Raw genomic sequence first — 72,089 nt, 5'->3', positions numbered from 1 at the left:
CTATACGGGAGCGCGCACTCTTCCGGCAGAAGTGCCTCAGGACCCATATAAGGAAATTTCCGCTCCATCTAACGTCACACAGAGCCATACTCGAAAAAAACTTTCCGAAACTTGTGACAAACCGGAAGGAGTATTTTTGGAACAGAAATACTCCTTCAAACGTACAACTTAATTTTTGAAACTTTGTCCATGTTTAGCATGGGAATCCAACTCTTTAACAGTGTAAAAAACTTCAGTATGCATGAAATAGCATTTCACCCCCCCTTTAAAGAGATAGTTCACCCAGAATAAAAATGATAATTCGGACAATATTTCTTTCTTCTGTGGAATACAAAAAAAAAAGTCATACAAGTTTGAAAAGACATGAGAGTAAGTAAATGAATGACTTCAGTTTAACAATTAATCCACAGAATATTACACACACACACAAAAAGAAAAAAAATAGATAAAAATAAATAAATAAATAAAAAAGCGCTACATAAATTGCCATTGTATGTAATAAAAAAATTGCAATATAATGCAAACACTGATAGTTCAAATCCTTTTGAGGCCAACTGAACCGTATGTTCACGTCATGTTACAGTTTGTTTGCACCCCCCAGTTGTGTTAAAGATGCGACTATATGACTGGGCAACGTAAGCAGAAAATGGTTACCAAGAGACATTATGTTAGCTGAAACGTTAGAAGCAAAAGCAGTACAAATTTGGTTCCTTCTCTGACCACAGTGACTAACTACGGGTGGCCAATGGTTGTCTGACTCAATTCACCCTATATCTTTATTATCACTGCAAAGCCTGGATACATCAAGCCTCTACTTACAGCACAATTATGAGTGTTCATGCTACATGATTATAACTGCTTTTTGTTTTCTTAAGTAGAACAATGGCTTACTGTTCAACATTTCAACAGAATCACCACAGTGGGTTGTAGTCCCTGGCCCTTTATACAGGAAAAGAAAAGAAAAAAAGAAAAATGGGGCTATATAAATATTGTTATTCCTAAAGAGAGTGTCAGGTTAAAGTACACCACACACAATCCTCTCATTCAGCCTGAACCTATCAGTTTTATTTCATTACAGGGTGTTGTTATTGCATGATCAGTGCAGACTTATGCTTTGACTCTCATGGCTATGGCATGATTACACTGGATAACTTTCCATGAAGATAATGAATGTGAATATGTCAAAGTGGTTATTTGGCATTTAGCTGAGCTTTTTATCCAAAGCCAGTGGTTAGTATCATTTTGTCAGCTTCTATTAAAATTCTCATAATTTCAACCAGAATCCAGTGGTTACTGGTTTGTTTAATTTGCATCTCAGCACTGTTACATAATTGTGGTTATCATAGATGTTATTGATTTTCAGAAATGGAGTACAAAGACATCAAAATTTGCAAGATAGCATATAATTGGCTAAAGTGTTTGTCAGAAAATGACACTTATAAGAAGTAGTCAGGACCATCCAAATCTACATCAAATAATATTTTTTAGCCGAATGGATTTTGAAATCCATTGGGCACATAAATCAATTAAAAAAAAAAAAAATTATATCTTTGTATGTGTCATGATTTGAATCATGGGCTCCTTGCACATGAATGAATGAATGAATGAATGAATGAATGAATGCAAGCCTCCTATATAAAACATGCAATATCTTGTTGTTATAACAACAAAGACAGTGCTGTTCTGTTGACACATGAGTGATGGTGCAACTGGGTAGTGCATAAACTTCTACTCCAATTTTACTCTAAGACCTTCAAATTGCTTGGTAATACCCCTTAGAACTGCACAGTGAGTGGTGGCATAGGCTCTTTCTGTGGTTCAGTGTCCAATTATTCAAATTTAAGATGAACTTGGTCATAGAATGCAGTAATAATAGTCTGACGGCTGCAAATGCCACGTTATGTGCAGTTAAATAGTAGCCTTAGATGAACACTAACCTTTGAGATGAGATTATCTGGGTAAAATTCCTCACCACAACAGAGCGACAGCAAGATATTATTGTAGGGCCATGAAACACCAGAGAATCTTGAGGAAATGGGAACAGAAGGGAAATGAGATTCTTTTGACCAACATTGTAAGTTAACAACTTGTGACTTGCTGTATGGCTTTTATTGTGTTATGGTTCAATGCTTGTGGGATTACAAATTACTTGCAATTAGTGAAAATTAAGTATTAAATAAGGTCTATATGCTTAAACTAAAGTATGATATACTTAAAATTAGTTTAGATACATATTTGATTTAAAGGTCAAGAAATCCAGAAGATAGCAGTGGACTGCTCCTAAATAAAACTCCAGCTGGAACTATCCTGAAGATTTCATAATTCATAATGAATCCAAAAGTCTTTCACTTGAACACAGTTTATCCATTTACATTTATAACCAAGGAGTAGACTTGTCATCTCTCACATTACGAACAGACCTGTGGTTTTATGAATCAGTGCTTTTCCTTTTATGGATGGCTTTTTGCAGTGGCTCCTCAATGATTTAACTGGGTGTCTTGCAGCTGGGATGGAGAGAAGGTAAAGCCACTGCTTATGATATCAAAAACTTGACAAGTAATCTACATCTACCCTACTTCATTTGTAAGCAAACAACAACAAATACATGGAATTTAGGAATCGGATAGATAAAATAAGGACAAAGAATGTGTGCATGGGAATGAAAACATGACATTTATGGAAGACCTTGTGGGAAACGAGACGTGAGAGACATCTCTCAAGGGATATTATACGGCTTCACTTTGTTTTATTAAAAATATTTAAAATAAATACATGTTGGTGCAATCTGCAGATTGTCCTGCATGACTGAATCATAACCAGAGTAATTGTACTAAAAATGCACTAAATATTAACTCGACCATTCAATGGTGAGCAAAATCAAGACCTTTTTCTAAAAATAATTCCCAATTGTGTTTATTTACTGTAGAATGTGCTTGCACAATAACAAGATCAGCACCTGCTAGAAAATCCCAAATCTTTGAGTGCTATGAATTAAAAGAACACAATTGATTTTACATTTGTAGTAAGTTGTTATTGCTGATTTGAAAGATGTTACTGGAACGCAATCTTGAACGAGAGTTTTGAGGATTTCTCCTTTAAACTGTTGTGTGAAAGGAGATGCCTTAAGTTGACTCAAATACTGGAAAATACCTCTCTGCCTAATTCACACAAATACTTTAAAAAATACTTTCTTCTATCTATCTTAAATATTTAATTTTATACAGTCAGACTGAATATTTTAATAAACAAAATGCATTAAAATGAACTAAAAAGATTAGATATCAAAAGGCTTTAGGCCTAAAGAACTACTACTATAAAAGTGTAAATTACCCATCCCCGCAGGCACTGTAGGCCACAGAGTCTGTGAGTTGGATAGGTACTCAAGAATAATTAAAAATGTATGAAATAAAATTATTTACAAAATCAAAGAATAAAAGTTTGATAAGTTATCGGCATGGGAAAAGGACACAAAAGCCACCAGCACAAAAAAGTCTGGCATGTCCCATAGAAGCACTAAAGATCAAAATGACCTCGGCTGTAACAAAATAAAAACTCCAACACGAGCAAAGGTTTCCCAGAGAGAGGTTCCCAATTAATGCAACCGGCCAAAATAGGCAACAATTGAAATCGCTTTAAGAGAGATCTGTAACTTTGTTTTCTTCCTGCAGCTTTCTGATGCTTTGAATCCTGATATGAAAACATGCATCTAAACCTCTTGCACTGACCCATACCTTGTTAGTTTGTCAACTATCACTTTGAATTCAAACAGACATTCAACACAGATCTCACCTGAAGTCGCCCCTTATTGAATGTGACAATAGAGCAACATTAGCATGCCTGAACAACACAGTAAGGCCATTGAGGATTGCGGTGACCTGCACACTGCACAGGAAGCAGTGTGGACAATTTCCAAGACAAACGCTCTTCGACCTGTTCAGTGTCCTCATAAGCTGGACTGTAATGGCTACAACAGGGGCCTAATTTTGTTGTCATCCCCAGGAAGTCAGCAGAAAAAAAAGAAAAAAAAACAACAACAAAAGAGACCCTTGACAGTGGTGAGGACACTTGGACTGCTATTATTAATAGTAGCGTTGCCATGACATTGAACAGACCAGGCCCTTGTATAGCCGCCTTTTATTCGACAGCCCTCTCCTAAGCTTATGAAATATGTAGAACGCAAACAGAGGTGGGGTTGATGTGCTTCCACCTCTACTAACTGCTACATGTCCATGGCTATTACTTATTTATAAGATGTACAGAATAAGTGCCAAAATGGGCCTTCATCCTTTCCACTCCTCTTCACACAAAATAAGACCCTCTGTAGCCCAGTGCTTACATATATATATATATATATATAAAACGCAAAAGATATAACCAGGAGTGCACATAATTTTTTCAGCCTGGTTCTCATAAGAGAACCTGGAGATTTGGTTTGGTCCTCACACTGCATATAGCATGACCCATTAAATATAACTATAAAAAATGAATTAATAATAGTTATAATATTATTGCACTTTATTTAGTTATATATATATATATATATATATATATATATATATATATATATATATATATATATATATATATATAATAGTTAATAAACTAAATGACAGTGTGTGATAATATTATTAAAAATAAAAGGCAGTCCTAGTATTAAATAGAAATAATTTATTTTATAGTAAACCTATAAATAAAATGCTAAAATGTACTACTATTTTCTTTGTTTGCCTCTTTAAAAAGAATCACTTTATGTATTCCCCAATTTTAAGTCGCTTTGGATAAAATTATCTAAAAATAAATTTAAAATAGCGTTTTCATCATATTCAAACTTAAAATCGGCAGGCTTTTATTTTGGAAGGTTGCCGGCAACAACAACAACAACAACATCGTCTATCCTTTCACCATTTTAATGCAAAGACCCTGTGAGACTGACTAATGAGAGTGAACCTCCACAGCTCTGCCTTGGGAGAAACATGGCCCAGTGCACTGAGCGGACATGAAAAAGAAGCAAATCAATGTAGGTCTTATAACCTCCGTTAGATAATACAATGCTGCTTGCCTTTTTATTCCATGCAAGAGTGTGGGAACGTGATTGTGTCTCATGTGGTGTAAGGTAATACACATGCCATTAATCAACATCCTTGTGGTAAACACATTTTTTCCCTTGTGGTGGAGTCAACTAGAAATGTTTTCTGACAGGCAATAGGTCACTACATGTAGAGTTTCCCCTAAAACCAGGGGCACAACAGCCATTAGTATGTTTAAAGCAATTTCCACATTTGCTTTTCCAAATGCATTGCATTGTCTAGCTACTACTGACGCACAAAATGGAGATGACAGAGAAAGTGAGACACCCCCCAAAAATGTGCTTGCAAAGGTGGGATTTTCTTGGATTCTGTGAAAAAGACAATGGAGTCTATAGAAACTGCCAATCAATAGCTTTCTATTCAAGTTCTTTTTGAGCACTTTTGTAAAATGATGGTTAAAAACTCTTCCTCTGCCTCCCTACACTCACAATTTCTGTCAGAAATTGGCAACGTATATCACGATAATATAATTACAGTGAATTATTCTGGCCATGGAAATTAGGTAGTGAAAATTTGATGTTGTTACAGTCCTAGTGTACGCTGCATATTGCATGGCTACTCAAACAAATAAATATATAGACAAAATAACAATTAGCTGAAATTACTTCATAATTTTAATATCGTAAAGATATTGCAATATTTAAAAAAAAGTTTAATGTAATGTACAAAACACTTTTCCTATCAACAAGACAAACAATGCAACCCATTGCGAGTAAATAACTCGCATATGCGACTAAATCTTAGACTAAATGATGTCTAATATTAGCCGATGGCTAGTAAATTCTCAGATTTTACTCGCCAGTGTTTGAGTTGAAGGCTAAGTATAAGTTTAGCGAATTAGCGCACATTTTCACTCGCCGTACACTCTGACTGAGCACTTCAGAATTCTTTCTCGTCAAGTGATCAATTTCTCAGTTCATCTCAATGGACGCGGAGTGCACCTGTGTTTGACATACCGGAGGGCTCTAGTGTGAAGGTGCACACATCGCTGTCAAAGTGAGAGAGAGAGAGAGCGAGCAAGACAGTCTTAAATGCATGCAGAATTGACGCGCTACATTTACGCGCTAAACGATATTCTTTATTGTATTTTCCTGTAAAAATAACGTTCCTTAGTAGTGTGCAGAACTAATGCGCAAACGGCAATCTCATTGGCTGGTGCTCACCTACTGAGCAAATCAGTTTGAACGAACGCAGACAACCTGATTAATATTCATGAATGCATTACTGTTCTTATTAGTAGAATCCGTAGTATTATTGTTATATCATCTTATCAGCATTATTTGTAGCCTATATATTTTTTCCCCCTCTTTTTACAGAAACACTGAATGATCAGCAGAGCACCACCAACAGTCCCTAAATTCAGTTAAAATGCATTTATACATGGTTACCGGGTTTTAATTATAATTACTAAAGTTCTATCATTAAATAATACTTGATTATCCAGATATCATATTATAATGCTTGACTGGCAATTAAGAGTGTACTTTCAGGTATTTAAGCAGTGTCATTTAAAAAACATATACAGCATAGGCGAGTAAACTAAAAAATGTTCTAGCCAATGGCGATTCAATTGCCAATGTGTCCGTAGAGGGTTGCAGTGCCACAGTACTGTAATATTAGCACTGACATTTGACATTGCAATTGATAAGGAGACACAAGATGAGCAATGATAAGCGATGATATTTGTATTAAAGACCCTTTAATCAGCTCAGAGATTCTGACAACTTGGAGATTTTACTGCAATGTAGGTCAGCGCATCCCTGCCACTCTCTTCGTATCTCTTTCAACATCAATCGAGTCTCTCCAACAGCCAATGATGAGTTCCAGCATTACAAGCGAGACGCACTGACAGAAGCCTTGCCAGAAAGACCTCAAACGGATAACCACTAGGCCACGGTCAATGAGTTCCGCCACCATCTCAATGTCAGGCATCCCTCCATGTCATGCACATAGCAGCTGCCCTCAAGACTGAGAGACAGATGTTTTGTTTTGTTTTCATAGCAGCTATCTGGGTTGTATTAAAGTTATGTATGTATGTATGTATTTATTTATTTAATACACTTTATTTGTTACATGGCTCTTAGGAAGTCTAATTGATCCGTTGTGACATTCAGTGGTCACACGTTTACTAAACTAGTCATCAATGGCAATACAGTATATTAGTCCAATCACCCGGGCAACTGAAATATACTATTTTGCTGACTCTCATCTCACACAATGGACTTGTCTTCTCATTTCCTACCACCACAACTGGTGCCATCTTGCTCCTCAGTTATTCATTGAAGCAAAATTTATAAGAACATGAAAACTATCTGAAGTAATACTGCAGGGTTTGTCTTCTTGTAAATATTAGTATTATAATTTTGCAGTTGTATAATAAAATTTAAATGATAATGGCATTTACAGAGTTTATATTAAGTGCAAATAGCCCATCTTGTTGGCAGAAGCTATTTACACTAGCTCTGCCCACCAGTGTCTGGTCAGGATAGACAACATTACAAAAGACATGTGTTAATCTTTGTTAAAAAATACAAATCGTCCATGCTAGCTCATTAAATAACACAGTAACTTTCGGTTTTAACAACGTGTTATTAAATATTGGAATATCTAAGATTTATGAATGTTCAATAATAGTGAATTAGCTATTTATGGGGTTTCCAGGGAAACGGCTGTATTTTCTGCACTTTAGCGCCTTCTGCTGTCAGAGAGTGAATGTTCTTTCATTCAATGGGTATCTCATGTGTTCGCCCATGTGCTTCTCATGCGTGCTTGTTTACATCAGAGCAGCACATGGATCTTTCAAGCAGCATACAGTGGTGTTTGTGCATTTTGACCAGTTGATGGGAAAAGTAAAGTCTTAAAGTCTTAAAATGCATCCCAAATATTTTATAATGTATAATGCAGAATTATTCACGGTATTAAGAAGTGCCCATGATAACAATATTGTGCATATTCATTACCCTGATATAGGTATTACCAAAGAACAGCATGTCTATTGCAAAGAAAATTATGCTATTTTTACACAGTATAAAAAGCATCAATCCTATTTGCACTTAGTGCAAATGGCTGCCGCCCTTTATTTAATGAATAAGTTTTTTTTCACAGTACAAAAATTTTACAATATTAATAATCACATTACAATTATTTTATAGTCACTGAATGGGTCAAAAACTGCAATGGGGACTATGAAAATGAATAGATTTTCTGAAGACTTTTTTTTTTCTTAATAGAACCTTATAAAGAGAACAATAACATGCACAATTTCAAATAATTCATTTCACATCTACACATTTATTTGTTGTTGTGTAATAGCAATGTAATAGATGTACAAGACACCTTACTTAAAGGTCAAGTGTGTTTCTTTGTATTTCTTTTATTCAGCCAGTCGCAGACGAAGGGAGTTTTTGAGAAACCTGTTCGAAATAGGTCAATATTTTCAAGTACAGACTTTTACTTACTTTAATCACTTTTAACATCCATTTTTTGCTTAAACCAAACTTAAAGATTAATGTTTTTCTGTACCCACTAAGAACAATGAATCTAAATTCATAAAACAGAGCTCTCTTCATATTCCTTATGCTTTTATGAACATTTAAACTTTCTATACACTGGAAGAACAGACACAATACAACATTTAAATACATATATAATCTTCATGACCACTCATTTCAACATTTATGACTTTTGCGATTGTCTCCTTGATGGCTTTTTCGGTCTCATTGAGCCACCGATGTGTAGAGATCACACTGGCACGTCTGCATGAACAGAAATGAGCTCCCTAAAGAGAGTTCACGGCCTTGGGCACCAATCACAAATTTTTCTTTTTTTTCGCAGGGAAAACGTTTTGACTTCTCTGTCCCCTCTTTTAACCAGCTCACGGCTAGACTTTGGGATTTACCCACAGCAATGCATTCAGGTTTCCCATTACCAAAGGATGACAGTAACCACATCCATAGATTTTCATTCTACTCTTTGTCAGGCTGCTAAAGAGAAATCAGCAATCAGCACTCAGGCTGCTCAGATTCCACATGCCAAATACGTATCATCTGTGGCAAGTCATCTTGTGATTTATGGTAACATGAACAGAGTTCAATTCTAGTTTAGAGGAAAACTGTGATGAGTTAATTTCTAACAGATGTACCATACCAAGTGAAACGAAATGAAAGGCTTGTTTACTTATTTACCATTATCATATAAATGTACACTGAAAAAAAAAAAAAAACACTACTACCTTCCTTCTAGGTGGGCATTGCTAATTATGATTGGCTTAAGTTGACAGTTCTTTTTCAAGCTGTCAGTGAAAAGTGTGTCAGTGTTTTTGAAATAGTTTTAGTCATCTCGCAGAATGTGACATGCCCATCAGGATTTGAGTTTTAGATGGTCCTCAAGTTGATTGAATGCAAACAAAGCCGCAAGGAATTAGTTGATGGTAGGCAGCTTTCCAGCTAAGGTTCACGTTCTTCTTAATGCTGTCTTTAACAGATACGATTACACAAGTGTGTCTCTCATGTGTTTGTCTAACTCCACATTTGGCTGAATGCATTGATCCATCTTGACAAGCACATAATATGCGCATGGCTTGCACATATGACAAATAAGCAGGAAGACAGAGAAAAGCAGAACTTCTTGAAGTTGCGACAACACTTTCAGCTTTTTTTCTTCTCTCTCTCACTGACAATGTACCCACCCCCCAAAAGACACTGAAAGATTGTGGTAATCCTTTCAAAATTACATTAGCAACAGCCTTCATTTCTCCTTCTCACTTTGAGTAGGTGGCAGGAATATGAGCCAAATAACTGAAGACAGTGCGATGCTGAGAACACATCGGTGAAGACACAGCATTTGGGATGTAATTTAAATGTGCTTATGTGTAACATACATATACGGATGGATGCACCTCAGGGGCTTGTGGAAGGGGTCCGTCCGGCTGTGGTCTCCATCATTTTCAATTTTTCAGATAAGTAATTAAATTGGGCCAGTGTCTGTTTGGTCCATTTTAATAATAAGCAATGCTATAACAGCTCTTCACAAAATGACGAAAGAAAATAATAATGATATTACATTTTAAAAGGTAAATCAACTGAGACTCCTGTGTTTTGGAGTCAGGTAATTGGGGAATTTTCTTAAATTTGTATTGAATATTATATGTGACCCTGAGCCACAAAGATACAAGATACAACTATTTGAAAATCTGGAATCTGAGCTTGCAAAAAAAAAATCTAAATACTGAGAAAATCGTCTTTGAAGTTGTCCAAATGAATTCTTAGCAATGCATATTACTAATCAAAAATTAAGTTTTGATATATTTATGATAGGAAATTTACAAAATGTCTTCATGGAACATAATCTTACTCAATATCCTAATGATTTTTAATGCTCACTTTGACCCATTCAATGTTTTTTTTTTTTTGTTGTTGTTGGCTATTGCTCAAAATATACCCCAGCGACTTAAGACCAGTTTTGTGGTCCAGGGTCACATATTAATTTTTAATATGAAATAGGTAAAGATGTATAAACCGTAAGAGTTTTTTTTTTCTCTCTCTCTAATGATGCAATTCAAATTCATTTGTGCATAATTTTGAATATTAACATTATCTTCCCAAATGATTATTATTCTTGATAATTATATGAACTCCCACATGGAAGTCTCATATAAATATATACTCATATTCATATATACTGTACATACTGTGCTATTTAGTATTTTTTTATTATTATTATTACTATTTATTTATTTATGCATTTAGCAGACACTTTTATCCAAAGTGAGGTACAATGCATTCAGGCAATATATATATAATTTTTTTTTAACAGTATGTTTGTATCACATACTATAGATAATTTGTTTCTCAAAGTGTATATCACAATATACCAAAGTGAAAAGGTTTACCTGATACCACATCAAAGCTCTATCCATCATTGTCTTATTTTTTACCAAACGGTCAAGAAACGATAAAAGTAATTTCTGAGGCTCCACAACAATCTGCTGATGCACAATTATTCATCCATCCCCTCTCGGTTTTTCCCAACAATTAAAAAGCTACGTGGAGAAAAGCGAAGGGCTCCCTGTGAGGCACAGTGGGGGGTGTGCTTAGTGCTGTGGCACGCTACTATGGAAAGTTGGATATGGGTCTCATCTGCCAACTGTGGCAGTTTGGGAGTCTTTACAAGATCTGACTGTCCTCTCAGCGGGCCTGCTCTGTAACAATACATCGCAAGAATCATTTCACATTATTATCAATGTTAAAAATAATTAATATTTTTGTGGAAACCGTGATTCATTTTTTATTTGACCTCAGCAGCATCTCTGAGAGTATACACTACTGATGGAGAAATGTAAAAAGCATGTTACACCGATCATGGGATTTAGGTCCAATAGACATTAACGCATGGAATTTTGAAATCTTTCCCAATTCTCAAAAGTATTTTGGGACTTCAGAGTACTTGCTCTTGAATTTTACATCCCCATCTCCTCTCAGAACTTGGAGATGTTGGTGCTAGACAATTTCTAACGCTTACCAGGGAAGGCACTCGCTACAGAAAGGGAAAGTACAGTACTGTAAATCGTTGCTGTTGCCAACTGGACTGTCTAAAAATACTCCATCTAAGCCATCTGACTCCCACTTGAAGCAAAAGTTAACGTCAAAATAAGCAACACACAAAGTATTACGTGGGATAGATAGCCTGTCCTCAGCAATGAGTCTGAAAATTACAGAGAAAGAGAAGCAGCAAAGTGCTTATGTCTGGCCCTCTAAATGGAAGGACTGAGAGAGTGCACTGCTGAGCTGCGCAAAAAAAACACTTCCAAGACGTACCGTGGACTTTTAGTGAGCCTTTTTACTCACACTGGAGAGACAAAGAGAGAAAGTCAAAGAAAATGTGTGGCGCAGTAAGATGTAACGATTTTCAAATGCGCTTTCTTCTCGTCTCTATTTATAAACTGCGTGCTACAACATGCTGGACCCAAAATGAAAAAAAAAGGTTAATTCATGTGTTCGAGAAAAGACATCTGTGGTATTGAATTCTGCAATTTTAAGCCTTTCTGTCCATTGTTATCCAATCTGCCCTTCCAAGTGTCAACATTTACCATTTAAATAAGCGGCCTGTAAAATAAATGACAGCAGTCACTCACTTGGTCTGCCAAGTGCTCTTTAAATCATTTCACAGAAACAGAAAATCTGTAAATCTATCACTTAGACGTTGAAATAATAACTTATAGGATACAGCTTAAACATATCATTTACTCCAACAGTCAAGACAGATGCTTTATTCTATCCTGACTTTAACCTTTTAGACCCCAAAGATGAACACAATAATAGCAGTTTCACAACTAAACTCATTATTATTATTATTATTATTAATAAAAAAAAAATAAGAAAGTTTTCCTAACCTAGACTAAATTCAGTAAGCAGATATTATTGAAGATTTAACTGGTGTGAAGTGACTGGTGTCTATTTTAGTGAATTTGAACACGCCAAAAAAATAAATAAATAAATAAAAGGAAATCAATCAAAGAGTCGAGAGGTTACCTGTACCACTTGTACACCAGTTAGTGTCATAGAATGTGTATATAAAACAATAAGATATACAACTGTTATATTAATAATTCATACTTTTATTTAGCACTGATTAATTCAACTTAAATTCTAAATCAAGTGACAGTAAAGGCATTTATAACGTTACAAAAGGTTTCTATTTCAAAAGCACTTATTTCAAAAGGGATAATAAGAAATATTTTTTGAGAACCAAATCAACATATAAGAATTACTTCAGAAGGATCTAAAGGATAATGACTGATTTGCCAGCACACAGTCAGGAATAAAATATATTTTAAAAAGAGAAAATGGTTATTGGTAAGTTGTATTTTTTCACAATATTATTGTTTTTACTGTATACTTTTGATCAAACAAAACAAGAGACTTCTGTAACACTTTACAATAAGGCTCCATTAATGAACATTATTTAATTACATTAGTTAACATAAACCATCAATGAAAAATGCTAAAACATTTATTAATCTTAGTTAAATTAGTTACTAGTACATTATTCAAATCAAAAGTTTTACCTATTAATTTTATTTAATGGACCGGAGCTAATATAACTCTTTCGTTGTTTTTGTATAATATTGTATAAGTTTAATAAATACTGTTGTTCACTGATAGTTAATGCATTAAATATAGTTAACAAGTGGAACTTGAGTGTTTCTGAGACTTCTATGATTAAAACTATTATAATAATAAAGATAAAGTTAATTAAATATTATTACACACAATAAATACAATATATATTGAATAAATTATTATAAAATGCAAATTTGTCCTTAATGGAATTGAAATCAGTAATTTGATTGCATCAAAGCATGCAATACAATACACTACACAAGGCTCCTTGTGTTGTTAAATATGCACATAGTTTGTTGAATCAGCATCCAAACACTGTGCATCTAAGTTTGAATAGTTTTGTTGTACATTAATATGATATACTGGATGATCAACTTGTCTATACTATAATGCTAGTTTAGGCACGGATGGATGATCAGTGTGAATCATCATTCCATGTCGATGTTGCAAGGTCTGTGTTCAGTGAGGATATATACAGGATTTGCTTCCAGTGTGACCAGAAGACAGTGAGAGAGTGTGTGGCCCCTAAATCCACTTCCCCACGCAGAGATAATTAGCTTCCTTATCAGCATTGGACACCAGATGCCCCCCACTGGAGTGACAGGTCAGGGAGTCCAAGCAGCTGGGGACTCGGGGAAGATAAGATGAGAAAACGAGCGAGGGACAGAGAGAGGGAGAGAGAGAGAGAGAGAGAGAGAGAGAGAGGAAGGGAAGAAGCCTTGTAAACCCTGCAAGACTGAAGCAGCTTCTCTGGCCTATCAGGTCCACCAGGACCCCTCAGCCCTCATTAGCATAAATTCAAATGACAAATGTGGCCGACGTTGGCAGAGACTAATTAATTCACAAAGGGTGGAAATCGCTGGCATTAGCCATCAAATCCTCTACTGCCAGAGAACTGAACAAGAGTTAAAGCAATAGAGCGAGGCTTTGCTACTTCTTTTTCCTTTCCCAACCCCACATAATACATTTCAGCATGGTTTTCTGAGAATGAGAGTCTCAGAGAAAGAAAAAATAACAGAGAAAGAGAGACAGATAAAGCCAAAGTCTATACTGTATATCCGGATATGGCTCTAGAGAGCTGACATGTCTGTTAGTATGTAAATTGTGGCTCTCATGTGCTGTCATATAGCTGATCAATTTAGTGTGATGACTGAACCGTGCTCAACAAACACATGACATCTGCACACATTCCCCACTTTCTTATCCCGTTGTTCTGTACATTTATCTACAGCATATGCGAACCTGCTGCCCTCACAGTAAAAGGATAAGGGCACCCCCTTGTGTCTATCATGCTGAGTACATACATACAATACAAAATAAATATAATGTAATATTGTAATGACAGATATTTCTGTTACAGTTGAAAGACAAAAGTTCATAATATTTGGAGTATTTTAGAATGATGCCTGCTACACTTGGAAATGTCAAATGTGCACAAGCAGCAAGCATTTTAATTCAAAATATTTACATAAAGTAAACTTTTTTTTTTCTTTTTCTTTTTTTTATTAAGTATAATTTTAAATTCAATTAATTTGTTTTCATGCAAGTTTGGTAGCATCTACAAAACAGTTTAGATTAAACTGTTAAGATCAATCCCAACTGTGTTAATCTACAAATGTTTTCTATTATACTGCTCGTTTCAGTGCTCTTAATGTGCTTAACTGACATCAGATCAAATCCAGGTGTTCATGAGAAGACAGCGATTAGCTTGTGCTCACATCTTGTGCATTTGAGATTGAGAGCAAGCAAGCGAGATGTATAGAAACTAAACCAGGTGCACTACTTATTCTAAGTCTCATAAAATTCCGCATAATTTCCTAACTGCTGCACAAGTGCTCAGAGTACTTTGATGTCATTTCATGAATAGAATTATAACATACCCTTTCCGTGCCATTATGTAGGTTTACCACAATAACATAGTAATTTGGTAATAAATACTGCAGTGTGCATAACATGCTAAAGAATGGCAGGGATCCACTAAAATGCCAGAACAACACCAGCAAAATATATTTTCCTGAGCGAGAAAGGACCCCTGTGGTTGACAGTTAAGCCAGTTTAAAAGCTTTCACTATAAATGACTTCTAAAAGAAGATTTGAAACAGCACCACAACTATTTTTTTTTTTTTCATATAAAAGCATTACAGTTTCCAAATCCAGTATATGTTACACCCGGTGTTTAACGGTCATAGAATACGCTTTTGTAGGTCCATCTTTTATTTTTTACGATATTTCATAGTCTAATGGGCAAACATATAGATCTTGCCATTAATTGTGTCTATATGTTTGCTTCCATGGCAATAGCTTACTCAGTAGTCTGGCGAGCAAGCTATTGTACGGTAATCATCAGTTGTTAGGCTTTGTGTCCACCAAGGTGTTTTCAGCCGGCTGAAAGTGCCAGGCGCTCTGCTGAAAACACCTAAATGTGAGCATTTTTTTTTTTTTTTCAGTTGAGAGACAATGTGGTTGCTAATATACGGATGATCCACTAAAGTAAATTGTCAGACGCATTGCAAATTAAATGTTTATCCATGCATTTTTTATAACAAAATTGTGAGGCAAAATAGTCTGGGAATTCCATCATTCAGTAGTAGTATGGGTGTGATGGTTGGTCGGTGTGGTATAGTTCCGCCCCTCCTCCTTTGTGATTGGTTAGCTGACTAAAAGGTGACAGTGATGAGTGCTGTGTTTTACCCAAAGTTGAACATTCTTCACGGTCGAGAAACAAAATGCAGAGTGTGCAGCACTCAGTGTGAAAAAAACACTCAGCACCTCGTCACACTCTCGGTGTTCTAAAAAATGGCTCTCCAATAGAAAACAACTGAAATAATTCACTAGACTCGAGCTTGTCAAAATGTTTTGTTGGACATGTGGCCTTAAAGTCAGTTTGCAAATCAGTCCTCATGCTTAACATACTGGAAGTAAGCAAGATAAAACATGGATAAATCAATGCAACAAATCTACAAAAATTGTATTTCTTCAGAAACTCTACAGATCTTCAAATCTGGCCTATTTAACCAGATTAAACAATAGGTCCGTTTACATGGACACTTTTTGCTTCCATCAAAAGGGATGATTCAAAAACAATAAAGTAAATAAGAAAGCCAAGCCCTAAACTTAAACTTAAGGAGGTAAATCCCCTTTCAAGACTGTAACCCCGTGTGCCTCCTCACGCTGATCCCTCAAGGATTCTATTTTGGCTCGTTCCCCAGCCCTCTGTGATGAAGAAAAGCCCTTGGCTGTCCGAGTGGCAGGGCAGTGAAAGAGAGCAGGAAGAAATGGTTTCATGGCTGATCTGACGGCTTGAATTAACGTGTATGAAATGTGCATCATCTGCTAACGCTTGGACATGGTGTTGCTGTGGCTCTGGGTTAAGCCTTGTCCACCGCCTGCTTTCCCTTTAACCATGAACCTGTAGCTGAAAGCGCCAGGCCTTGTCACTTTGATGGACATCTGCCTGGGCCTTCCAGGTCTCCGTGATCCGTGACATGAGCTATTCTGACAGAATGTAGGGTGTCGTGCCCAGCTGGCAAAGATATGAAACAAAGAGCCAGTAAAACTGTAACATCTACCAGTGTATTTAATGGAACAGTGGAACCAAACTACAGACATTTATGGTAGCTGCACTGGTAGCAACAAAGGATGTAAAAGTCTTTTTGAGTTCCACTGGACATACACATGAAATGCACATATTTGGAGCACCATGCAGTTGGGTCAAGGACAAAATTGCCAGTTAAAAACAAAAGGTCTGTAGAAGGTGCAACTGGACTGACCAAATTTAGATGAATTTGGGATGCAACAATATTAAAATTCTTTTTTTTGTGTGAATAAATTAAATGTAAAACACTAAAAACATAGTTTTAAATGCTACAAGTGAAATTAGGTAGTAGAACCATATACAGTATGCAGGGATGGGAAATGTTTCAGATACATGTCAAATATCCATCCAGCTTTTAGTGGGCAGGAATTATACAGAATATACGGCCCCTCTTTACTGCTTCTTCCATTGGAGTAATGGAAACTGCAGCCCACTGACACAGGAAGTGAATCTAGGCCTGTGATCCACAATAACTACCATCAGCTTCTTCCAAATACATATAAGACCAGCAATGAAAACACTCTAGCCTGCAACCCTTCGATAAATGGGAGGAAATCCTGGACATGTTGAGCGTATTAGAGGAGTACTTGAGGTTTCTGTTAAATTTGGATCTTTCCGAGCCGGAGAAATGCAATGCTATTTATTAGAGATGACCAAAGCCATATGGAAGCGATCATCGGCCTCATGCACAGAGGCAATTTGAAAGAAAAACGGCAGTGCTAATGAGGGTCATCCTGATGGTTTTATGTTCTCAATCCTCGTGCTTGCTCTGTTATAGAATAAATGACGACTATCATTACGATTGCTTGCATACAATAGAGTGTGTTACACTTTTGCGAAACACACAATAGACTGCATTTCTGTTCATCCCTACTAAAATTTTCGGCATAACAAATAGCAGGTGTATGCTCATGTGAAAGGACTTTGTTCTTGTGGAGTTGACCAGCTGCTAATACTTACAACTTACAAGCTTTTTTATACCTGTAACATTTGCACTGTCAACTTGCGTGAGCGTAATGGCTGTATAATCACTCAAATGTCTGTATTTAGCATGAAGACAAATAATCTCCTTACCTCTGTCTACTTTGTCTTGTTTTATAGGCACTTTTTAAACAAAGTTTCACCAAGTTAGCATTGCAGTGATGATGTAACGACATTATACAACCTGTAATCCAAAAGGTCTCATCTTTAGACCTGTCAAATATTGCCGAAAATACCTGTGGCCATGCTGTTAGCTAGAGATACTCTGTTATACTTACCATAGCCAATCAGAGAGAAGCAATTAAGCATCGTTATTTATTGGCATGGCCTCTCCTGTTCCACGCGTCTTACTGAAAGTGGATTTGAGGGGGTTTGTTACCTGTTTATCTGCCTGCACCCTGCTGCTATCGGTCAGGTTCAGGAGACGCCTCCATTGTGAACTTGCCATCTCTTTTTCTGCCCTTTATATCATGGTATTAATCGTTAGCTCCTTGCCCCCTATCAGCTGGCTGCAAAGGAATGGATGACACATTGAATTACTCAAAAGACATGGTCTGTGTTGTGTAGCCGAGGCGCTGTTAAGGAGAGTGTATGACATGCTAGTCTATCCATTAAGAGCATATTTTTAGGGAAATTCTCAAAAATCTGAAATGTCGATTGAACGCTTGTTCTCACTTCATGTGTATTTCCTGCCAGTGTTCACAGATCTGTTTTAATGAGCAGAATGGGAAGAACAGGTTTAAGAGAGAGAGAGAGAGAGAGAGAGAGAGAAATATAAAACTTTCCGAGGCAGATTTGTGATCAAGCCCTGGAAGATCTCACATTTGCATGCATGGTTTCTCTGCTGGGCTTTCTGATGGGCTTAATGTGGACAGGTCTTCCTTCTCATGCCCTCTCTCACCCCTGCTTTTCAAGAGAGATGGCAGACTAATAACTCATTATTTCTACTTGTGAAATTTGTCTGCTCATGAGAAGACTGTGGAAGGTGTCTGGCAGCAGAGGTTGAGCCACAGCCACATTGTGATTATGTCCAGACAACAATTGGACCCTGAACATTCTGACATCATATGCACTCATGTGTCTGACATATGGGCTCCTTATTTATATATATATTTTTATATATATATTTTTTATTATTATTATTATTATTTGTGTTTGTATACAAAGGTATAAAACTATTAAAGGTGACATGTCATGAAAATCAGACTTTTCCAGGTTTTAAGTTATAACCAGGTCCCCAGTACATCTACCAAGGAAACATGAAATAGGTTAACCCGGTAACTTTGTTTTGGTAAGCCTTTTTCTGCAAGTGAAAACGAATGTGTCTGATTTCGCTCCCTTGGTGATTTGGCAAAGGGATGTCATTAAAATTTTACTGCCACTTAATCTGTAAATTTACAACCCACAGCGATGTAATTTTGATGTCGCAAGCAATACATGTGTACCAGCTCTAATGCCATGGTGAAAGTTTGAGCAAAACATGCTTAAGGGGGGTTGAAATGCTATTTCATGCATACTGAGTTTTTTACACTGTTAAAGAGTTGGATTCCCATGCTAAACATGGACAAAGTTTCAAAAATTAAGTTGTACGTTTGAAGGAGTATTTCTGTTCCAATCAAGAGATTGATCTTTGAACAAAAAAACTCTTGAAATATTTCAGTGTGTGCGCACATTGAATTGTAGAATATAAGAAAGTTTTGAATTAAATTACAAAAAAAATATATATATATATATAATTTTCCCATGATATTCTATTTTTTTTAGATGCACCTGTATGCATAAATTATTTATACTGTATTTTATTTCATTTTATTGTGCCAACTTTTAATTTTGTGCCCCATGCAATTTACTTTATTTTCCCCAGAATTCTGTGTTTTCCATTTTATTTATTTTTTGTTTTATAATTTAATGCAAATTTAGAAAATCCTGACTAACTGGTTAAAAAAAAGGTATAATATAATATAATATAATGTAATATAACAATTAATTTACAGCAAAAACATTTCCCTTTTTTGTCAAATAAGATAAAACATGGTTGAAAAATATTTGGGTTGAATGATATTCAAGATATTCATTACAAATAATAGTAATAGTATTATTATTTTGAGAAGAACATTTTACTATATCATAGTAATATATTAGTTTTAGTATACTAAACTAGTGTTTCTGTAGCTCAAGTGGTAAAGCATTGCGTTAGCAAGTACAAGGTTGAGTGTTCGAATCCTGGGGAACACATGTTAGGAAAAAATGTTAGCCTGAATGCAATGCAAGTCACTTTGGATAAAATCATCTGCTAAATGCATAAAGTAAATTTTCAATTTAAACTATACAATTAATTTAAACAGAGACATGCAGAACATGCAGACTTATAAGCGACATGATTGGACTGGCTGTTGTCATGTTTATTAACTGCTGTAAAAGCCTATACATCTAAGCTCTGGATGAAACTCATGTAATAGTTTGATGTGTCATCCATCTCTCCATTCTTATAGTTGCCAGGTATCGGCTATATTCCAAGTATAACAGTGTACACATTACAAAAAGGATCTATTTTCATTTTTATAGCACTACAGAATAGATACATTTTAGGCAGCCACGGTAGCCACCCAAAAAACGTAACCTGCAGCTCTGTAATTTTTCCTCTAATTTCTTTAGCCCAACAGCAGGCTCCTGGCAACACTTCTAATAGTGCTAAACATGTTGCTGCTTGTCATTAAAGGGACAGTTCCCCAAAACAATGTAAATTCTGTCATTATTTACTCACTCTCATGTTGTCCCAAACCTGGGACAAAATCTGTAAATTTTTTGTGCACAAACAGAACACAAAAGAAGCACTAAAATAATTATTTATAATTGAATCGTCATCTGACAATATTACAGTTAGACAAAATAAGTGGCTATGCTGTTATTTCGCTCGTACAACAGTACTGATGAGTCTGGGAAACTAGACAAGGTTTGCCTCAGAAGTCACTAGCGCTTTTTTGGGGGGAGGGGTCCTAAACGGGGTCTGAAAAGTCAACAAATATAGCAACAAGGCCACTAAATTGGCAAGACTGGATTGGTCACTATTTCAGTTTCATTTTGACTTCAAAGATTTAAGTACTAAAACAATGAAATAAAGTGTGCCCTTTTAAGTGTTACTCTCATGGTATATTTGCAGTTGTAGTTATGAAAGAAAATATAAACATTGTAAATTGTTCCTGCTTTTCTAAAAAAACTAGAGCTTGCCATAATAGACGGTGCTGACGGTGATACCATTGTTAAGCTGCAACACTGGTTACATCATTTGCCCACCGTGGCACCGTCTTAAAACCACCACCACTCCACCGTCGTTTTGATATTTTACAGCAGGCTAATAAAAATAATTTTGTTCAGTAAAAGAACAGACTCTACAATAAAAAAAAAAAAAAAACTGAATGCCGGCTGACTTTTGCCGTTTATCTAAGGTGATTTTGGAAGTTTTTTTTTTTTTTTTTAAATATTCAGTTCTAATTTAATTGGTTCTACAAGTGTTTGCTGATTTTTACTTTATTTAAACTTTGTGTAATTTATTTATTTTATTTGCCATCAAGGTGTATGCCGTGCCTCCAAGCTGTCTCATTCGTTCTGCTAATAAACATTCTAAGATTTCATTAAAGTGAGTTTGATGTTGTATTTTGTTGTATTCAAGCAATTGACGCCGAATTGCAGCTAATTCGAAAGTGAAGTTGAAGTGAAGTTTTAAGCTATTTTTAAAGCAAAATTTAAGCAAAATTCAAACAAGCTAAAAATGAACAATTGTTTTAAGCCGAATCAACGCTATTTGAAAGTGAAAGTAAAATGCGCATGCCGCTTTTACAATCTATTTAAAAGTAAAGGAAATTGAGGAAAAGAGGGAACGCCCCTGCACCCATGGTGATACCAGTATTACCAGTGTTGTCAAACGACGATTAACCGGTGGGAAAATTTCCTCACCGTCACAACTCTAGTTGCAAGCTTAACTAAATAAACACTGTGGTAACTCAATGGAAATAAAATCGCAAGTTGTTATGTAGACCCCACAAGGGCATTTAGCAAAGGCATTTTTTTTTTTTTTTACATGTGATGTCCCAATTTCAGAGAGACATGTTTCCTCATCTTGAGAATAAAATGAGCAATTTGGGTTGCTATAGCCAGACTGTAGCAGTCTCAAAGCAAATATTGTACTTCTATCTAGTTTCTTCCTTTTCTTTTAAGAAATCTTCTCAAGAGAAAAAAGGCAAAAACGTTAGCAACTTCTAACATTCCCCTGTGGTTTCCAAATGTGAAGATCCATCCACAATAAAGTAAAGATTTAATCTGAAAAAAAAAAAGGGTATTGTGCTACAGAAACAAGATGACGTGATGTCTGATGGCGACAGTAGAAATGGTATCTTGAAAGAAAAATCCCTGCTTATGGAAATCATGTCAGAAAGTTCCACAAAATGAAATTGTGGGCAGCTTAAACATACCATATTTCCTTTTTTCCTTTTGTTCTTCACTCCAAGAGAGAATGACTGTTTAATCCTCTAGTCTCATTGTTCAGCCGTGTCTGGGTGGTTGAGGGAAACTACTTTTTCACAGTGATGGTATAGAGTGTGATTTGCCAGAGAATGTTGTCTCTTTTGTCATGCCATTTCACTTTCAGTTAAGATTGTCTCATCAAAAATACAGTATAAATCGTAAGACAACACTAATATATCGCTTAATAAAAAAAATTAAAAAAAGAGGGATACATTTGATCTGGTATGCTGCCAAAACTTAAGATGTGTCTTGAGTTTCAGTTCACTCGGTGGTTAAATTATATGGTCCAATGGCATTAATGCCCCTTGCCATTCTAATCTAATCAATATTCTATTAACGTAGGCAACAAAATCACAGAGACATTCGAAAACAAAAATGCTATTTAACCAGTTCAGAGCTGAAACAATTCCCTTTAAAGCTCCTTAAATGTATATCTCACCCAAAAATATCATAATTTCCTCACATGCATAGGTTACTTTCTTCTAATAGATAATTTCGAGAAAGGTCCATGCAATTTATGCCCATACAATGGAAACCAAAAATGTTCATCAGCATTCTCTATAATATCGTATGTGTTCTGTAGAAAATAAATAAATAAATAAATAAAATTCAGGATCCCTTGTACCCTTTTCATGACATGTTCACGCTCCTAACTTATTGAGCGAAGCTATAGAGAGTCTGGGCTAAAACCACCAGACTATGGAAGTTTCTTGTCACAAGCTGTCAGATTACTCAAGTCTGCCTGACAGAAATCTTCCTATCATCCAATACCCAACTTTCCAAATCTGTTGCCTGAACCCAAGGCTCTGTTTAACCACATCAACAGTGTATGCTTCACTATAATAACACAACAGAGGGGAAGCAATTCCATGCCAGGATAGCCAGACTACTGCAGTGACTAGTGTCTGGCATTGTTCGCTCTATAGGTTTTCTGCATGTTGCTGCTGGAAACTGGGCTTATTGGGCATACTCTTCTTGCATATCCATATGACATCTCAGTGTCCCTATATTAGTGAAGGGAATTGGAAGTTGGCCAGTTGAAAGTTTCCCATTTGATTAACCAAAAGCATTTCAAAGTCATCCATCTCTCATATTTCATCCTGACTTTGGATAGGGAAATGGCATTGAGTGGCCTGTTTTTCCCAGTGAATTATTCTGGACAGCTCATCAGGCAGATCTGACGCAATAAGCCATATCCCAAATGCTACCCCTAAATTCCATATAGACAATTGGGAAACAATCCAATGCAAAACAATTTTTTTTTTTTCAAAATTAAATTTTTAAGGAAGGCCTTTATGTTTAGGTTGCATAAAATCCAACTAACTCCCATCAGACATGCTTCTTTGACTGCTGTTAGATTAGTTAAACTGCGATGTGTAACACCTAGTTCATGACATCCAACAGCCCTTTTACTATATTAACTGTTTAGTAAAGCAGTAAAATGTTCATGTAATGCTGTCTATAATCCTTTCATGCATGGTGTCCACTACAGTGAATAGATATTTGGAATCCATTTTGGGCCATTTAAGTTTTAACACCCAACTGGCGAACTCCCAAAGTGGCGTCTACGAATCTAAATTAATTTTAATGCGGTACAGGCCTACATTTAAAAGTGTAGGCATGTACCGTATGAGTGCAGGGATTTGTGTGCATGATTGTGTTTGAGTATGTGGTGGAAGGGTGTGTGTGTTTGTGTATTTGTGCTCACCTGTGTATGAATAGTATTTAAAAAAAGAAAAGAAAAAAAAAGTACAATGCATTAATCATTAAATCAATATATAAACAATCAGCAATACTAGTAGTATATATTTTTTGGGGTTTATTTTAATATAAATAACTGAACAAATTATATATATAATAAAGGTTTGGATCAAAATTAGGGGAAAATATGTCACCAATATTGAAATGAATGGAAAAGCTCCCCTTAGTGCTCTCGTCTTATTCTCCTTTTCCATCTCCAAACTATTCTACTCGCAGGTGACTGGAGTTATCGGAGGACAGTGTTTGTCCTCCTGCTTTCTTACAGACTGATTTTTGTGAAAGAACTTCTGTTTTTGCTCTTCGATCTCTGAGTGGTTTCAGTTTACTATGTTGCAGGCCCATGCATTAAATTGTTAAAATGACAAACCTCAAGGACATGTGAAAGTGAAGGTCATCACAGCTCAACCAGACTAAAACACATTGAGTTTCAATGAGTATTTGTGTAGGACTTTGGAAAAAGAGGTCCATTGCACCACCAACAATTAACCCACAAAACCTGCATCAGCCAGGTCAGATTAAGGCTCCGTTAGCACCCTTTCTCTCTGATAATCTGTTGGTGATTGGCACTTCCCTATTCTCCCCTCACCTCGGCTCTTCCCACACGTGTCATCTTGGCTCGCCGGAGGGCAGATAGGGGCTGTCAATTAGCAGATAATGTAGGGAGCAGCTGAATGTCAAACAACGCTTCCCCGGTGGCGACCACACATCAAATGTCCGTCTGGCTGCCTGCGGGATACAATGTCTTGTTACTGAAGTAGGGTTAGAGGGAAAAACAGCCAGCGGGAGGGGAGAAAAGCTGACGAAATCTGGCACGTTAGTTACAGGCTCTCTATCACTTTCACTAATACAAGACGACATTATAGTTCAATTGTATAGGTCCGCGAAGAGACATCTAGAAACAATGTGGCATTTGTTTGGGTTTTCATTCCCGTGTTTATGGTTTCCGTTCAGTTGTCAACTTTCTGGTCAATACTTTTCATTATTTTCTAGGTTCAGGAAACAGCCTACATATAAACCATGCAACAAGCCTCCTGCGTTCAAAATCAATAACGATGCTGAAATATCACAGCAAATCTCCCCCATCTTTAATAATAAACCATGCAAAATATCCACACTATGAGAACCCAAGCCAAAATCCTTGTAGGTCTGTTTTTTTTTTTTCTATGCTCGTCATGTAGGTGGACCAAAATCTAATCAAGTTTAGATTTAGAATAGAGCCTATTCCTTTCTTCTCATGGAAACTCCTCCATCATTTCGCTTGAGCCCGATCACCTTTAAAAATAACAGTAACCACCTCTTGTAGGTCAAGTCAGACAAATAGTCCCCTGGATATAATTAGCCGTCTGTCAACAACCATCAATTCACCCTGAGTGAGAGCCGTGTCAAACAGTACTTTGGAATTTCAACCAGATCGGTGTCTGCCAAACGTATGTATTTCAAAAGACACACTGCCAGAACCAAACTTGGCCCGAAAAATATTTCAAGAGATTTGAAAGGAAATTAACGTCACGTCCAATCCATCATGACTAGCCTAAAGGGATAAAGCATGCGGTTGGTGATATGTGAGAAAATGTCAAGTTTTTAAAAAGAAGGATGTGCCAACTTATTTGGGGAATTTGGGGTTTGCTGCCAAATATCAATGATTTTAGTTTAATGCTCATCTACTTCAGCGCTCCATTTCCAACGGAAATGGAAATATGCCGGCATAACAGGGTCAGTGTCTCCATCTTGTGTTCATACTACTTTTGCTCAAAGGGGTAAAATACCAACATCACAGTGGAATTTCTCTAATGTTTAGCATTAATGAAATATCAACAAAGAGAAAAGGAAGAATAACACCGAGACCCAATGTACAGAATTGAAAGTGAGTATATTGTTAAACAGGTGCCTGGGTATTACAACAGCTGTTGTCATGGCATTGCGAGGTATTCGTTTGTTTACTCTCCTAGAGGCACTAAATATAGTGTTGCATGTACAGCTCTGCTCATTTAGCCTGGATTCAAGGGATCCCTGAGCAGAAACATAGTGCACATATACTGTAAAAGCTCACTTCAACTGTAGATACATAATATATTTATATTGCATCACTCTCCATCACATTCACATAAACATATTACTCTCCAATTGATGACATGAAAATGACATGTCAACAATATGAAAATGACATCAAAAAAGTCAAGCAGCATATTTGTAGTTTGGCAACATAAACAAGTGACTTGATGTTAGTCATTCTCATATCTCCACCAACACCTTATTTTATACAGCATCTCATTTCATTCCATACACGTTTTTTTTTTTTTTTTCATCACATTTGAACACCAAAGAGGATTCCCTTACAATTATGTCAGATTAAACAAAGTCAGTGTATTACTGAGAGGGAAAACAGCATTTGGCCATCCACAAATTACCTACTGTCACCCATACTGACTTATGTGCTTCGATATAAAAATTACCAATACAAATAAATCAAAGTCATTGTGCAGTTAGCAAATAAGCACACGGCAAAGACAACTACTAGTACGGAGGCAGTTTTACAGAACTAAACCAAACAAAAATCATCTTTCAGTCATTTTTCCTGACTAATACGACTGCTGTTGAAAGATTATGATTTTGTTTGTTAATAATGCACTTCGATCACATACACAACACAATTCACACTGAGCCTATAGAATAATAGAATGATGCTGCGTCCATGCTGTGCTACATCAATATCTCATGCAGATACTGGCATAGAGAACAAGTCAGCAGTTTGCTAATAATTCATCTGGTCTCCCATTTTAACGGTAACACTTTAGAATAAGGTTCCATTAGTTAATGTTAGTTAATGTATTAAATAACATGAACAAACAATGAATAATACATTTATTACTGTATTTATTCATCTTCGTTAATGTTAGTTAATGAAAATACAGTTATTCATTGTTAGTTCATGGTAATTCACAGTGCATTAACTAATGTTAACAAGCACAACTTTTGATTTAAATAATGCATTAGTAAATGTTGAAATTAACATGAACTAAGACTTATAAATGCTGTAGAAGGATTGTTCTTGCTTAGTTCATGTTAACAAAAGTAGTTAACTAACATTAACTAATGGAACCTTATTCTAAAGTGTTACCATTTTAACTAACACATCGCTGTCTCTTCAAAGATAATTCATCTGCAACAGATCTGAATACTTCACTGAATACTTCAAGTGGTGACTGGAAGATTACAGTATGTCAGCTACAATGTCTCTGATGTGGTTTGTTTTATTTAATTATCTGTAGACATACCAAGTCTTTACTTCATGGAAACCTCACAGTTACCAAATGTTTATGTAATGATATTATTTATTAAAGGTGCATCGTGTAATTTCTGCATCAGTAGTTACCCAAATGGAATTAAAAAAAATAAAATAATGCTGCATCCAAATACGCTTCTCCAAATCCACTATTCCAGTCAGTTTTTTCAGTGTTTCCCCAAACGAGTTAGGTAAAGCCGTCAACAGCAGGGTTATTAAAGTACATCAATAAATAATAATAAAAAAGATAAAATACCACTTAAAAATTCAAATATTAACTATGATAAATTATATTTAGTAATATATTATAGCATCTATGTGATACTAAAACTATAATAGTATAGAATGCGGAAGGCTTCACATTCATTCATTTTAGATGCACAAAAAAGTCAGTGTTGCTGCTTGATACTGCAAAACAAATATAATTTTAACTATTTTAAATCATAATCACACTGGTTTATGGCTCAAATATTTTTACTGTTTACTGTACTTTGTTATTCTTCTAGTTATCCTATAGCAGTTAATGAATCAGAAGCCTTGCCCCTTCACAGGAAACAGCTTTGTGCTGTTTTCAACAACCTCTTGAGCTGTAAAATAAGGTGGTAACCATGTCACAACAGGTGACTGTGTGATTGAGTTGACCACTGAAATGGGCTGTGGTGATGGATTTGCACTTAACTGGTAGGGGGAAAAAAGCAACCTTAATATATTGAGCTGCTTGACAATTTAGTTTTTATAAGCAGTCTTACATGTAACTACCATTAGCATTGAAAATTACTAAAAGCACCTTCAAAATATGACAACGTACTATTCTTCTTGATGATTTGATGGATATTATGCAGCATATTTTTGACATTATTTTGAACTGTGATCAACACAAATAATACTATCAATCTCTTAATCATTAGCACACTGTATTGCTGAGTGTTTTCAGTGTGCTCCATATTGAGGTCTGCAATGACATACGTTGTTGCATAGTAATCTTTATCATAACTACTAGCAGGCACTTCTTGAGTTGGAGGCTCGAAGCGCCAGGCTGGCAATGGACTTCACCACACAGGTGGAGGCTCTATGGCAGGTGCCGGCACTAGCGATGTAGTTGGAGGCTAACCGGTGTAGCCGCTTGCTCCCAAAAGTGTTATAATGGCCGGGCATGACCTGGTCAATCTCCTCTTTATCGACCATCTCAACCAGCCTTTCGCAGCTACGGGTGTAGTCGCTGATCCGGCTGTAGGGTAGCCAATCAATCATGGAACCATCATAGACCACGTCTCCACTGAACAGGATTTTGTTCTCCTTGTCATGGAGACAAATGCTGCCTCTGGAATGGCCCGGCATGTGGAGAACAGTAAGCTGCCGGTCCCCAAGGTTGATAACATCGCCTGGAGAAGGAGGAAAGGAAGGAAATGTGGAACTGGATAGTGTCACTGCATTGCAGCACTGACACAGCAGAAGCTGTATCGACTGATGCACAAGTTATGAAACAGGATTTTTGAGGTATGTTACAGTTTATTGCTACTACAACTGAGATACCCTGGTGCAAAAAACAAAAATGTTGTGTTAAAAGGTTTTAATCATATACTTCTACAAGCAAATATGCTTGACTGCTGGATATGAGTAGATATGGTAACACACACAGTGATTATATCTGCATAAGCTATGTTTTTAAAAATCCACTAACGTTTACAAGAAGGGTTAAAGACACAAGGTCAGCTTAATAGAAATAACTCAGGGTTCACACACCTTTTCCACAATTGATTTCCATGACAGTCAGTTAAAAGATGAGAATTTGTATACATTATTTCGACTGCACTCACAATGAGTACTTTCTTACTGATGAAATATTTTCACCAAAGCATAACTTTTTAATTATGTAACTATAGCTATACTAAAAACTACACAATATTCACTATAAACAGCCTGTGTGTCAACTTAATATCTGAAGATACACTGGGGTGAAAAAATAGGCCTAATTTGTGAATGAACATCTGTACAACTCCCTGCATAACAGTCCATTCACAGAGAATTATAGGAAGGAGGTCATGTGTGGTTTACTCAGAGCTTTACTCTGATTCTGCTGGGTTTCCGCCAGTGGTCCACTATAATGGTTTATCTCCACCATCAGGCAGATTATGAAGCCACTTTAGACAGTGAGCTTGCTTTTCACTAACCACTGACATGCCTCGTGAGTCTATCATGATCTGATTTGTTTCGATCTTCCTCTAGAGCTCTTCAAAGACATTATGCAAGGCTCCCAAGAATGAAGTCATACATTTTAATCTATTGTTATACGGTTTAGTGGAGTAGCTTATGCAAGGGTGTGTGTGTGTGTGTGTGTGTGTATACGCGCACACACAAAGTGTTACATGCATTAGAATCCTGCAAACATTATAATAGCCCACCTTCTTGTAATATATGTGTTGGTGTAACAGCCTTCACCCTGTACTGTCTTGCTCTCCATCCAGGCGCTGGATCCTCCACGATCTCGCGGTCAGATAACCATGTCACGGTCTCGAAGTTGTCACCGTTAGCCAGAGCATCCACCTCCGCCTTGTGCACGCCCACCTGTTGAAACTGATGCAGCCCACCCGAATGATCAAAATGCACATGCGTGCCAATGGCTAACAGAGGGTTCTTGCGCTTCGAATCGTCCCCAAGCAGCCCTTTACTATTGATGTAGTCAGGCAGACTCCGTAAACCCAGTCCAGTGTCTATGACCACGTCCTGATGTGACCCACGTATGAGCCAGATATTCGCCCTGTTCCCCGATTCATAAAACCGCTCCTGGATCCAAAAAACGCCATTTTCCAGCGACTTATGCGCGTACCAGTCAGTCGCAGACATCTCCAATACATTCAAGAGGTTATTATTGCATGCAAGGTTAATAGTATGGCTGTTAACCTATAATTTTGGTTTCAAATCCTAGCTGATACAACTGCAGAAAGGACGCTGTCACGCTGACACCCTGTTCCGCAAACGCAGCGCGTCATCGAGCGTAACGACATGACGTGCTGGAGAGGCGAAGTGCTATTGGTCAATGCTGCAATAGGCTCCACCAAAGTCATGTATATTACTACTTTAAAATACTATTTATTTGCCTTGGTACTCAGGCGCTCATTTATATTCATCCAAAAGCTGTCACAGAACAGTGTAAGTAGTTTCTGCAATGCGACCAGCTGCCTTACTGGCGCAGTTTTAGAAGAAATGCTGCATGTTGTCAATATTTAAATTAACCTACTCACCCACGTTTCAACGCAGTGGATATAAACGCCGCGGATATATATATATATATATATATATATATATATATATATATATATATATATATATATGTATATGTATATATTACGGCCAGTTGATATTTTATCACACCTTCCATTACCAAAGCAATTTTAGGAATATTTTACATAGAGGCCCTGGGTCTTACCAGAGGGTCCTGAAACCCAGAGAGGGCCAACTCCACTCTTCCCTGCGAGTTGTTTTCTTCGTACTTTTATTATGTTTCCCTCAGCAAGCTGAACCAGGGCTTTTGAAAGCTGAAGATGAGTTAGACTATATGAGACCTTTGAAACAAGAGACCAGAGGACGGATGGAAGACCTCCCATTTAACATCAAACTCCATGCAGGAAAGGGAGCTGAGTGGTAGCCTTTATTTAATTTTGGTACCATATAATACCTATTGCTTCCTACTGGGAGACTTCAGAATTCTGAGATAATCATATTGTAAAAGTATATGGGTAAGAGCAGCGAGGGAAATGTTGTGTGTTAACACTGCCCTTCAGATATTAAATCTATTTAACCATATGTTTAAGTGAAATAGTATAACTGATTAGAGATGGTTTAAACTTGAAAATCGTTTCTATTGTCATTTGATTTGTTTTATCGTTATCATTTGTTTTTTATGGTGTTATTAAAGTAAGAAAAGTCAGACATTTAGAAGTTTAACAAAATTGATGTCCTGTTTTAAAGTGTTTGCACAAAAGAAATTAAAAGAATTGAAGAAGATGACAACTGGACACCAGGTATTACAGGAATCACTTTTGAATGCCATATAATTTGGCTGATTTAAGATTTGCTATAGACCATCTTACAAAGGAACTTAAACTACAAAAGAAGATAATTAGGAAGGAGAGAGGTAATTACACAAAATACAGAATCCCTCTTTAAACAAACAGCATTTTTTTTATAATCTGTAAATAATTAGAATATTTACAGATACTAAGGGAAATGCAAAGATCTCAAGTAAGGACAAGGAGGAATCGCTAAATAAACACTACCAATTGAGTCTGTGCAAAGCTATAAGCCGCTTTTCAAATTGGGTAGAACTAATGGAAACATACTGTCCAATTTAATATTTGTATCCTATGCACCGGTCATTCAGGTGTGTGAATGTTGTTTTATTTTTCTGTGGTATTAATTTAACAACATAGATGCTATTAACATATCTTACGTCATTCCTGTCACATCATCAGTCAAGTGTACAACACTAGTACCTGCGCGCACATATTTAAAATGGTTTTTGGTTACTGGGAAAAACTTTCTTTAGTGCAACTGTTTTGACAGCACAGTGTTTCTTGGTACATAATAGTCATGTTTGAATAATAAATAGTAAATGTACTTGAAACTCCAGAGCACTAAAAGCACTTGATGCATGATCGGACTGTTATTTGCCCCTCCCCATAGGAAAATGATTACATAGAAAATTACTTTGAAGATGGTGATGATTACAGAGGAGGAAGTGATGACAACATGGATGAAGCCACTTACTAGAAGAAAAAAAAAAAGTCTATCATGCAAAATAATTAAAGTTAACCAATATGTATGTACAATATAAAAACAAAATTTTTTAGTTCATACACTTCGTCTTCAAAGAGAACAGTGTTTTCTAGGTATAAAAATAAGATTGTGTAATTCTATAGATAATAGTCTAAACTGGTATCATTTAAGCTAAGTGATAATAAAATTAAAAGGTTAAAAATAACTAAGAGAATCAGATATTAAAATATAATTCCTTTATTTTCAACCTGCATCTACAGGATGAAGGCACATAATCGCTGTACTTGTTTCAAAGAAATTCTTATCTCTGCTACTTAAATGGAATTTAACATGTCTGAGAATATTTTACAAATCATCCCTTTGTTCTTGTTAGAGAAAAAAAAAAAACAAACAAAAAACCGCAAGCTATTATGGTTCCATTAAGTTTAGTTTTTCTTTTTTACAAGCAAAATTAAAAAGTGTAAACCTGAAATATTATTACCATAAGTTGCATTACTGAATGTGAATTGTACATTTCCTAAAATAAATTACCATGTTCATTTCCCTGACAACCAGACAGTGGCAGCAAATATCTTGAACAATATATCAGCTGTTTGCCATTGCCAACTACAAGCTTAACAGAGGTACAGAGATATACACTGGCTCATGAGTGACACACTAGAAAACCAGCGATCAACTGTGCAAAATGCATCAAGGAAAAAATCTGGCAGGACTGGAATCATTTCTTGATTACGCGATCCTCACCCTCGTTTGTTGATCGTTTTTAAAATGTGGTCCTGCTTATACCTTCCATTAATGCCTCCTTCAAATTAATTCAATGAATTCCCTGGTGATTTAAGAGCCCCTTTATGCTTTCTCTTCATGCTTCACAAAATGTTGCTGTTTAGCAGCAGACTGTAGGTGAGAGTCTTGGTGAGAGGGAGGAGGCAACCCAAGCATAGCAGCAGCTGGCTGTGTTGGTCCTGGGCTGATTGAGTCAATGGTAGTATGGTGGCTAACATCTGCTTTCATCAAAACTTCATAGTACAACAGGTAAAAAACAGGTGTCACAATGCCCACAACCAACATGATGGCAACTGCAGTCCACCATCTCATTCCCCAGTCAGCACCATAGTATGGGTCTTTCTTCTGGGCTGGTCTGCGCTCGGGATCTACCAAAAGCGGCTGCTCCAGCAAGGACACAACCTCGTTCAGGCTGCTCCTGGAAGGGGCAGATGACTTGACGAGAAGTTGAATGTCCTTGTCCTTCTCCTGCAGGAAGCACTCCACGGTGTCCACAGATGAGGAAGAGGATGAAGAGTCCAAGGAAGCTCCAGAAACGGGGATCTCAGAGATTCTGTGAGTACCACTGGGCGAGCTGCTTTTACGGGGAACAGTGCTGTGAGTTTCTGTGAATGAGCTGAACTTCCTCACAGGGATCCTTATGGACCGCAGTGCGAAGAAGTCCTGTTCAGTTAGAAGATTGTTGGCCCGCTTTATGTCTGCAACCTGAGATGAGAAGAATGAAGAGCAGAACAAGAATGAAAATCAGCACAATCAGTTCAAGCCCTGACAACAACCTTGCATACATTAGATATATTTGGGTAGCTATGTGTGGGCAGGACTGCTTTGCGTTTTACATGCTTTGCGTCTAAGAAACATGAAGTAATGGGGGAAAAAACAGAGCTAGATGTTTCCCAAACAAGATCAGGAAGAACTTGTTATTATGAGGTGTAGTGTGAAGCAGAAATGTGTTTACGGCAGCAAGGCAACATCATAACATGATGTTAATACAGAATTCAACCTGTGGGCTATATAATTTACATCAGCTTTTAATGTGGCTCAATCAATCAAAATGACAGTGGGAACTATCCATTGTATAATATTTTTGTTTTGAGACTTTTTGTCATGATCAAATTTAATTAGTGTATAGCTCACAATAAGACTTATAACATGCATTTAGAATACATGTTGGGTGAATTTTCATTAAATACTTATTTTAAAGAACCCCTGTGAAGAAAATCAACCACAGAAAGTTTTTAAAGTTGTCTATCTGGGACGGTATGTATAAAACTTCACAGAAATGCTCTTAAAAATAGACTTAAGCTTTTACTTAAGTGTCAACAATTTCTTAGTTACAAGTAGGACTTTTCTAAGAGTAGGAGACTTTTATAAAGAAGCTAAAAGCAACTTTTAGGCTGATGATATATGTGGCAATTTTGCCAGGCAACTTTTTTTGAGCAATGTTGCTTGGGCACTTTCCCATTGAAAAAAAAAAAAAAAATGTTATGTGTAAATTCTAAATGTTATGTGTATATAGGCTACTGTGACTACAAATAAACAGAAACAGACTCAGCTGAATAAGCAGGCAATAGTCATAACGCTTTATTTCTGTTTGACTAATTAATTTAAATTAATGCATTATGATTAATGTAGCACTTATTATAGTAAAACTAGTATTATAGTAAAACTATATATGTCCCAATACCACTTTTTTACTTCCGATGCTGCACTGCAGTATTGGCTATTTGCCGATTCCGATATCAATCCAATATTTTTATGTTATTCTTGAACTAATACTAATACTACTACTACTACTAATAAAATAAATGGAAGCACTTTGTTCTATTAGCCACCTAAAAACATCTCACTCAAATGGAGAACAAATACTTCAGTATACAGTCCACATACAGTTCAATACAGGTAGTTCAGTACTTAAAGCTACCAACAGGTTTAAAGTTAAAACTATTTAAACAGCAGCATGGGTGATGGTTGGGGGGGGTGGGTAGGGTGTATTTGTTTGTTCGGGTAGGCGATATGGCAAAAATGAAATATAGAAAAATAGAAATATTATGATTTTATCATGATTGTTTGTCATGTTGGTTTTTCTATTTTGCAAGCTGTTGGAGCATTATAGCCAAATTAATATCCCTATAAAAAAGACAGCTTGTTATTGAGGTAACAAAATATGAAAAAGTGTGGCAGATATTTAGGCCAAAGTGGGAGAAGATAAAAATATTTGTCATTATTTTATGTTTGTTATAAAAAAAAATAAAAGATAGAAAAAAAAAAAATAGAACAAAGATACACATTACTAATACACAAAAATAAAATAAACAGTCTTTTGCAGGAACAAAAGTATTTAGCAGAAGCATTAAAACAATTTCATGAACAAGTAAAAATGAAACACAATATACACTTATCTTATTAAAGCAACAGTTTTCAAGTTTTTCAGTCTAGAGTATTGAGTGATTTTTTTCTCTGTGTGTTTTGTGTTTTATTAACATTAAAGGAATAATTCACCGAAAAATTTAAATAGGTTAGTGTTTTGTTTTTTATATCTTCATGTACCCACACAAAAATAGTTTTAAACCTGAATGAAGGATCTTCTTCTGCTAAACGAACACTATTTTGAAGAAGGTGGAAAACCAAACAGTTGCTGGTTCTCAGTGACTTCCAGAGTATTTTTTCTCCTGCTATCAAAGTTAATGTGGAGTGGACCAGCCACTGTTTGGTTCTTCAAAATATCTTCTGTTGTGTGCAGCACAAGTAAGAATTATACTGTAGGTTTGTGACAACATGTTAGTGAATAAACAGTGACAGAAATACAATTTTAGGGTGAACTATCCCTTTTATTACAGTCAGCAGCATGTATCCTACTGTCCCTTTAAGACCTGCTCACATCTCTTAATTTCAGTTGTTTACTTTCATGTTAGACATAACCACCTGAGGCTATACATAAACCTTGTGTTTTTTGACAGTATTAACACAAAACATAACTTAGTTAAGTAATCAGGCGCTGTTTGAAGGGTTTTTCATTTTTATGCGCATGCTTTGAGTGTGCTCAGAAAAAAAAAAAAAAATGCTTGTCAGAACAGCCCACAAATGAAACATAAATAACCAGTAGGGCTTTCTTCAAAAGCAGATCATAGGGACATTTGTATCATCCACGATCACAAATATTTATATTGCACACCCCTTCCTTCAGAAGAAATCGCAGACCAGACCACAAGAGCATGCTAGCGTAGGACCTCAAAGGGGCAGGGGCTCAAACGGATAACGGCTCATTCGACCGTTGGACTTTTTTCTCTTTAAGGTTAAAATACTTCCACACTGCTGACATGGCTATTCTGTAAGTTAGCTAACTCTCATTTTCATGTGACTACTGTTATTCTACTACTACCACCATTCACTGCCATCATACAGCTTGAAAGAGCCAGGACAAATTTTAATATAACTCTGATTGGATTCGTCTGAAAGAGTAATGTCAGTTTCGCCTGGGATGCCCTAAGAGTGAGTAAATCAAGGTTTAGTTTTCATTTTTGGGGGAATTATCCCTTTAAATAATTTAATCTAGGACATAGTCTTAATACTTGGGAACCTTTATGAATCACTTCTATCCCACAAGTCTAGGAATAAGAGTAAAATTACGTCATTCATAGAATTCTGACACACTTGAAACATTTTTTTTTTATATACATATGGCCCCTGGTGTTTTGAATATGTCTAAGGACAAACCATATGCAAATTCATCAGTCAAAACCATTGCAGAACAAACAAGGTGCAGACTGTGCGGTCACTGAATAATAACTTTGTGAGATCACAATGAACTAAGATGAGTGACAGCTTTACTGTAATTATTAGGGAGTGCTCTTTGCTTACTTTCTAGACTATAATTTGAATACATTCATGGATTCATTCTAAAAAAGGCAATGGCGATAACTTTTCATCCAAGATTGCCAATGCCATTGTGTAGCGTTTACCACAGCATTGCGTTCTGCTAACTAAGGGAAAATGGAGAAGGTTCGAGCTGGTGAAAATGAGATGAAGCAGGAAATAATTTCCATATTCATAGACACACCTATGTTCAATGAGGTAAGGGTGTAGAGTTACATCCAGACCATTTTAAGACATCAATAAATTACTTTAATGGAGAGAAAAAAGAAAAGAAAAAAAAAAAAACATTCATGTAATTTTAATTATAAAATGTGAGTTTTAAGGGACAAAATTTGTGCCTACAGGGGGACTTTAAAATATACATTTTAGAATGTATAATATTAGATTTAAAGCATAATTTTACAATACATTATTTATATTCACATAAGATATTGATCACACCAATCACATACACAGTCATTTCTATAAACATACTGAAACAAAAAGCAAAAGTACAACAAGGGAACTCTTACTTACAGTACAGAAATATTGCAGAGAAATACTGATCAGCGTATCTCCGTCTTTTATGTCCCTTATCAAGTAGACAAAATCGTCCTTGCGATCTGCAGATGTGCTCCTGCGCTGCCTCTCCTTGCCCCTGGAACGCAGCTCAAATGTCTCTCCGTCCTCCTCCGAGTAGTCAGTCTCTGAGTGGTTTCCAAAAGCGGACATGTAACCACCTGTGGGTGGCAACTGGAAACCATTGTGCTGGTTCCTTCCAGTCATTTTTCCACTGTAAAAAGAACAAAAGGCAGATGAATGAGGTTTTGTTGAACATGTGTCTGTTGATCACTGGTCACTGGATTCTTTCTTAATTTCAGATTAGAAGAGACCGCATAGTGGAGGTGTGGAAAAATTAAATACAGATGGCTATCTTAGCCTACTGTAGACTGCCGATGTTAACAGAAGCTAGTTTATAAATATCCACTAGCTGCTTTAAGTTGAAACACCAAACAAATAAATAAAAATAAAATATATATTAACTACATTTTCATGTGAAATGTTGCTCAAGTGGCCAAGCACACTCAAGTTAAGTTAGCATATACTAGCGTTACACTGTATTAGCATGTAAACAAGACTTCACAAGATTTACATAATACGATTTATATTCAAGGAACCAACAAAGACAACCAAAAAAACAAAGACCAAACGTCTTTTAAGCACACAAAGTAAATGTTAAACGGATATGCTTATTGAATAAGCCCAACCCTAGAAAGGTTTATAAACGTAAAAGCCAAGTAACGTTATCTCAGTTAGCATAATATTTTAGCCAGCGTTACGCAACACAACTACAATATCGCTGCAAAAAAATAATAATAAAAAAAAATAATACTATAAACAGTCTCTTAGAATGCAGAATAATACAGCAATTCCTGTAAACATTTCAGTATGTGATTAAACAGTACATAATGTCTAATCCTCTTTAGTAAACCGGGTCAATGATCTCATGCTACTGATGCTAACCTAACCAAACGGCGACAGGTTAGTTCGAGTTTTTGTAATAAACAAACGCACATTAATCTTCTTTTCATCCGTTTGTTGCGGTTTAACGTTACCTGAGAAACGAGTGTGGTCCGCTTGACTTTAGTGATTATGGCATTCTCCAGTTTCCGCTATGTGCCTCATTACTTCAGCTGCTGGATTATTGGAGACAGAGAAGCCACGTCAACACAGAGACGTCGCTCCTGTTGCCCTTACATCATCAATAGTTCCAGGTAGCTATAGGCAGTGATGTTTATAATAATAATAATTATTATTATTACGTTTGTAACAGGGGACTATTAATAGTGGATCTCATAATTGACTGCAATTGACTGACAGCAGTATTTTTGTTCACATTCCGTATAACCTTACTCATTTACAAATAAGCACATTACATATTTTATTATACTAGCTTTTTTATAATTATTATTTATTATGAAGTTCAGACTTAAGGTTATATTTAAATGAATTTAATAATTTTAAAATTAATGTGAATTAATGGTATTGTACAGCAGGGATTTCAGTATTTGCAGACAAAATGCAAAATATGCATATCCTGAGGGAGGGGCCAATCAGCTGTTGTCCAGAATCAAGTGGTGTGTCTTTGTCAGGCATCTCAGTTGGGATCTGTCCACAGCTGACCCTGAGAGTAGTTGTGAAGTACCAGTGATGTAGCTATCAGCATCACTAATGCACACCAGCCCTCACAGCACGTCAAACTGCAAACCATGTGAGGGACCCTAATCTTAACTATACAAAAGCAACCATCCAATCAAAACACCCTAACAACAATATGTTGCAATGCACTAAAACCGCAACCAGAGTCCACCAACCGCATAGCAACATACTAACAACTGATCAGTAAACCTTAGCAAATGCATGTCAATTGTCACCACACAGGAAACCACCCAAAGCATCCTAACAACCATTTAGCAATGTGCTAAAACTACTTACAACATCTTCAACCTCACTGATAATCACCAAACACGTCCAAACAACCGCATAGCAATGTACTAAAAACTTAAACTTCAAACGTCATACTTACTGTATAACTATTGACAGTATACAGTATTTACATGCATACTGTAGGTGCCACTGTGATGACTCTCTGTCTGGCCTTCTTTCTTTGGGGATCCTCAGGAAAGGGCTTTTCACTGGTGTCCACGTGGACCCGAGGTCCAAAGCTTCTCCTGCTGGCTGTAGAGAAGCTCTCAAATATGAGAACATGTCATCAGGCTGCTCTGTCTCCACCAGTCCACCAGTCTCCTACAGACGCTGCTCCTTCAGCTGCCAGCCATAAATGCTAGCAAGACTCTTGAGTGGAAGAGACGTTCCCTACCTAGCATCCCAAAAAGTGTGTAGGAAGAGCCCTGGTCATAAGTGATGCTTATGACATAAGAAAGACTTGAGAGCTTGTAGCACATGATCAGGCTTCAAAGCTTCAGGGACAGTTTATTTATTTAAAACATTAAAACTTCTCTACTGACATGAAATGTTGAGGCTCATTTAAATGTAAACAACACTAGATATCAGTAAGTCAAAGCTGCTTGAACTCAGTATTACAATAATTCTATACAATATGCAACTCCGTTACCTTTGACATCTTAAGTTTGTCACATATATATATATATATATATATATATATATATATATATATATATATATATATATATATATATATACACACACACACAGCAAGACTATAAGGTCTTTGAGCTAATACTGTAACGAGGAGTCAGAGGCGTTCGGATCCAAGTGCAGAACTTTATTCAGATAATGGTCGGACAGGCAGAAATCAGGAATGGCGTCTTGTATGTTAGGGGCAAGTAGAACCAAGCAGAGATTGGGGCAGGCAGCAGAGAATCAGAGTCGAAATACACAATCCAAGATCAGACAAAGGAAGAACAAACACAAGGGAAACCACTCGTAAATGCTAGACAGGCTAAACAAGACTTCACAATGTGGTGGACTGAGTGTGCTGCTTATATGGGTGTCTGTGTATTAGCTGAAGGTGTGAAATCAGTACCAGGAATGAGGCAGGATGGGAAATGGAGTTCAGAATGAGTCCTGAGTCCTGAGTGGAGTGCCCTCTACTGGAGCTCATGGACACTGCAGCTAATGATCGTGACAAATACATATGTGCTAAGTGTTCTATGTTTGTGGTTCATGAATTATAAATTAATAACTCTTTTAGGTGAATGAATTATTCTTGTATTGACTTTTGTTATATTGCACCAAAGCACACAACTTCTTTGGTGGCTTTTCCTGCCTCTAAATACTGATTATGGAGGAGTATTTCATTAGTTGTGAATCCATGTGAATGACAGAGGAAGGCTATAATATATATATATATATATATATATATATATATATATATATATATATATATATATATAAAGTCACAGATTCAGATTAAAAATAAGACTTTTTAAGACAGTGTTAGCATTAGCTGCTGTCTTATTTTCTTGTTAATCACCCGCAATCTGCACTTCAGGATCTGCAGGTTGACCTTAGTTTGCCCTCACATTTCACTTAACATTTTAAACGTGCAGTATGGAATTTTTGGCCACCAGGGGTCACTCAATCAAAATAATAACATAAGACGTACTTTGATGACGTCGGGAAAGAGCGTAAGGCTCATGGGAGTTGTTGTTCATTGGAACACGCGCTCTGTCGCTTCCCACATTCCTCACTCATTCTAACTTAGTATTTTGACAATCACGTCTTTTCGAACGGAGAGATATATGAATTATGAGACCCCTATCAAATCAATATTCCATCTAGCTAGTAGTAATATATGTTAAAAAACACAGTCGCCTTTCGTTAATAATTATAATTACGTTATACTATGATATCGAACAAGTTAGTGAACTGCATTTGAAGCTACTTTACCCAGCTAGATATAAAACAAATGTAGATTTACATGAGAGCTAGTCCGTATGCGTTTTACACAAGACATCATCGTTTCACAAAATATACGGATAGATACAGTTAGCTGAATGGATGCATACCTGTTTATCAGAATGCAAGTGAGTTCGGCATCTCTCTGTAGTTTCAGCTTGTCACGAAGCTCTCTCTATCTTGGAAATGCAATTCCAATATTTACCCGTGTCATGTTGCTTCTCTTGTCCCAAAACCATCTTGGGTCATTTATTTCACCCGTACGTTTGATCTTCACAGAACGTGCAGGCAAAGCATAATCATGATCCATAACTAAGTTATTGATTGAGGTTTAAATATGAATATAAGCAATATAAATATAAAATATAATAGTCTCGATCAAGGCTACTACTTTTTCTTCTTCGTTTCGTCTTTGTTTCTGTTCACCTTTGTATTTGGCGGTTCCGCAGGACGTTAGATAAACTAGAGGGGTCAAAGTTTATATGAAGCCATAGACGGGCGACAAAACGGAAATAAAGAAACGTGCCGTGTCTTCTAATTAAACTATAATTTTCTCCTGTCGGGATTATGTAAGTACACAACTAAAAAAAAAATATAACATATATATATAGTGATTTCTGCTATTTCTAAAGCAGAAAAAATACATATTGTGCCTTTAAGAACACAGTATTTGTGCTAATTATATACACAGTCTATTAATCTATTATTTATTCTTGTTTATGTATTTTTAAATACTAATCATGTTTAATATCAATCAATAGGGGAAGTCGTGGCCTAATGGTTAGAGGGTTGGACTCCCAATCGAAGGGTTGTGGGTTCTAGTCTTGGGCCGGACGGATTTGTGGGTGGGGGTAGTGCATGAACAGCTCTATCTCCACCTTCAATACCACGACGTAGGTGCCCTTGAGCAAGGCATCGAACCCCCAACTGCTCCCCGGGCGCCGCAGCATAAATGGCTGCCCACTGCTCCGGGTGTGTGCTCACAGTGTGTGTGTGTGTGTGTGTTCACTGCTCTGTGTGTGTGTGCATTTCGGATGGGTTAAATGCAGAGCACGAATTCTGAGTATGGGTCACCATACTTGGCTGAATGTCACTTCACTTTCACTTTCATATATAATTCTCTCAGGAGTTACCCAGACAGGCATGGCAGCACTGAGTGCTCAGGGTTGTGAAGCAGTGGTGAGTGTGGAAGCAAGTGACCAGCCATTTGGTTTACTCAGCATCGCCCCCTCGTCCTTAAAAGTGGGCACAGGCTCTTCCGTCTCTTTTTTTCATTCTTTCTGATATATCCATGTCTTCCCAGATACTGAAGGCCTTGTAGCAGAGATTAGCATTAATGCTAATTATGGTATCAAAGGGATCATTGGCTGGCAAAACAAAGAGTATTAGATACCTTTCTTTCTTTCTTTCTTTCTTTCTTTCTTTCTTAACTTATGTTATTTTTTCCTCAGTTATGTGATAAATGAGACAATTGGTGTGTTAACTCTGATGGTGTACCGTGATGCCGGGACGTATGGATATGTGTTCTTGTTCTTTTATGTCCAGGAGAGTTAAGTCTGGGTCAATGCCACCCCATCAGTGAGTCACAGACACTATTTCTAGTTTTTAAATAGCATGAATTATTTAGCATTTATTTGCCACAGCAACGGTCCAGTTCACAATTACTGATGCCAATGGATTCCTTTACACTGATGATCTTACACCTTCCTCTGGCTTTGTGGTACTTGAGGATGGAGTCAGATTCAAGGTACAGTATAAAAAGCTATTCCTGACCAATGGGAATTTGATAGGATAACTCTGTACTCATCAATTTCTTCTGGTGTGGTATCCTTAAGTAGGGTCCTTGTCAATGCAACACACTAAGTATTAATTTTTATTTATTAGGGCCCGAGCACCGATGGTGTGAGGACCCTCTTGTATCTGCTTTGTTTATTATTATTAGGGCCCGAGCACCGATGGTGTGAGGACCCTATTGGAATTGCTCCGTTTATTATTATTATTATTCCGCTTCTCCAAAATGAATCGCATTTTTGAGGGCCTAAACATGCTCAAAAAGTCACCAAATTTTGCAGACGCCTCCGAACTGGCGAAAATTTACGTCTGATATGGGTTTCAGAAGTGGGCGTGGTAAAATGGCTCGACAGCGCCACCTATGCACATTCAGCGGTGTGCGCCTCGAGCTACCTTTCACGTACATGTATGAAAATCGGTACACACATGTAACACATCAATACCTACAAAAAAGACTCTTGGAGCAAAATTCTAAACCCAACAGGAAGTCGGTTATTTTTAATATTATGAGCAAATTTTGTGTCATTTTTGCCATTTCCATGCGTTGTATTTTAACGAACTCCTCCTAGAGATTTCTTCAAATCAACACCAAATTTGGTATGCCTAATCTAAAGGCCTTTGCGATGTTAAATTGCGAAGATTTTGAGTTTTCGTTGAAGGGCGTGTCTGTGGCGGCCTGGCGAATTTCGATGACTCGCCATGAAAAATGAAGTTGCTATAACTCAGACATACAATGTCCAATCTGCCCCAAACTTCACATGGTTGATAAGACTCTGGAACAGAATAGATTGACATGCCCATATGCAGTTATAGTCATAGCGCCACCTATTGGCAACAGGAAGTGTCATATTTTATGCTGCGAAGAACTACTCCTAGAAATTTTATGACATCAATGTCTTTTTTGTGGTCAGTCTAATCTAAAGGCCTGTGCGATGTTAAGTTGTGAAGATCTTGAGTTTTCGTTAAAAGGCGTGTCCATGGCGCCGTCACGAAGTTTGATGTCTCGCCATGGGAATAAAAGATGTTATAACTCAGGCATAAAATGTCCGATCTTCCCCAAACTGCACATGTGTGATTAGAGTCCTGGCCTGAACGCATCTGAAGGCTAAAATTCCATGAGGTGTGGCAAAATGGCTCGATAGCGCCACCTATACACTTTCAACAGAGTGCGCCTCGAGCTATGTTTCACGTACATGTACAAAAATCGGTATACACATGTAACACAGCAATACCTACAAAAAAGTCTCTTGGCACGAAATCCGAATCCCAACAGGAAGTCGGTTATTTAGAATTTTCTCTGCAAAATTGGCGTTGTTTTTGCCATTTTCAGGGGTTGTACTTTAACGAACTCCTCCTAGAGATTTATTCAGATCAACAACAAACTTGGTCAGTGTAATCTTAAGCCCTTTGCGATGTTAAATTGCGAAGATCTTTAGATTTCGTTAAAGGGCGTGTCCATGGCGGCCTGACAAATTTCGATGTTTCGCCATGAAAAAGGAAGTTGCTGTAACTCAGACATACAATGTCCAATCTGCCCCAAACTTCACGTTAGATAAAACTTCCGCCCTTAACAGATCTACATGCCCACATTCAGTTATAGTCATAGCGCCACCTATTGGCAACAGGAAGTGACATGTTTTACGCTGCGACAAACTACTCCTATAATTTTTTTGAGATTAACATATATTTTGTGGTCAGTCTAATCTAAAGGCCTGTGCAATGTTAACTTTTGGAGATCTTGAGTTTTTGTTAAAGGGCGTTTCCATGGCGCCATGACAAAATTTGATGTCTTTCCACAGCAAGAGAAGTTGTTGTAACTCAAGCATAAAATGTTCAATCTTCCCCAAACTTCAAATGTTTGATAAGAGTCCTGGCCTGAACACATCTGAAGGCCAATATTCCATTATAATGATAGCGCCACCTGCTGGCAACACAAAGATTGGCACATATATGGGATATACTTTGATATATTCCACTTATATTTAGGACATTAAATGCATATTTCTCAACGTTCACCTTTTTACTAAAGCAACACGATGGCGGTGAGCCCGGGTGCGAGGGCCCGTTCATCGCTGCTTGCAGCTTTAATTAGGGCCCGAGCACCGATGGTGTGAGGACCCTCTTGGAATTGCTCCGTTTATTATTATTAGGGCCCGAGCACCGATGGTGTGAGGACCCTCTTGGAATTGCTCCGTTTATTATTATTATTATTATTATTATTATACTTCTCCAAAATGAATCGCATTTTTGAGGGCCTAAACATACTCAAAAAGTCATGAAACTTTGTACATACCTCAGAACTGGCGAAAATTTATGTCTGATGTGGGTTTCAGAAGTGGGTGTGGCAAAATGGCTCAACAGCGCCACCTATACACGTTCAACGGTGTGCGCCTCGAGCTACGTTTCATGTACATGTATGAAAATCGGTATACTCATGTAACTCTCTAATACCTACAAAAAAGTCTCTTGGAGCAAAATCCGAAACCCAACAGGAAGTCGGTTATTTCTAATATTATGAGCAAATTTTGTGTCATTTTTGTCATTTCCATGCGTTGTATTTTAACGAACTCCTCCAAGAGATTCATTCAGATCAACACCAAATTTGGTATGCCTAATCTAAAGGCCTTTGCGATGTTAAATTGCGAAGCTTTTGAGTTTTCGTCGAAGGGCGTGTCAGTGGCGGCCTGGCGAATTTCGATGATTCGCCATGAAAAATGAAGTTGCTATAACTCAGACATACAATGTCCAATCTGCCCCAAACTTCACATGGTTGATAAGACTCTGAAACTGAATAGATTGACATGCCCATATTCAGTTATATTCATAGCGCCACCTATTGGCAACAGGAAGTGTCATATTTTACGCTGCGAAGAACTACTCCTAGAAATTTTATGACATCAATGTCTTTTTTGTGGTCAGTCTAATCTAAAGGCCTGTACGATGTTAAATTGTGAAGATCTTGAATTTTCGTTAAAGGGCGTGTCCATGGCGTCATGTCAAAGTTCGATGTCTCGCCATGGGAGTAGAAGTTGTTGTAACTCAGGCATAAAATATCAGATCTTGCCCAAACTTCACATGTTTGATAAGAGTACTGACCTGCACACATCTGGAGGCTAATATTCCATTCGGTGTGGCAAAATGGCTCGATAGCGCCACCTATACATTTTCAATGGAGTGCGCCTCTAGCTACATGTCATGTACATGTACGAAAATCGGTAAACATATGTAACACACCAATAGCTACAAAAAAGTCTCTTGGTACGAAATCCGAATCCCAACAGGAAGTCGGTTATTTTTAATTTCCCCTGCAAAATTGGTGTTGTTTTTGTCATTTTCAGGGGTTGTATTTTAACGAACTCCTCCTAGAGATTTATTCAGATCAACACCAAACTTGGTCAGTGTAATCTAAAGCCCTTTGTGATGTTAAATTGCGAAGGAATTGAGGTTTTGTTAAAGGGCGTGTCCATGGCGGCCTGACAAATTTTGATGATTCGCCATGAAAAATGATGGTGCCATAACTCAGACATACAATGTCCAATCTGCCCCAAACTTCACATGTTTGATATGACTCTTGACCTGAACAGATCTACATGCCAATATTCAGTTATAGTCATAGCGCCACCTATTGGCAACAGGAAGTTACATATTTTACACTGTGACAAACTACTCCTAGAAATTTTATGACATTAATGTCTTTTTTGTGGTCAGTCTAATCTAAAGACCTGTGTGATGTTTAGTTGTGAAGATCTTGAGTTTTTGTTAAAAGGCGTGTCCATGACGCCATGACGAAGTTTGATGTCTCACCATGGGAATAAAAGATGTTTTAACTCAGGCATAAAATGTCCGATCTTGCCCAAACTTCACATGTGTGATAAGGGTCCTGGCTTGAACACATCTGAAGGCCAATATTCCATTATAAAGATAGCTCCACCTGCTGGCAACAGGAAGATTGGCACACATATGGAATAAACTTTGATATATTGCACTTATGTTTATGAGTTTAAATGCATATTTCTCAACGTTTACCTTTTTACCAAAGCCACACGATGGCGGTGAGCCCGGGTGCGAGGGCCCGTTCATCGCTGCTTGCAGCTTTAATTATTATTATTATTATTATTATTCTTCTTCTCTAAGATGAATCGCATTTTTGAGGGCTTAAACATGCTCGAAAAGTCATGAAACTTTGCACACACCTCAGAACTGGCGAAAATTTACGTCTGATATGGGTTTCAGAAGTGGGTGTGGCAAAATGGCTCAACAGCGCCACCTATACACGTTCAACGGTGTGCGCCTCGAGCTACGTTTCATGTACATGTATGAAAATCGGTATACACATGTAACTCTCTAATACCTACAAAAAAGTCTCTTGGAGCAAAATCCGAAACCCAACAGGAAGTCGGTTATTTCTAATATTATGAGCAAATTTTGTGTCATTTTTGTCATTTCCATGCGTTGTATTTTAACGAACTCCTCCTAGAGATTCATTCAGATCAACACCAAATTTGGTATGCCTAATCTGAAGGCCTTTGCGATGTTAAATTGCGAAGCTTTTGAGTTTTCGTTAATGGGCGTGTCCGTGGCGGCCTGGCGAATTTCGATGATTCGCCATGAAACAGGAAGTTGCTATAACTCAGACATACAATGACCAATCTGCCCCAAACTTCACATGTTTGATGAGACTCCTGACCTGAACAGATTGACATGCCCATATTCAGTTATAGTCATAGCGCCACCTATTGGCAACAGGAAGTGACATATTTTACACTGCGATGAACTACTCCTAGAAATTTTATGACATCAATGTATTTTTTGTGGTCAGTCTAATCTAAAGGCCTGTGCGATGTTAAGTTGTGAAGATCTTGAGTTTTCGTTAAAAGGCGTGTCCATGGCGCCGTCACGAAGTTCGATGTCTCGCCATGGGAATAAAATATGTTATAACTCAGGCATAAAATGTCCGATCTTCCCCAAACTGCACATGTGTGATAAGAGTCCTGGCCTGAACACATCTGAAGGCCAAAATTCCATCAGGTGTGGCAAAATGGCTCGATAGCGCCACCTATACACTTTCAACAGAGTGCGCCTCGAGCTATGTTTCACGTACATGTACAAAAATCGGTATACATATGTAACACACCAATACCTACAAAAAAGTCTCTTGGTACGAAATCCGAATCCCAACAGGAAGTTGGTTATTTAGAATTTTCTCTGCAAAATTGGCGTTGTTTTTGCCATTTTCAGGGGTTGTACTTTAACGAACTCCTCCTAGAGATTTAGTCAGATCAACACCAAACCTGGTCAGTGTAATCTTAAGCCCTTTGCGATGTTAAATTGCGAAGATCTTTAGATTTCGTTAAAGGGCGTGTCCATGGCGGCCTGACAAATTTCGATGTTTCGCCATGAAAAAGGAAGTTGCTGTAACTCAGACATACAATGTCCAATCTGCCCCAAACTTCACATGTTAGATAAAACTTCTGCCCTTAACAGATCTACATGCCCACATTCAGTTATAGTCATAGCGCCACCTATTGGCAACAGGAAGTGACATGTTTTATGCTGCGACAAACTACTCCTATAATTTTTTTGAGATTAACATATATTTTGTGGTCAGTCTAATCTAAAGGCCTGTGCAATGTTAACTTTTGGAGATCTTGAGTTTTTGTTAAAGGGCGTTTCCATGGCGCCATGACAAAATTTGATATCTTGCCACAGCAAGAGAAGTTATTGTAACTCAAGCATAAAATGTTCAATCTTTCGCAAACTTCACATGTTTGATAAGAGTCCTGGCCTGAACACATCTGAAGGCCAATATTCCATTATAATGATAGCGCCACCTGCTGGCAACGGTAAGATTGGCACATATATGGGATATACTTTGATATATTCCACTTATATTCAGGACATTAAATGCATATTTCTCAACGTTCACCTTTTTACTAAAGCCACACGATGGCGGTGCGCCCGGGTGCGAGGGCCCGTTCATCGCTGCTTGCAGCTTTAATTATTATTATTATTAGGGCCCGAGCACCGATGGTGTGAGGACCCTATTGGAATTGCTCCGTTTATTATTATTATTATTCCGCTTCTCCAAAATGAATCGCATTTTTGAGGGCCTAAACATGCTCAAAAAGTCACCAAATTTTGCACACGCCTCCGAACTGGCGAAAATTTACGTCTCATATGGGTTTCAGAAGTGGCCGTGGTAAAATGGCTCGACAGCGCCACCTATGCACGTTCAGCTGTGTGCGCCTCGAGCTACATTTCACGTACATGTATGAAAATCGGTACACACATATAACACATCAATACCTACAAAAAAGACTCTTGGAGCAAAATTCTAAACCCAACAGGAAGTCGGTTATTTTTAATATTATGAGCAAATTTTGTGTCATTTTTGCCATTTCCATGCATTGTATTTTAACGAACTCCTCCTAGAGATTTCTTCAAATCAACACCAAATTTGGTATGCCTAATCTAAACGCCTTTTCGATGTTAAATTGCGAAGATCTTGAGTTTTCGTTGAAGGGCGTGTCCGTGGCGGCCTGGCGAATTTCGATGACTCGCCATGAAAAATGAAGTTGCTATAACTCAGACATACAATGTCCAATCTGCCCCAAACTTCACATGGTTGATAAGACTCTGGATCAGAATAGATTGACATGCCCATATGCAGTTATAGTCATAGCGCCACCTATTGGCAACAGGAAGTGTCATATTTTATGCTGCGAAGAACTACTCCTAGAAATTTTATGACATCAATGTCTTTTTTGTGGTCAGTCTAATCTAAAGGCCTGTGCGATGTTAAGTTGTGAAGATCTTGAGTTTTCGTTAAAAGGCGTGTCCATGGCGCCGTCACGAAGTTCGATGTCTCGCCATGGGAATAAAAGATTTTATAACTCGGGCATAAAATGTCCGATCTTCCCCAAACTGGACATGTGTGATAAGAGTCCTGGCCTGAACACATCTGAAGGCCAAAATTCCATCAGGTGTGGCAAAATGGCTCTATAGCGCCACCTATACACTTTCAACGGAGTGCACCTCGAGCTATGTTTCACGTACATGTACAAACATTGGTACACACATGTAACACACCAATACCTACAAAAAAGTCTCTTGGTACGAAATCCGGATCCCAACAGGAAGTCGGTTATTTTGAATTTTCCCTTCAAAATTGGTGTTGTTTTTGCCATTTTCAGGGGTTGTACTTTAACAAACTCCTCCTAGAGATTTATTCAGATCAACACCAAACTTGGTCAGTGTAATCTAAAGCCATTTGCGATGTTAAATTGCGAAGGACTTGAGGTTTCGTTAAAGGGCGTGTCCATGGCGGCCTGACAAATTTCGATGTTTCGCCATGAAAAAGGAAGTTGCTGTAACTCAGACATATAATGTCCAATCTGCCCCAAACTTCACATGTTGGATGAGACTCTTGACTTGAACAGATCTACATGCCCATATTCAGTTATAGTCATAGCGCCACCTATTGGCAACAGGAAGTGACATATTTTACACTGCGACGAACTACTCCTAGAAATTTTATTACATCAATGTATTTTTTGTGGTCAGTCTAATCTAAAGACCTGTGTGATGTTTAGTTGTGAAGATCTTGAGTTTTTGTTAAAAGGCATGTCCATGGCGCCGTGACGAAGTTCGATGTCTCGTCATGGGAATAAAAGATGTTATAACTCAGGCATAAAGTGTCCGATCTTCCCCAAACTTCACATGTGTGATAAGAGTCCTGGCCTGAACACATCTGAAGGCCAATATTCCATTGGGTGTGGCAAAATGGCTCGATAGCGCCACCTATAAACTTTCAACGGAGTGCATATGCACATTCAATGGAGTGCGCCTCGAGCTATTTTTCACGTACATGTACAAAAATCGGTACACACATGTAACACACCAATACCTACAAAAAAGTATCTTGGTACGAAATCCGAATCCCATCAGGAAGTCGGTTATTTAGAATTTTCTCTGCAAAATTGGCGATGTTTTTGCCTTTTTTAGGGGTTGTACTTTAACAAACTACTCCTAGAGATATATTCAGATCAACACCAAACTTGGTCAGTTAAATCTAAAGGCCTTTGCGATGTTAAATTGTGAAGATTTTGAGGTTTCGTTAAAGGGCGTGTCCATGGCGGCCTGAGAAATTTTGATGTTTTGCCATGAAAAAGGAAGTTGCTTTAACTCAGACATACAATGTCCAATCTGCCCCAAACTTCACATGTTAGATAAGACGTCTGCCCTTAACAGATCTACATGCCCATATTCAGTTATATTCATAGCGCCACCTGCTGACAACAGGAAGAGACATGTTTTACGCTGCGACAAACTACTCCTAGAATTTTTTTTAGATTCATGTATTTTTTGTGGTCAGTCTATGAGTTTAAATGCATGTTTCTCACCGTTCACCTATTTGCTAAAGCCACTCGCTGCTGGTGAGCCCGTGTGCGAGGGCCCGTTCATCGCTGCTTGCAGCTTTAATTATTATTATTATTATTCTTCTTCTTCTTCTTCTCCCGAATGAATCGCATTTTTGAGGGCTTTAACATGCTCAAAAAGTCATGAAACTTTGCACACGCGTCAAACCTGGTGAAAATTTTAGTCTGATATAGGATTCAGAAGAGGGTGTGGCCAAATGGCTCGACAGCACCACCTATACCAAGAAAATCAACAGCCTTCCAGCTATGTTTCACGTACATGCACGAAAATTGGCACACATATGTAACACACCAATACCTACAAAAAAGACTCTTGGAGCGAAATTCTAAACCCAACAGGAAGTCGGTTATTTTTAATATTATGAGCATATTTTGTGTCATTTTGGTCATTTCCATGTGTTGTATTTTAACGAACTCCTCCTAGAGAGTTCTTCAAATCAACACCAAATTTGGTATGCCTAATCTAAAGGCCTTTGCGATGTTAAATTGCGAAGATCTTGAGTTTTCATTGAAGGGCGTGTCCGTGGCGGCCTGGCGAATTTCGATGATTCGCCATGAAAAATGAAGTTGCTATAACTCACACATACAATGACCAATCTGCCCCAAACTTCACATGTTTGATGAGACTCCGAAGCTGAACAGATTGACATGCCCATATTCAGTTATAGTCATAGCGCCACCTATTGGCAACAGGAAGTGACATATTTTACGCTGCGACGAACTATTCCTAGAAATTTTATGACATCAATGTCTTTTTTGTGGTCAGTCTAATCTAAAGGCCTGTGCGATGTTCAGTTGTGAAGATCTTGAGTTTTCGTTAAAAGGCTTGTTCATGGCGCCGCGACGAAGTTCGATGTCTCGCCATGGGAATAAAAGATGTTATAACTCAGGCATAAAATGTCCGATCTTCCCCAAACTTCACATGTGTGATAAGAGTCCTGGCCTGAACAGATCTGCAGGCCAATATTCCACCGGGTGTGGCAGAATGGCTCTATAGCGCCACCTATACACTTTCAAAGGAGTGCGCCTCGAGCTATGTTTCACGTACATGTACAAAAATTGGTACACACATGTAACACTCCAATACCTACAAAAAAGTCTCTTGGTACGAAATCCAAATCCCAACAGGAAGTCGGTTATTTTGAATTTTCCCTTCAAAATTGGTGGTGTTTTTGCCATTTTCAGGGGTTGTACTTTAACAAACTCCTCCTAGAGATTTATTCAGATCAACACCAAACTTGGTCAGTGTAATCTAAAGCCCTTTGGGATAATAAATTGCGAAGGACTTGAGGTTTCGTTAAAGGGCGGGTCCATGGCGGCCTGACAAATTTCGATGTTTCGCCATGAAAAAGAAAGTTGCTGTAACTCAGACATACAATGTCCAATCTGCCCCAAACTTCACATGTTGGATAAGACTCTTGACCTGAACAGATCTACATGCCAATATTCAATTATAGTCATAGCGCCACCTATTGGCAACAGGAAGTTACATATTTTACCCTGCGACAAACTACTCCTAGAAATTTTATGACATCAATGTCTTTTTTGTGGTCAGTCTAATCTAAAGACCTGTGTGATGTTTAGTTGTGAAGATGTTGAGTTTTTGTTAGAAGGTGTGTCCATGGCGCCGTGATGAAGTTCGATGTCTCGCCATGTGAATAAAAGATTTTATAACTCAGGCATAAAATGTCCGATCTTGCCCAAACTTCACTTGTGTGATAAGGGTCCTGGCCTAAACAGATCTGAAGGCCAATATTCCATCGAGTGTGACAAAATGGCTCGATAGCGCCACCTATACACTTTCAATGGAGTGCGTATACACTTTAAACGGAGTGCGCCTCGAGCTGTGTTTCACGTACATGTACAGAAATCGGTACACACATGTAACACACCAATATCTACGAAAAAGTCTCTTGGTACGAAATCCGAATCCCAACAGGAAGTCAGCTATTTAGAATTTTCTCTGCAAAATTAGTGTTGTTTTGGCCATTTTCAGGGGTTGGACTTTAACGAACTCCTCCTAGAGATTTATTCAGATCAACACCAAACTTGGTCAGTGCAATCTAAAGCCTTTTGCGATCTTAAATTGCGAAGATCTTGAGGTTTTGTTAAAGGGCGTGTCCATGGCGGCCTGACAAATTTCGATGTTTCGCCATGAAATAGGATGTTGTTGTAACTCAGGCATAAAATGTCCAATCCTCCCCAAACCTCACATGTTCGACAAAAGTCCTGCCCTGAACACATCTGAAGGCCAATATTCCACTATAATGATAGCGCCACCTGCTGGCAACAGGAAGATTGGCACATATATGGAATAAACATTGATATATTCTACTTATATTTATGAGTTTCAACGCATATTTCTCACCGTTCACCTATTAACTAAAGCCACTCGCTGCCGGTGAGCCCGGGTGCGAGGGCCCGTTCATCGCTGCTTGCAGCTTTAATTTATGATTATTTCTTTTTTCGCCACTTTTACTACATTCTTTTCTTTTCTATCTCTTTCACACTGTTTCTCATAGTTTATCAGCATCCAGAATCCCAGCTCTTGTTTTACAGTAAATGGCTCCAGCTATACACAGCACCATGTCATTAACTGCAACAATCAGTTTATTTCTTCTTCAGGCAGACCTCAACCTCACTCACTCTTTTAATTAGCGATCTTCGACAAAAGCTGCATTTATGCTCAACCTATGATAGACTTGTGATTCATCTCACTATTGTCAGATTTGTGTCAGATTCATAATGCTGGTGTTGTTGTGTATTGTTCAATGTTGCCCTCTTTTGTAGGAGCAGAATCTTAGTGTGGACAGTTTCAATGTCAAACACGTGGAGTTCTAAATGGTAGAATTAACACAGCAATACTTAGTCAGAAATACTTTATTGAGATCATTCCTCTCTTTCTTAAGATGCGGGCATGAGGTTCATTCTATAGCTTCATCAAAGTCTGGAGTTACAAGTCGTTGGCACAGCCGTACTCTTCAGACGAGGCAGCAGCAATTTACAGCACCTGGCCGTGTGCAGGAACACATGATCATCAGTGTGTCTCATATACCAGTGGAGTAATGGACGATTCCAAAACACTCACACCTTAGCAGTCAGTGCTCGAGTCGAGCAAGTGGAATCATGTCAGATGGGAGGAGATGCTTTACAGTCCTCCTCATCGTCACTGAAGGTAACGGTCATATGCAGTCTGTTGTACTGCTGCAGCTCAAGAGCATTTTTAGTTTGAAGATGGTTTAACACTTATTGCGTGATCTTGAAAAGTTTTTTTGATTTCTTCAACATCTTTATAATTCCCCAAGAATAGGTCCAATTCCATTCTCTTTACCGGCCTCTTTTAGTCCACCCCTTCACCCCTTCTTTCTCTAATATGTGAGTTACCAGATAATACAGTGCAGTCTGTTTAAATAATAGCACATTTAGTGTTTCCACTATTAAGCATATTTTTACCATATTTTATATTTACCAAAATAATGTGCCTTAGTTTATTGGTATTTTAATTGACATGTAATCATAATACTTGCAAGGCAGAATTGTATTGATATTCCTCAAACATGGTTGGGGTCTGGTTAGGGCTTTGGTCTAAACACTTAACCCTATGTATCGAACTTATGCAACTATTTCAGACTATAACACTGACACACAGACTCTTCCTTGTTGCATGTACACAACCGTTCAAAAGTACCAGTACTGTTTAATTTTTGATTTTTTTCACTAAAGAAATTAATACTTTTATTCCTCAAGGATGCATTAAATCAAAAGTAAAAATAAATACTTTTACATTGACATTTACATGGATACATTATTTTTTTTATTAATAAAATATTCAAAATATTTTACTAGTATATAAATAAAATAACACTGTCATGTAAAAGTGCATGATGCACACATAAATGTGTTTGTTGTCAGTCTCTCCAATTATGTCCCAGTTGAGGAGGATTTAGGATTTCTGTAAAAACAAGTTTTTTTCTGGGAAATTGTCAGTGATGCAGACACATCAGGAGACTTTTCTTCCCTGCAGGGTTCTGTCACCATCCTGGCAGGACAGCATGTGGCAGAGATAGTCCTCACCTGGCCCCCCGACTCTGTGCCTGAGTTGGAGGAGATGTTCATCCTCCGTCTTATCTCTGTGAAGGGTGGTGCAGAGCTGGATACAAACCACAGCAGTATCCGTCCTGGCCAATGACGAACCCCATGTGGTGTTTGTCCTTTGCTCTCAAAACCAGTCAGTGGTTGTTAGTTTGGCAGACCGAAGTAGACACCTCATTATCAGTGTTAACACACACACACACACACACACACCCCCGACAGAGATATATAAAGAATACACAATCACAATTGTGCCGGCTTTAACTTAAGCGATGAGCTGACGGATGTGACTCAGTTTCCCTCCCAGAATTCAACAGGAATCAAAGCTAGGCTGTTGTTTCTCTTTCTGAAGTGGCAGCTAATGCTGATGTGAAATTGAATTCAACACCTTTCTGATATCACCACCAGAGAGCGCTCAATTAATAGATTAGCACTGGTTTGCCAGAATTGCCAATAAAAAGTTAGCAATTTTGTATAAGTTGTAGTTACGTCAGTATTTATATATTTAATTATTAAAAATAAAATAGCTTTATATATTAATTCCTATATACTCATTTCTATATTTAATTTAAAAAACGCTTGTAGAGTTGATTGAGAATATACAGTATGTTTTGCTTATGTTAAAGTATTTTAGTTAGTACTTATTTTTGTTAGTTTATTTATGCATTTTATTAAAGCATGCCTAAGTGTCGAATGAGTACTATAGAAGCACTCCAAAAATCAAAAGACAATATAAAACATGTTACACTTTTGTTACAGTTTTAAACCTGTTAAATTAATAATAAATCAATAAATAAATTATACTCTACTTGTTCCCCCTTTCTTCACGTTATAGTGACCACAATTTGTGGATTTAATTATGAAAATGCAAAAAAAAAAAAAAAAAAAAAAAAATGATTTAATGCATCATTATAACAGACATAATCTATAATTATACTATGATTAATTAAATTAAATGATCAAATAATTATTATTAATTATCAAATAATTAAATTATTTCTTTTTGTACTGTACAGTAGGTTGGATTTGCTTCTGTGGCACTGCGTGTCTCAGATATAGAGTGGCCAGTGTGAGGCGCTGGTGACACGAACAGGTTTATATGGAAACACAACTGTCCGACGGAGCTCGGGCTTTCCTCCTGGCTAAACTCCACCAGGCTGCCAGCCAGGAGACAGCTCCCCAAGATCAGGTTAGAGAGAAATGGCTCGATACGTATGAGAAAAAATCCATAAATGATTAACTGACACAATATTAGCCTAATTCTGCCTTTTCTCTTTATCTAAAGGCACGGTAATGCTTGCCCACAGTCAGAGGAGTGAGGTGATCTCCCTCAATGATGTTAATAACATGTCAGTTGTCACAGCACACACTATTTACCTGACCTGTGTAGAGTCCGAATCACCCAGTGAAGCCCGTCTCAGGTAACACTGTCCTTTTCAAAAACAAAATACCTTTCTTGTGAATATCTGTGATAACTATGTGGTTTGGTGTATGTGTTATACTCCATACTCCGTGTTCAAGACTGGTTACACGGTAGCTGAGGTGGAGCCATTAGGATTATATCAGTGTTGTCCTTATTCTTGGCAGCTGGTCATTGAGGTGGACGTGCAGACTATCACCCTCTACGTCCAGCGCCTCTATGGCTTCCACTGCAACTGTTCCAGCATCTCCTACAAGACGTGGCCTGGCACTGCACAACCTGACAAAGACTGTAGCAGACAAGAAGCTTCTGTTTGAAACCCGCCAAAAATCTGCTTATATTCGCCGTCTATACTTGATGATTCCATAACTGAACCAGATGAGGATTTTTATGTGAATTCTAAATAACAGCGTGCGTATTCTCAGTGCCACAACGATCAGCCTCGCATTGTGTCTCAAAATAGTGTCACTACAGTTACTATCCGTTCTAATGACGTGTTTGCAAGATTTTTGAGTATAGGGCCAGCAATAATACACACTTCTGAAGACAGTCAGGAGGGAGCGCCCCAACAGAAATCAGAGCCTATGCAGGACTCAAATCCCCAGCGGTGGACGAAGCCCAGTTTCATCAGGAGCATAGTGGCACATGGGCCTTGGAAGGGGAGGACTTTGCCTTAGAGACCTATCTTGTCACATTGTTTGAGGGACAGGACGAGGTGGAGGTCGGTGTCCTCATACTGAATGATCAGGAGCCAGAGGGGTAGGAGGTGTTCTTTATACCTCAGTGAAGCAGAAGGTGGAGCACAGATTGTTCTTCTAAAAGTTGAAAACAGTTGTGCTGCTTGTGATACATTCAGGGTTCTTTGATGAATAGAAAGATCAAAAGAATAGCATTTATTTGAAACATAAATCTTTTGTCACATTGTAAATGTTTTTGTTTCTTTTGATTCATTTTATGCATCCATGTATCCTTGTTAATTTCTTGAACGAAATTCAAAAATTTTGACTGATAGTGTATATTTGAGCCCAGCTACTGCGGTTTCTCTTGGACAAGGATTGATCTTCAGAATGGTATAGTCAGCTTAGTTTGAGCACTCAGTTGGGTCAGATTCTGGATGAGGACTCAGAGACAGCAACACTCTTTCTACAGAGACAGGAAAACAGGTAATGCATGTTAAAGATGATGTTGTGCATTCACTACTGCAAATCACAGTTGATCAGTTTTAGATCTGCATGTCAAAAAAAAAAAAAAAGTTTTCCCCATGTTTCTAGAGCGTTTGAAGATTTTGCACTACAGTTTTCTCAGTTCTCAGTAATGGAGTAAATCTGACCAGAGAGCTGCAGCAGACCTCGGATACATCCATCTGCAGGAAAGGAGAAGTACTCTGTGCCCTCAGTTTGGAGGTCCGGCCAGACGTGGTATATTTAAATCATATTTTATTTTTTAAAGATAATTGTAGAAGTCTCTCATGAAATTTTTCAGAAGTTTTTGCTTTCTTTTCTTGGCTTTTTTTATTTGTAGTTTTTTTGTTTTCTTTCTTTTTTCAGAAGGTTTTGCTTTGCCCTGTTGTTTGTTTGTTGTTTTTCCCTTTGCTGTTGGTTTTTGTTTTTGTTTTTGTTTTGCGTTTTGATAATGCTTGTTTTTTAATGTACTGCTTAAGAGGAATATAATTTACAGCTTCTCTGATCATCTTACTTGTTGTTATTATATTATTATTATTATCATTATTATTATTATTAATAATTCATATATACTTTTTTTTTTTTTTTTTTTTTTTTTTACTGTAGGACCCAGAGTATGATGATAGCTTCCTGGTGGAAGTCTATAAAATGGTCGAGGGTGCCACCATAAACCAGACTGCCTGTTTTGCCAATGTCACCAGGCTAGAGAGTGATGACCCACGGGGGCTGGTGTACTTCGCGCAGGGCTCCAGACTACCCATAGTAACCCTCAAAGCCACAAGCATCAGTCTTCAGGTCTACAGGGATTCTAGTACAGCATCAGCTATCTCTGTGAAGTACTGCATGCAGGTGAAATTCTTTTAAAAAAGGAAGCATGTCCCAAGATAACAAGAAATATTCAGTAATATTCAATTTTATACAACATTTAGAAGCAAGGAGGCATAGAGAATACATACACAGTACAAACTCTGCAAACTCGGAACATGTTAATAATCAAAGAGCAGCAACATGTCCATCTACCACTTCCCAGCCTACACCCCTCTCTGACCCTATTACATAATGTGACCACATTAGAGATTAGAGGACTGAGATGATGTCAGATTCATGAGCTAAGATGATGAATGTAGAGAAGATAAGAGCTGTGAACAATTAGGCCACTGAGTTCCCAGCAGATACTTCAAAGGCAATAGTGCATAGTGGATCTGGAAAAGTAGAATTTGACATGTTAAAAATGGTTTAATGTCCAAAATACATCAGTCTGTGGGAATTGTTTTGCCCTTTTTGTCCCTCTGGCACACCCTTTCCTTTCCTTAATTTTACAGTTTTCCTTGCCTACTGTTTTACTTTAAGGCAAAAGGAAATACTTTTCATTCCTGGTATGTTATTTACACACTTCAAAGGAAAACCTGAACATATATAATTTCTCTGTAAATTTAAAATAATTGCAAAATTTTAACTGTCCACCTCCAGCAACCTCTTGCTATACAGTATGTTTAGTTACTTTAAACATTCTCAGAAAACAGATTTTTGGTGTAAATATCATAGTATTAACTGTGTTTTGTGTCGTCTGCTCTCACAGGAGCTTCAGAAAGCAGAGTTTTTTGGACCCACTCTGATCTGGCCTGCCGTGGCAGTTCAGGACTTTGTCATGGCAGAGGGCACGCTGACTTTTGAGACTGGAGAGAAAAGTGCTGGTCTGGACGTGGCCCTCACACCGAACATCGGTTCCTCCAACCCAACACCCAAACGGTTCTGCGTGGCTCTCTCTGATGCCACTGAAGGTGCACGGGTTCACCCAGAATTCGGTGTGGCTAACATCACCCTGGTTTCGGACTCAGGCAGTGTGGGTCCTACAGGACAAGTTACATAAATAAAATTTTTACATAAAAAAAATAAAAATAAATATCAAAATCCTTTTGAGGATGCTCTCAGAAGGAAAGTTGATTAAATAATTGCTTCACTCTATTTTAGGATTGAGCACTTTGAGCTAATAAAAATAATTAAAATCCTAAGCCAATTTAAGAAACAACAACAACAAAAAAATAGTAATAAAACATTCCTATTTAGGTAGCAAGGTAAGAATGTCAAGGTTGTGGACCAAGAAGGTATAAAATAACATTTTATTGCACTAACACTCCTTCAGTTCCAAACATTTTTAATTTGTAGACTAACATGTATACTAAAAATTTGGGGGTCAGTAAATTTGTTTTATTTTATTTATTTTATTTTTTTAAATAAATTCATACTTTTATTCCTGTAGGGTGCATAAAATAGTTTCAAGTGACAGTGAAAACATTATATAATGTTGTAAAAGATTTCGGTTTGAAATAAATGTTATTCTATTCATCTAACATTCTATTCATAAAATAATCCGGACAAAATTAGCAGTTTCCACAAAAGAAAGGGGCATAACTGTTTTCAACATTGCTAATAATGTGAAATGCTTCTGGAGCACTAAATCAGCATATTAGAATGATTTCTGAAGGGTCATGTGACACTGGAGACTGGAGTAATGGCTGTTTTAAATAATAATTTTTACTGGATTTATTTTTTATCAAATAAATGCACCCTTCGTGAGCCACTAGAGACTTCTCTCAAAAACAACAACAACAAAAAAAAAGACCCAAGCATTTTTTGAACATTCGCGTATGTTTATTAATGAATGATAAACATGTTTATCAGGTTATAGAAAGGTGAGAATTTATTTAAAGTTAGTCGGATCTTGAGCATTTTTTGAATACAATTTTTCAGGAAATCCAGCTGTTCTGCATTCTGTCTAAAAACAATGAGGGGCCACATAATGGCCCCCAGAGTTCAATTAAAACAGCTTTCCTTACAATGCTTTTTTGTTCCTCAAGTTCCTAGAAATCTTTTATCTAGGGAGTACAATGCTTGTATGTGCAGCCACAAGGCTCCAATGTGTGAAAAAATCTCTAGTCCTGGCAACAAAGCTTTGTCTTTTCAGTCAATCTGTACCATTTTATTACTGGGAACAGTAAAACCCAGATGACTTCACGCTATCAGTACAACAGTCTAAGGAAATCAGCGTTTCTGAGAATTAACACGGGTGTGTTTTAATTTCTCTTTTCTTAATAAATAAATGAAAGTAGAATGTCACAGAGTTGCCAAGTAGTGGTTGACTACTACTGCTAATACATTTTTTGTTGGCAACAAATATTGACAAGAAGATCCCCCAAAGGTGCAGTCACATTAGATAATTTTGTCAAAATGTTTGCTGGCAAAAATTGGCAAAATTTCTATTATCAGTAGTGTAGAATAGAATGAAGCACTGGTCACAAGGAAATTCCTTTTCAAACCGAGCAGCTTTCTGTTCATTGTAGCAAATTCACATAACCATCTTGAACATGAATGAAATCTTCCAAGATGTCTTCAAAATTTCACAAAGCATTGGTAAATGTGATTGCACCTTAATGACCACCCTATAGCACCCACAAGACTAAAGCATTAAGGCAGTGCCACACACATTTTCTAAATGTGATTCTAAAATTGATGTACAGTAGCAGTATTGTAATGGAGTTTTCAGACTTTTTTAAAATTACCCTAAACTCACTTCACAGATTCTGAAAGAACACAAAAGTGTTTCACTGTATCCCTCAATACATCAGTGCTCAACACAAATTGTTGTGTTTGTTGTACACAGTTTCACAAATGTGTATCTTTTGTCCACTGAACTCAAGCCAGTGTCCAGCAGATGACACTGTTGAGTTGGAAATTGTAAGTTGTCTCCCAGTGTGTAATTGGGATCATGTATGGGTTCACAAATCATGCATGTGGCTTCCTTTGGTTAGGGCATTTATAGTGATTCTAGTATTTTATTTGCATTTGGAATTGGTAAACTGACTACAACTTATAGTGCTATTATATAGCTGAATTCACTCCGTGTATGTGTGTGTTTGCACAGGTTTTCTCAGTCAGTCTTCATGGCAGAGCCTCTAAACCTCTTGCTGACGATCAAGAGGTTGTTTCCCACATACATAACTCCTGATTGACGTGGGAAATCTCTCCAATCTCTGTGGCTCCTCTGAAATCAGGCTGCTGAGAGGTAATTACAAAACACAAACATATGCATATAGTTATTAAGGTGTTGCATGGCACGACTTTAGTTGCTTACAAAGTTAGGCGCTCCTTTAGTGTTTCCAAACATACCACAAAAATACATTCTACTACTCTCCATTCATACTTGAAAACACATTTGGGATTACATGCCTAAAAAAATAAACAAATAAATACTCATCCAAATGAAATTAACAGACCATCTGGCGGTAAAGCTCTGACCTTGTCCATGTATTTCACACTAATTTCTTGGACAGTGTGTACAGTGCATCTGAAGGGTCAGGGCTCGTGACCTGTAATGGCAAAGTCTCACACATTCTTTTGGACATGCCTGTGTGCAGTTGAGCGGGAAAGTTCAGTACGTTCTACAGGGTGTGTTCATGGCCAGGAAGCTATTCTAGAGGACATTTCACAGCTTTTAGCCTTGAATATTAACTGTACCATTTGTCCCTGAATTTTCTACAGGTTCGGGGTGATGTAAAACAGATGCGTTTTAGAATTATGCTTAAGATAACAGATATCGAAAATATTATTATCATTTTTTCTCTTAATTTTGGGAACTTTTCTCAAATCAATTTTTTTTTATGCTATTGTGATTTCTTGTAATGCAAATGACACCCTAAAGCGACTAAATGACTCCTTCAGCAAACTCATCTAAGTGAAAGCTTAATAGCTGGAATTCAGAGGAACGCGAGCTCATTTGGAATGGAATTGGTGTGTTGCATAAGATTTAATTTAGATGAACAGACTGTCAAGTCCAATTTAACAGCTTACTGGTTTTCTACACTTGGTGAAATTTGTCGCACTGAACTTAATCTTAAAATGTCCTGAAAGATTGTTGAATTCCTCCAAACAACATCTCATGTCTTAGCCTGAACCAACAGCACACTGAAACTTCATGTTCAGTAAAACATTTCCCATATTTTTTTTTTTTATGTGACAATATGTGACCTGTCATGATCATTCTGGTATGATTTCTCCTGTCTAACTGGCTGTCTGACAGTCAGCTCTGCTGTGTGGTGGACAACAGCCAGAATTTATTGGAGTGTGCTTGTACGGATCTCTCCGTCTACAAAGCATATGCAAAGACAGGTAGTTTGGCTTCATTCATTGAGGCCTTCTATGCTGCTGGCTTCATTTGTATCTCAGATAACTCATTACTGGCTATATGATTGTAGGGTTACAAATCCCACCAAGAAATCTTACATTACTTGTGTCATCGGGAATATGTACAGCATGTATCTGTCTTTCACCCCCGGGGTTTGCCTTGGCCATTGTGTCTCATGTGCTGTGCTCTAGATTCCTATTGTTCGCTGCCAAATCCTCACACACATTATGGTGTCCTGCTTAGGGACTCAGGTAAGACCTAACTTAAACAGGAATGTAGTCCACCAGTTAAATTGCGATGGCAAACAGCATGCCCATTCTAGTAAACACAAAACCTGCATGTACAGTACAGGCCAAAAGTTTGGACACACCTTCTCATTTAGAGATTTTTCTTTATTTTCATGACTATGAAAATTGTAGATTCACACTGAAGGCATCAAAACTATGAATTAACAAATGTAGAATTATATATGGCATTATATACATAACAAAAAAGTGTGAAGCTGAAAATATATCATATTCTAGGTTCTTCAAAGTAGCCACCTTTAGCTTTGATTGCTGCTTTGCACACTCTTGGCGTTCTCTTGATGAGCTTGAAGAGGTAGTCACCTGAAATGGTCTTCCAACAGTCATGAAGGAGTTCCCCGAGAGATGCTTAGCACTTGTTGGCCCTTTTGCCTTCTGTCTGCGGTCCAGCTTACCCCTAAACCATCTGGATTGGGTTCAGGTCTGGTGACTGTGGAGGCCAGGTCATCTGGAGCAGCACCCCACTCTCCTTCTTGGTCAAATAGCCCTTGATGCCTTCAGTGTGACTCTACAATTTTCATAGTCATGAAAATAAAGAAAATTCATTAAATAAGAAGGTGTGTCCAAAATTTGGTCTGTACTGTAAATTCATTCTGGTTTAAGATTCTCTAATTGTCCACTGCAACTTCCTATAATGTATAAATAAACTTTTCTGGTGTATGTTACATAAGTATCATGCAGTAATAATGTGATGGTGAGGCTGAAATCTACTTATAATTTGTGCTTGGGAATCAGTATCAGGATTCTAGGACGCTGCTCCAAAGAAATGTGATACAGTTATGACGTCAACATGACGCTTTTCCTGCATAATGTGGCATAGTTTACCGTAAGGTTGTTTGATTCATCTTTGAGCAATTGTTATGTACAGTGTTATGTTGCTGAGTCCCAGGACTTGTGGTAAACTTAGTAAAAGCTGAAAGTGGATGTTTTGTACGTGCTTTGAATGACATGTCAAGGTGGTGGTGAAAAAGTATTATGCATTACATTGCTTTCTTCTGCCTGTACAACAGTGACATTGTACTGTGACCTGAATAGACAAAGTCGGTATCAGAAACGACTGCATGAGTCATGTCTATAGAAAACACTGTTTTAAAGTAGATAACTCTTGGTTTGGGTTAGTTGTGCATGAATGGACAGGTGTTGAAGGTGTCTTATTGCATGTATACCTTTTGAACCAAGCACATCGGGAAACTCAAGAACTTTAAGAACTGATAACATTTTCGAAGAAATATTTCATTGCAGCTTGGGCTAACACTTCCAAATGGGCTTGTGTGTCAAGCCCTGACAACTGAACTATCCCTACGCACCCATCCCTCTACAAAGAAGAGGGGGGTCATTTAGTCAGAGGTCTGATACCTGTGGACTGGAGTGGGAATTTTCCACTGGTCCTGGTCACTTATAGCAAAAGAAGAAAACAAACATGGCTCTACTTAACAGGGTCACTCACATTCTGTCATCTGTTAATTGTTTCACTTTTCTTTACCTCAACGGTATTGAATGGAAAATTCCAATCTGGCCATCCCAAGAAGTCATGCGTCATACAGGTTCGGTACCGACAACAGCTTGGCTCATGTTTTGTCAAAGGATGTTAAAAGGTTATAAGATAAATATCCTCTAGACATGTGCGTCACTGAGATGTCTCTGAAAGAGTGTATCATCTGGATGTTAATGTGTGCTTTTAAAGTGTTATTTTTGTATAAACATCTGATAAACATCTTTAAAAGAGTATTTGCACACAATCTAAATCAGAAATGCAACAGAACATCTTCCATATGTCAGTCTAACATCTGATAGGCTTTTGCAGCATGTTGCAAATACTTTAAACAAACACTTCCAGATTAAATATGGAGTACCCAACACAAAAATCTGAGTTTGGTCACTCAATCTCATTTCATAACTGTATGACTTTCTGTCTTATGAAATAATAGTATCGGTTTTGTATATTCATTGCAAATTATATTGTCACAATAACAATAGCTACCGTAACAACATAACATAATATACATTTCAGTCTACACTCGTTCTGTAGTTTTAACCTTTTTAAATCATTGATTGACATTTGACTTCAGAATTCACTTACACACAATGTATTGTGATGCCCTCTTAAAGGGGTCATATGATGTTGCTAAAAAGAACATTATTTTGTGTATTTGGTGTAATGAAATGTGTTTATGCGGTTTAAGGTTTAAAAATTATATATATTTTCCACATACTGTACATTATTGATTTTCCTCTATGCCCTGCCTTTCTGAAACGCATCGTTTTATACAAAGCTCATCAGTCTGAAAGGCAAGGTGTGCTCTGATTGGCCAGCTAACCAATGCATAACGAAAATGTTTATGCCTCTTAACATACTGTGATGCGTATCCCAGTCAGAACATAAGACGCCACAAGACAAAAACATATAAAACCCATTACATACGAGCCATTTGTTGCATCCAGTGGGGACATAATTACGTATTATAATGACTTACTGTGAATAGTATTATAATGAATACTGTGTTTTTTATACGTTGTGTTGCATTGTGCCACATAAACATAAAACCATGTTTGCATTTGTGATCGGAGAAACGACAAACAACAAGCGCTACTCTACACCAGTGGTCCTCAATTCCAGTCCTCGCAGCATTTTGCATGTCTCTCTTTGTTAACAAACCTAATTCCGATATTCAGTGTCCGATAATCTGTGTATGAACCGTGGTCCCTACACAAATCTGTTGAAGTTTACCTCAAGTCGGAACACTCATTCACAGATTGGCGCTGCACAATGTCTCCACAAATGGATAATGTGACATCATATACCTCTGTAAATAAATACAATTAAAATTCATGTCTCGCACACTTCAATGCACTTTGAATGGAACTTATACATTTGCTTCAAACTGGAATCATGGCGGAATACCCTGAGATGTCCACTTCGTAGGCCACTTACGGTCGAATAGAACAAACATCTAAAGCCATAAAAGAAACATACAAAATGTGCAGAGCAGGGGTGCGAGGAATGAAACTGAGAACTGCTGCTCTACACCGCTCAAAACTTGTGTTTGAATCATCAGTGGCAAATCCTTGACATATGTAAACGTACTTACAGACTGTGAGTCAGAACAGCCAGCATTATAGTCTTCTCTCCCGTGATCAGGAAACAATCCTCCATAAAATGTGCTGCACACTAAATATTTGGGTTCTAAACTGTTCTGGAATAGTGTTGTAAATACAACTTAACCACTGATTCCTAGTTGTGTCCTCTGTTGGAAGGCCAAACAAAGTCGTTTCGCTTTCACAATGAAGCAGCTTCTCCACGATATGGCGGCAGCAGCAGCAACAGCAAGAATCAAAGGTTACGCCTTCTTTCTTCGCGTGAACATTTGGGTGGCATTATGCAAATCTTCCCACATCATGACATATTCAAGTGGGGGTGTGTTTAACTTTTATAAAGAATATCTCTTTGGATTTGAGACTTTAGAATTTGCAGCTTTAAAGATCTTATGCACCAAGAGCTTGTAACACTCCAAAGATAAAGGAAAACTGGAAATTGCATGAATTAACCCCTTTCGAACATTTGAATTTATGCGTTTAGCAGATGCTTTTGTCCAAAGCGACTTACAGTGCATTCAAACTAAAAAATTTTACCTAACATGTTTTCCTTGGGAATCGAACCCACAACCTTTTTGCGCTGCTAACGCAATGCTCTACCACTAAGCCACAGGAACATATTTAACACCTTCAGCCAAAGTTTTCAAAGTACTCAAATTGACTACCTGCATGACAGCTTGTATGTGAGACAGGTCGACAACTCAAGACTGTAGTTAGTGGAAATTTACCCAGACTAGCCAAAATGTGAGTGCAGATAGGGCTGTTCTTATGAGCAGCAATAACACACATTTAGCAAGGTTAATCATCTAGCTAGCCGCAGCAATAAAAGCCTTTTGGGAAGGTGGCCTTTAGATTCACATGCATGCGGCTCATGTGTGAAATGTGCACAAACACATATGGAGACGCTGACACACATGGCCACCCGTGCAGTGGAAGTATTGTCACAAACAGACACTAGAGAAGATTTAATGAATATAGTTTTCCATATGAAAGTAAATCAATTGATTGTCCCAGAATGAAGTGATAGAGGCCAGGATATCCCAAAATCAGTTATGCTCATTTCAGCTCAGCTCTGAGAATTGAGATCCACCAGTATCTTATTTATCTAAAGGTTGGCTTATTAGGTTTACTTAACTTACCCTGTGTCATGTGGAGCATGCAATCTCTTTCTGCAGCTATTCTTTGCCAGCTCAGTGTGTCATTTGTCATTCTGGTTTTGCAGTAGGTGAAACAATTAAGTCTCAAATATATATAACCAGTCTTAGTTTTGTGTTCCACCCTCCCTCCTTTGCAAGTATAATTAAACAATTTTCTGATCGTACACCCATGATAATGTATACTGTAGCTCAAAAAAAGTATCCCCGTGATAAGCTGAATGTTTATTTCCACAAAAGGACCGTACATTTTTCCTTTTGACATTTGTTATGATTACATTTGTTTGGAAATGGAGGTGGAAAAAGCTGTGTGTGTCATGATTTGCGTATGTTTATGAGGCTGCACTAGCAATAATTGTTGGAGTTGCACAGATGTCTGAGCTAACAATGAGCTAATGCTATGAAATTCCTAGGAAGACTTTTCAGAGTAATATGATTTGTTAAGTGAATCCAATCCAGGTGGACAAATGACTCATGATGTTTTGTTCTTGAGTATTACTATTTTATTGTCCCTGACATAGTGTTTTATTGACGTAGTGATAGCTGACATACAGTTTTATCCACAGTATCCACTTTCTAAATTGAAAAAAAGGAAATGGGGAAAATATTGTGTGTATTCTTTAGTTGCCTCAACATGTATTTAAATTATTTTTTAAGTATTTTTAAAATTAGGTTTAAAGCTATCTAAACAAACAGGACTTCAAGATATATTCAAGCATGTATCGTATTCCAAAAGTTCGATTTTTTTAAATATTTTTGAAAGAAATAACGGTTTCCTATTTTAAAATATTTTAAAATGCAGTTTATTCATGTGATGGCAAAGCTGAATTTCCAGCAGCCATTACTTCAGTGTCACATGATCCTTTACAAATCATTCAGTAATGCTGAACTGTTGCTCAAGAAACTTAAATTAAATGTTGAAAACAGTTGTGTTGCTTAATATTTTTGTAGAAACTGTTATACTTCTCTTTATTCAGATTATTTGATGAAAAAAAAAAAAATAGAAATCTTATGTAGCATTATAAATGTCCTATCTGTGTTAGACATTAATAGAGCTATTAATAGAGACTGGATGCAAATAATTAAAATAATAAGCTCCTCAATGAATACAGTGAGTTTTGTTAATGTAACTGATGAATGTTTTAAGACATCAAGAGTTTACTTTCAGCTGGTCGTGGGAGCTGCATTTGAGACTGAATGTCCATTCGGTGTAAATCAATATGCGGGAAAGTGACGCTCATGTTCTGACTGACGTCAAAATGTCTGGGAGAGCACAGCAATGCCTGTGAGAAAGTCGAGCAAAAGGAAGCAAATCTCTGGGCTTCTCAAAACTCCCCTCTGCCCTCTTCCTGCAGTGTTTTAGGTGTGTGTGTGTGTGTGTGTGTGTGTGTGTTTGTTACTTCTTACAAACACTGAAATACACACAAATTTCTAAATGCACACATGTATACTTGCACTGCTTAGTGAATCTAAAAAGTCTGATGGCCCCACGAGGCAATCAGATGACAAAAGAAGGCAAAAGAGGGTTTCCGAGAGGCCAGAGTTCTCCCCCTCAAATTAAATTGGCCCCATGTCTGTTAATTTGCTTGAATGACAAGAAGGGACATGCTTGTTCAGACCAACAGTGCATCTCTTTCACAAAGTCTGCTTCAAACTGGATTGAGGTCTAGACGCAAACTCCTGGAGAACAAGGCATATTGGATGCATGCTGTGCTGCGTTTCATTTGCTAAGGGTCAAGGCCTCTTTCCAGAGAGACACATGACTGCTGGGTAATTACTTCTAAACTTTGATGCATATTAACACATCCTATGCCAATCACAATATTCGGCCAATCACAGTGCATTGGGTCAGTTGGCCAATCAGAGCAGACTGCGCTTGTCAGAAGGAGGGACTTTGTAGAAAACAAAGCGTTTGAGAGAGGCGGGGCATAGAGGACCTACAATAATGTACAGTAATTGAAAAATAATGTGTTTTTTGAACATTAAAGCATGTCAACATATTCTATGTATTTTAAACCAAATACACAAAAGAATGATCTTTAAAAAAGCATCATATGACCCCTTTAAAACAGGTAAAAAATCACATTAAAGGGCCCAATGTCACAGAGACTTGGGGAAACAAGAACACCCTGGCAGCCTCATAGCAACATGCATAAAACCTCTCACAAAATCTGAGCAACTCCAGCAGCAGCCACAACACCCTAGCATTGTGCTGGTCAGTGTTGTTTGGGAGAACCAATGTTTTGTCGTTTCAGCTCCCTTGTTTTGTTGTTCAAAGGTTGAAAAAAGAGAAATCCCTGGTTGTACGAAACAAACCAAATTTGTAGTTTACCGAAGTTTATCAAGATGTATTCAAAATAAACTACACTACTGTTCAAAAGTTTGGGGGTCTAATTTATAGTATAATGTTACAGAATATTTATATTTCAATGTAATGCTGTTCTTTTGAGCTTTCTATTTCATTCCATTCAAAATCCTGGAAAGTATGTATTGTGGTTTCCATAAAAAAAAAAAATAAGCAGCTAAATTGTTTTCAATGTTGATATCAAGTTCCTTGAGCACCAGATCAGGATATTTTTAATGATTACTGTAGGATCGTGTAAATTCAGCATTGCCATCACAAGAGTAATAAAGTTATATTACAATTTAAGAGTACATAAGAGACAAGCTTTGTATTGAATTTCCCCTTTTCAGCTTCTTCTCTACAGCCCTTTGCAGTTAATTCAGTGCAAACCAGTGCCCTATATTGGACTTTGTTGATGATTTCTTTTCGTTTCATTGGTGATGTATTCACACAGAACCTTAAAATTAATTTTACCTAAAACTTTAAAACCATTATACTGCTGTTTCCTTCAGGACCTTCAAACCTAGTTATTTCAGCATATTGATTGTGCATATTTGAGTTATAATTTAGTTTATTGGTGATCTTAACACTACCACAGTTTTGTCTGCTTTCCATGTTGTTTTTCCTGAGAGCATTTGTTTGAGAGCAAATAGTGCATGTTTTGATTAGTATGTGTGCTTAGACTATGTCCTCCTGGAAACTTTGGCCAATGGCCCTCTTTTTTTTCCCAGCAGTGGGATAAGCTACCCAGTGATGACCCCAAATGACCAGGCCTTGAACACCTTATTTCCTACCAAAAAAAGCACGGTAAACAGAGGCAGAGAGTTGGCCTGACCTTTAACACAGTTCTCAACAGCATTCATACAGACAGCAGACCAATGTAGCCTTTTTGGCACACCACTAACAGAAATGTATAACAACTTCTGTTTAAAAAAAATGAAAAATAAAGGTTTTCCTTATTTATTTATGTTTATTTTTTTGAGAGGAACCACAGTACATATCAATCATTCACATTATATAGTCTACCATAGTCTGATACTATTTCTGTACTATTTACTTGCTGTTACTGTACTACGTTTTATAGAAATTAACAGTATTGCAGAATATTAAAAGTGAGCACAATAAAATATTGCTGTTTGCAGTTGTGGCTGCTTTTTGCTATGCAGAATCCTCCAGTTTTGTACTTTCTGTGGCTAATTTGCTTTTTTTGCACTTCATCATTAGTGTTTAGGTCCTGCCTGTCAAACTAGCTCTTAATGCAGTTCAGATTTGGCAGGCGACCAGGACCGTCCTATCAGCGCAGGTCAGTCAGCTCAGTTCCTGGATAACCTCTGGACTCTAGGAGCCTGCCTGCTCTATTTTCGGATACCTGGGAAGCACAGTTCATTTGGCCTGAACTTTGGAGTGTGAGACAGGGCAACGCTGGACATGATGAGCTGCCTTTTTGTTTGTTTGTTGACTTTGGAAAGAATGAGGGCTAGTCACTCGTGCCCGTGTGAAAATGCATCATATTGCTTTCTAGCATGCGGAGCTATTCATTTAGAAGCTCAGTTTGAGAATGACTTTTTCAGCCTTGAGGGATCAACATGTATGATGTGCTGCATCCAAACTGGAAGTTGACCGGTCTAGATTAGCATTTCCACACAGCAAAAAGTTGTGTACACAATACAAGGACAGAACCCAGAGCACTGAAAGCAACAGCCAAAGGCCATTGTGCATGTTCCAGAATAGATAGAGGGACCAGGCTTCTGTCATATTTCCAAGAAACTTCAGGATGTACCATCAGATAAGTGAGGAAGGAAACCATCAACAGCCATTTCATTAAACTTCAGGCCTATTTTAGGTTCTTTTGTTCGTGCTCTTTGACTGCGTGACTGTGTGCAGTAT

The 72,089-nt window shown here is 37.5% G+C and overlaps 3 protein-coding genes across 3 annotated transcripts; 1 reads left to right on the top strand and 2 right to left on the bottom strand.

Moving 5' to 3' along the window:
- Nucleotides 1-25,918: 25,918 nt before the first annotated feature.
- On the bottom strand, nucleotides 25,919-30,371 carry LOC127999192 (acyl-coenzyme A thioesterase MBLAC2). The gene is made up of 2 exons (XM_052592164.1): nucleotides 29,751-30,371; nucleotides 25,919-28,730 (listed from the first exon to the last, which is right to left on the bottom strand). The coding sequence occupies exons 1-2, from the start codon at nucleotides 30,190-30,192 to the stop codon at nucleotides 28,345-28,347; spliced, it is 828 nt and encodes a 275-aa protein (XP_052448124.1). The 5' UTR covers nucleotides 30,193-30,371; the 3' UTR covers nucleotides 25,919-28,344.
- Nucleotides 30,372-32,345: 1,974 nt separating this feature from the next.
- Nucleotides 32,346-38,543, bottom strand: LOC127999176 (lysM and putative peptidoglycan-binding domain-containing protein 3). The gene is made up of 3 exons (XM_052592163.1): nucleotides 38,376-38,543; nucleotides 37,297-37,552; nucleotides 32,346-33,612 (listed from the first exon to the last, which is right to left on the bottom strand). Exons 2-3 carry the CDS (start codon nucleotides 37,543-37,545, stop codon nucleotides 32,971-32,973), a joined length of 891 nt encoding a protein of 296 aa, XP_052448123.1. The 5' UTR covers nucleotides 37,546-37,552; nucleotides 38,376-38,543; the 3' UTR covers nucleotides 32,346-32,970.
- Nucleotides 38,544-56,493: 17,950 nt separating this feature from the next.
- Nucleotides 56,494-71,251, top strand: LOC127999160 (adhesion G-protein coupled receptor V1). Its single transcript, XM_052592162.1, has 7 exons — nucleotides 56,494-56,712; nucleotides 56,809-56,944; nucleotides 57,111-58,361; nucleotides 58,731-58,973; nucleotides 59,704-59,967; nucleotides 62,047-62,187; nucleotides 70,934-71,251. Exons 4-6 carry the CDS (start codon nucleotides 58,773-58,775, stop codon nucleotides 62,128-62,130), a joined length of 549 nt encoding a protein of 182 aa, XP_052448122.1. The 5' UTR covers nucleotides 56,494-56,712; nucleotides 56,809-56,944; nucleotides 57,111-58,361; nucleotides 58,731-58,772; the 3' UTR covers nucleotides 62,131-62,187; nucleotides 70,934-71,251.
- Nucleotides 71,252-72,089: the final 838 nt, after the last annotated feature.

The sequence above is a fragment of the Carassius gibelio genome, chromosome A5, assembly GCF_023724105.1.
Source record: "Carassius gibelio isolate Cgi1373 ecotype wild population from Czech Republic chromosome A5, carGib1.2-hapl.c, whole genome shotgun sequence".
NCBI classification, from domain to species: Eukaryota; Metazoa; Chordata; class Actinopteri; order Cypriniformes; family Cyprinidae; genus Carassius; species Carassius gibelio.
The sequence above is the reverse complement of the archived record's forward strand: the minus strand, read 5'-3'. Positions and strand labels throughout refer to the sequence as shown.

Bases quoted from the DNA above. Each gene is read 5' to 3' on its own strand.
- LOC127999192 (XM_052592164.1), bottom strand. From the start codon at position 30,192: ATGTCTGCGACTGACTGGTACGCGCATAAGTCGCTGGAAAATGGCGTT. The intron at 28,731-29,750 runs GTGGGCTATTAT...CTCCTTCTCCAG, and splicing joins AACACATATATTACAAGAAG to GCGATGTTATCAACCTTGGG.
- LOC127999160 (XM_052592162.1), top strand. From the start codon at position 58,773: ATGGTCGAGGGTGCCACCATAAACCAGACTGCCTGTTTTGCCAATGTC. The intron at 58,974-59,703 runs GTGAAATTCTTT...CTGCTCTCACAG, and splicing joins CTGTGAAGTACTGCATGCAG to GAGCTTCAGAAAGCAGAGTT. The intron at 59,968-62,046 runs GTGGGTCCTACA...GTGTTTGCACAG, and splicing joins TGGTTTCGGACTCAGGCAGT to GTTTTCTCAGTCAGTCTTCA.
- LOC127999176 (XM_052592163.1), bottom strand. From the start codon at position 37,545: ATGACTGGAAGGAACCAGCACAATGGTTTCCAGTTGCCACCCACAGGT. The intron at 33,613-37,296 runs GTAAGTAAGAGT...TTCTCATCTCAG, and splicing joins CTCTGCAATATTTCTGTACT to GTTGCAGACATAAAGCGGGC.